Genomic DNA, 72,089 nt, shown 5'->3' with positions numbered 1-72,089 from the left:
AAATCAATTACATTCAGCACTTAAGAGTCCTGACACTCCAGGAGCAGACCCAGCTTTGCACATTTTCTCATACAGATTACTTCTCTTTTAGAGTTCTGTATCGAAATACACCCTCAGAGGCCCTGCTCTGTCCTTTTCCCACAAAGCCTTTTCAACTGTAAGAGTCCCTAGTGTTGATTCCCTGTCTTGATCCTATAAAGGTCTTGGCCATGTCTTTACGGGTAGTTGACATATTTTATTTATATTATTTTATCTTTTTATCTTTGTTTATGTGTTCTAAATTCCTAGTTGTAACCTAAACACCTGCAGAACAATACCACCATTGGAAGCAGATCTGTATTCAAATTCACAAGTTAGAAAACACGTTGCTAAACCTTGTTTACTTTGCTAAACCTCTCTTAACCTCATCTGTAAAATCAAACTAATAAAACCTACCACATGGGGTTGTTGTGATGACTGAATCAAGCAATACATGAGAACTGCTTGTCCTAGCATCTGACACATGTGAGTACCAGATGTGAGTCATGTTTCTCCCCAGGTCCTAACAGAGTAATTTTCAGGAAGTCATTAGTATATCTTTACTTATGATAACATATTGTTTAAAAAAAAGAAACCAAACATAAAAATAATTTTCAAAGACAATCAATATAGCAGTCAAATGTCTTGCATATCTGACAACCAGATATACCCATTCTATATGACCACACTTGTTTCAGTAATATAAAAAGAAATGAATAACACTAATGACCAGAAAAGAAATGCCACTGGAGAAAATTTTCTTATATTTAACTTCATATATACAAGCATGTTGGTAAAAATAAAAATTTAAATATTTTAGTAAAATTTTAAAAAGCAAAACATCAATGCTTTTTAATTACATTACTGTATTTTTTGAAAGAGGGGGAAATACTTATCTATTATTCTGTGACAGAAATGAATAACATTTTCTAGTTTTGAGTGTTAACTTAGAAAAGTTTGTTAATGACTTTGTGTCTTCACATTCAATAGATTGCTTAGCCAGATTTGTTGATCTCTCTTCAGAGCAAACAACACATTTTAATAATTTTAACTTGGAAAAGTTTCTTTCACACAAAGCAACAGATATATAAGAGTCAGGGAAGGTCTTAACTGTGAGGATAAATTTGGCAGTCTCAAAAATCAGATTCAACAAAAAGTTCCAGAAATTGCAAGACTTTTCACGTCTTTATCTTCAAGATTAATTCTAGAGGCTTTCAAATGTCTCCACAACGAAAATTTTTCATTAAAATGTTGTCTTTACCAGAAATTACATTTTCTGTAACTTAGTAAAAACTTCTAAAGTTTTTCACCTTATAAAAAAAAATCTGGGAGAGATAGTCTGCTGCTGGCCCTGAAGAAACCACCTGCCATGTTATAGAGAAGGCCACCTGACAAGGAATAGCAGGCAGGCTCTAGGAGCTGAGTATCTTGGTCCTACAATATCAAGGAAGTGAAGTCTGCCAACAGTTAGTGACCTCCAAAGGACGCCTAAACTTCAGATGAAATTGTGACCTACACCTTGGTTTCATCCTTTTTTTTTTTTTCACCTTGGTTTCATCCTAATGAAACTCTGAGCAGAAGACCAAGCCCACCCATGCCTGAACTTCTGACCCAGGAATACTGTGAGAAATAAATTTGTGTTGTTGAAAGAAAAAAAAAATTCTGAGAAAATAAATGAGTAATAGTAAATATTGGCATTTAAAAAATATTTTATTTATTTATTTGACAGAGAGACAGCAAGAGAGGGAACACAAGCAGGGGGAGTGGGAGAGGGAGAAGCAGGCTTCCCGCCAAGCAGGGAGCCAGATACAGGGTTTGTTGAGGGGCTCGATCCCAGAACCCTGGGATCATGACCTGAGCCGAAGGCAGACACCTAATGACTGAGCCACCCAGACGCCCCAATATTGGCATTTTTGATCCATTGCTTTAAAATAGGTGTCCAGTGCTTGGAACTGAGACATTGAATTTTTATTTCTTCTAACATTGTAAGAACAGCATCTCTCATTGTTTCTCCTGGCATTCTTCTTTGAACTCTTATTCTTTTTTTTAGAGGGAGGGGGAGGGACCTAGGGAGATGGAGAGACAGAATCTTTTTTTTTCATTTTTTATTGTTATGTTAATCACCATACATTACATCATTAGTTTTTGATGTAGTGTTCCATGATTCGTTGTTTGTGCATTACACCCAGTGCCCCACGCAGAATGTGCCCTTTTTAATACCCATCACCAGGCTAACCCATCCCCCCACTCCCCTCCCCTCTAGAACCCTCAGTTTGTTTTTCAGAGTTCATCGTCTCTCATGGTTCGGGAGAGACAGAATCTTAAGCAGGCTCCACACCCAGTGCAGAGTCTGACACCAGGCTTGATCTCACAACCCTGAGATCATGACGTGAGCCAAAATCAAGAGTCAGACACTTAACCAACTGAGAGCCACCCAGGCACCCCTTTTTTTCTTAATGTAAATATCCCATTTCCTTACATTTTGTTGTTATATAGCCTTCTCCTTAATTTCTATGCACATAACTTCAAAGAACAATTTTATAGCTTGTTTCATCAGATACTATTAAAGTCTGATTCTTGCTGTTTGCAAATATTTTTGTATCTAATTAACCTCATCTAAGAATTTCTTACCAGAAAAAAAGGTAACTTAAAAAAAGTGCTTACATCTCTCATTGTTTATTTGGAATCTCTTGTTTAAATGTACGAATATGTAAATTACAAAGGTCAGAGGCAATAGCTACCCAATGACCTGAAACAATTCTAGATCATTATGAATTTACTTTCAAAACAAATGTATGTAGCTAAATTCCACTGGGTCAGAGACCAACAGTATAATTTGGAAATTCTCCAAATTAACTTCTATGTAATATGCAGATCTATTAAAGTATTAGTAATAAAAATGTGCTAATTAGAAGCTTATATATGTATTACTAAAACCCAGTAGGTGAATAAGATGTTCTAAACTTAGATGTGGTGATGGCTGTATAACTCTGAATATGCTAAAAACCATTGAATTATATACCTTAAACGGGGAATCTTATGGTCGGTGAATTATATCACAATAAAGATATAAAAAAAAAAACCTCAAGAGGAACTGCAGTAATAGTTTAGAACTTAGATCAATGAAAGATTTTTGGGATAGGAGTCATAACTGACATTGTTTGGAATTGCTGGCAGTTTTATATTATGCTTGAATTCTCTACAGTGAGCCCCATATAGTCAGTACCCAGGGTTAACATCACCCTTGGCATTTCATTGGATCATTTGTGTGCCCATAATTCTATGTAATTTAATTGTTATTAAATTCTACTCCTTTAGTCTCTAGACTCAGGGCAGCTCTATTATGGCTGCCCTAATGCTAACCACACAGTAATCCAGGGGATTGTGGAATCCAACATTAAATGACATATTCAGGGAACTTTGCGGTTTTACTGTTTCTGATACTGAATTTTCTGTCTTGCAGTTCCTCTCTCTCTCTCTCCCTCACTCATTCTCCCTCTCCCTCTCCCCCCAAACCCCAGCATTCTGTGTTAGAAATATCTGAGAATTGTTCCAAGAGGCTTAATGTTCTTAAACCTGTCAGTTGCCTGTGGCTTTTTAACACCACCACCAACAGAACAAAGTGATTTTTCTTTTTTAAGGTATTAAGGCTACACCTGCTGTGTGGTTACAACACCTAATATTCACACTAATTCTACCTCCTTCTCCAGCAAAGGGAGGAGAAATTTCAATCCAGACACCAACATTTGCTTTGTTTAGAAGTGGATGGAATGTTAATATTAAGATGAGACTCAGTGGTTTCCCATCATGCACTAGGGTGGTGGGCTGGAGATACTTAAGAAATTAACAACATAGCAGTCACTTGTTAAATGCATCCTTTGTTGTATGTTTTGTCGAAATTCACTAACTGTGGCTCTCTTTTCCATTTTTTTTTTTTTGAAGATTTTATTTATTTAACAGAGAGACACACGGCGAGAGAGGGAACACAAGCAGGGGGAGCGGGAGAGGAAGAAGCAGGCTTCCCGCGGAGCAGGGAGCCCGATGCGGGGCTCGATTCCAGGACCCCGGGATCATGACCTGAGCCCAAGGCAGACGCTCAACGACTGAACAGTCCAGGCGCCCTTCTCTTTTCCATTTCTATTCAATTGCCTTCTCCTTATTTCCCAACAAGCAAGCAGCGAAACAACACAGTTATCTCCTAGCAAACAAAGGGTCTCTGCCTTAAGTCTCCCGCTTTTCTCCTGGTCAAATATGCTTTCTCTTCAGGTTCCCAGGTAGCTGTACTCTTTCTACTTCCAAGTTTTACAAAGTGGATTGACCCCCCTCATTTTTAATCTTCTTATTTTCTGGTCATCTAAAGATAGGAGGTGGCCCTTTTTCCCAGAACAGCAATGGATGGAGTTTTTTGACGAATAAAAGCCAGAGAGACAGGTGTGTAAAAGGGACTGGCTCACAGAGAGTCACCCCCACCTGTCTTCTCTATAATAAATAGGAAGACAAGTAACACCCCTTGGCCCAACTGTCCAGGGCCAGCCATGGTCAGCAGTGATGCCAAATCCCACCCTCTGAGAAACAACAATTCTCAAGAAAGAGGGATTATTTGGAGAGGGAGCATATGTATTTAGACAAAATATGGTACAGTGTAGAGAAAGGCAGTCAAGTACCATGGCTAACAGCATAGCTATTAGCTTGGTCACTTACAGGCTATGTGACCTCATGAAATTATTTTTTCTCTTTAGATTTCAGTTTCTATATATGCAAAATGAGGCTAACAAGTATATCTTTAACTGAAAAGCAGCCTTTTTTGTATTTTAACATTTATGAAATTGGGATATCTGACAATCTGTGCTATTGTATATTCTATGTACTGCCTACCTCCCAAGGTTGTTAGGAGGCTGAAGAGTAATTGTGTGTGTAAAGTGCACTTCACTGGCAGGAATTCTTCTGTAGTAGTCATTTTTTCTTTGAGAATGTAGGGAAAGCAAGTTAGAATCTGTGGGAATATAAGATTTTACTCTTACTTTTTGGGATATGGTTTTTATATGTATGTGGACTTATTTAGCTCACAAATCTTCATATTGGGCATAGCTCAGCTGAGATAGCTGACCTCTGTTCCAAGAAGCACTTGTCCTGCCAGCGTGAACAGTCTGGAGAATCTATTTCTAAGATGGTTCACCATATGTGGGGTGTGGTATTTTTAATTTTGTTTTTATTATTTATCTTATTGAAGTATAATTTATATAATATAAAATTCACCAGTTTAGTGGGGATACAAACTGGTACAGCAACTCTGGAAAACAGTATACAGGTTCCACAAAAAGTTAAAAATAGAACTACCCTAGGACCCAGCAATTGCACGACTAGGTATTTATCCAAAGAATACAAAAATATAGATTCCAAGGGGTACATGCACCCCAGTGTTTACAGCAGCATTATCAACAAGAGCCAAACTATGGAAAGGACCCAAGTGTCCATCGATTGATGAATGGATAAAGAAGATGTGGTGTATATATATACAATGGAATATTACTCAGCCATCAAAAAGAATGAAATCTTGTCAATTGCAATGATGTGGACGGAGGTAGAGTGTATTATGGTAAGTAATCCTAAGTCAGTTAGAGAAAGACAAATACCACATGATTTCACTCATATGTGGAATTTAAGATATAAAACAGATGAACATATGATAAGGGGGAGAAATAAACCATAAGAGACTCAATGATAGAAAACAAACTGAGGATTGAGGGTTGATGGAGGGAAGTGGCTGGGAGATGGGCTAAATGAGTGATGGGTATTAAGGAGGGCACTTGTTATGGGGGCACCTGGATGGCTCAGTTGGTTAAGTGTCTGCCTTCGGCTCAGGTCATGATCCCAGAGTCCTGGGATCAGGCCCCAGAGTGGGCTCCTTGCTCAGCAGGGAGCCTGCTTCTCCCACTCCCTCTGCCTGCCACTCCCCTTCTTTGTGCTCTCTCTCTCTTTCTCTTACTCTCTGTCAAATAAATAAATAAAATCTTAAGAAACAAAAAAGGAGGGCACTTGTTATGACAAGCACTGGGTGTTATATGTAAGTGATGAATCACTAAATTCTACTCATAAAACCAACATTACACAAATGTTAACTAACTAGAATTTAAATAAAAATTTAGAAGAAAAAAATTCACCAATTTAAAATGTACATTTCAATGATTTTTAGTGAATTTATCAAGTACAACTATTACTACCATCCAGTTTTAGAACTTTATCATCACCCCAAAAAGTTCCTTTGTACTTGTTTATAGTTCATCTGCATGTGCATTCCCAAGCCTGGGCAATTGCTTTATTTGATCTGCTTTACTTCAATCTTTGTACTTTTGTGAACATTTACGTTTGTTGGACATTTCATATAATGGAATCATACAATATGTAGGTCTTTTGCAACTGGTTTTTCTCATTTGGCATAATGTTTTTGATGTCCAAACATGTTGTAGTATGTGTCAATAGTTTGTTCCTTTTTATTGCTTAATAATATTCCATTGTATGGATATACCACTTCAGTTTATCTCTTCACCAGTTGATGGACATTTGGATTTTTAGTCATTATGAATGATGTTGTTATGAACATTCATGTATATGTCTTTTTGTGAACATACATTTTATTTCTCCTGGGTAAAATCCTAAGTATAAAATCCCAGTGCTCATATGGCAAAGTTTATGTTTTTGTTAAGAAACTGCCAAATTATTTCTTGAAAGTGGCTGTACCATTTTACACTCCCACCAGCAATGTATAAGGGTTCCAGGTTGTCCACATCCCCTCCAACACTTATGTGTCTATTTAATAACATTTTTTTAAAATTGTGGTTGAAAAGAACCCCCAAATTTCATAATTTTAATTTCTTTTTTAATTTTTTATTTAAATTAAATTTAATTAACATATACTGTATTAGTTTCAGGGGTAGAATTTAGTGATTCATCATTTGCATATAACACCCAGTGCTCATTACATCAAGTGCCCTCCTTCATGCCCATCACCCAATTACCCCACCCACCACCTGGCCTCCCCTCCAACAATCCTCAGTTACCTAGAGATAAGAGTCTCTTATGGTTTGTCTCCCTCTCTGTTTCCATCTTATTTTATTTTTCCTTCCCTTCCCCTGTGTTCATTTGGTTTGTTTCTTAAGTTCCACATATGAGTGAAATCATACGGCATTTGTCTTTCTCTGACTGACTTATTTTGCTTAGCACAATACCCCCGATTTTGGACTTCTGTCCCCCAGAACTATAAGAAAATTAAATTCTGTCATTTTAAACCACACAGTTTGTTATACTTTTCTACAGTTGCCCTAGGAAACTAATACCAAGGCATATTAGAATTCTGCTGACCACACCGTCCTTACTCCACCCACATGTGGACATCCTCCTCAACCTAGCTGGGTTCTGATATCACACTATGGGCCACCGTATTTCTCCCAATTCTGGCATAGACACCTCCCTTGCTTGGCCCTACCTTTTGGCTTTGGTTCTGAATTATTAGGAAGGGAAAGAAAAGGAGGTGGAAGAGGAAAAGGAAGAAAATGAGAAAAATCCTCTATTAGATTTTTAGCTAATCCTTTTTATCTACAAACACTATAAATCCAACAATACATGTTGTGATTTTACATTAAATGTCCAGAAAAAGGACAGTTTTTTAATATTTGTCCACATATTTACTATTTACTTGCTCTTTATTCCTTCACGCAGATCTGAATTTTAATCTAGTGTCATTTTTTTCTTTCTCTTGAACCGTCAACAGGGCTGCATTCCTACCTAGAGTTTGAGGTCCTCTTCTAGGCTCATTCAGGTTGTATGCAGAATTTAGTTCCTTGGGATTGTAGGACTGAAGTTCCCATTTTATTGCTGGTTGTCAGTCAGATGTTATTCTTGGCTCTTAGAAATCTTCCTCAAGTTCTAGGCACATGTTCTTTCACAACCTGACAGCTTCTTCAAGATCAACAGGAGAATCTCTCTCTCTCTCAATCTTTCTGAGTCTGCTTGGTGAACTATATAACAAAGTAATCAAAAGGGTGACTATTCTATCATATTCACAGGTCCCACCAATGCTCAAGGTGAAAGGATTAAACAGGACAGCAATAGAAAATTAATATGGAGACTAACTCCCACATTCTTCCAGGTTTCCACCCTCTATCTGCTTTCTTGTCAATGGAGTTCTACTATAGGCACTTCATTATTTCAGCTTGATGTTTTGATCCCCATTAAACTATACAAATTTAGCCAAAACAGTTCTAATTAGCTACCTACATAAGATTAGTAGGATTTCATTATGAATCCCTTGATAAAGAGGGTAATTTTTTTTTTTTTTTTTGCAGAAGGAAGCATGATAGTGATAGGGTTGGTAAAAAGGAGGCATTGCCAAAAATGGGAGACGAGATAAAACCATAATCTCATAACCAATTAGCTGTAAATGAGTGACTTGAACTCTATCCACTGATGCACCAAAAAATACCTTTCTATTCTCAGCTCAGCCTCTTCTGCACAGGAAGAAGCATCTAAAAGTCATTGAACACTACCTCAAAAACTAATGATGTACTATATGTTGGCTAATTGAATTTAATAAAAAATAAAAATAAAAAATAAGAGTCATACCTTGATTTAAAATCTATTCAACAATCATAGAATTTAAGCTATCTAATCTATCGATTTACTCAAACTAACTCAAGCCTTTGCATTTTTCTGTTTGAAAAGTTGTCCCAGGTGGGAAAATGATACAAGTCTGTGCAAAGGGAGGAGTATGGGGTAGACAGGGCTATGCAGGACAAGGTGCTTGAAAACTAGTAAACTTTAAAGAAAGTACAAATTTCTTTATTTTAACCCAGGCTGGGAATATGAATCTTTGAAAATCTCCCTAAGTGAAATGATTCCTTCCTTCTTTCCCTTCCCACTCTCTGTCAGTGTGTGTGTGTGTGTGTGTGTGTGTGTGTGTGTGTGTGTGTGTGTTGGGGCTTATTGGGGGCTGGGGGAGGGAGTGGTGGTGAGATTCTTAGGTAGCATCCCAGCACAGGTCAGTATTCTGAAGTGCTTGTGCTTAGGAACCACAGAAAGCATGGAAAGAGGATGTCACCAGCAAGAGATTTAGGTCCTGCTAAGAATACAGGTGTCACCTTAAGACAACATTCTCAAACTACCATTTGCAATCTTGAATGCACATTAAAATTAACTAGGGAACTTAAAAAATGTCCAGGCCTCAACCAGAGTTAAGTAAATCAGACTATCTGGTAGGCTCTGGCAAGGGTTTTTCAATAAAAGTTCTTAAATCAGTAGTTCTCAAATTTTAATGTGTTCTCAAATTTTCATATGTTTCAAAGTTTCTGATTCAGTAGGTCTGGAGTGGGGCCCAAAAGTTGTGTTTCTAACAAGTTCCCAGATGGTGCTGATGTGGCTGGTCTGGGACCACACCTTGAAAACTGCTGTTTTGAATATTTCCTATTCAAAATGTGGCCCATGGACAGGAAATATCAGCATCACTTGAGAACTTGTTACAAATGAAGAATCTCCCTCCTAGGCATGCTGCATCCAAATTTGTAATTTAATAAGATCCTTAGGTAATTCAGATGAACAGTAGAGTGTGAGAAGCACTATGCCAAAATCTACTGATATATAAGAAGCCTCTAAAAATGCATATTCCTTTAAAGATTCTAATTTACTAAGTCTTGAGTAGAGCTCTGGAGTCTAATTTTTTTTAAAGATTTTATTTATTTGGGAGAGAGAAAGAGAGAGAGAGTGAATGTTGGCACAGAGTGAGAGAGAGAAGCAGACTTCCCATCAATCAGGGGGCTCAATGCGGGAGTCCATCCCAGGACCCCTGAATCATGACCCAAGTTGAAGGTAGCCACTTAACTGACTGAGCCACCTAGGCTCCCCTGGAGACTATGCTTTTGAACAAACTTCCTAAAATATTCCAATGCCTGAGGCATCTGAAGATAACACTTTGAAAGAATCTCCACCTTAGGCAGATTCTTAAATTTGCCTAAACCCCTAATTTCCTTATCTGTAACTAAGTCAATAAATGGTGTGTTTGTTTAAAGTGAATGGAGCTTGAACTTTTGGTGCTCTTCCAACTCAAAGGTTTATGATTTGTACCCTTCAAAAAAGATGATTTTTCTGATCATTATAAATTATAAGAAACCTAAAAATAAAGTTTACACAGTTATTTTTCTTTTACAGGGCAAATTTGCCACCCAACAGAAAGAAATCACACTTAAAAGAAAACTTTAGCATCTGAAAATAATAGTTTATATTTTGGAATTGCTTTAAACTTTTCAAAACCTTTCATATGCATTTTCCCAACATGCGAATCCATATGCAACATATGTATTTCATATGTAGTTCAAAGTTTTAATTTAGTCTCTTGTTCTTCCTCCCAGGCCATGGTTGCAAAATATTTTCTAGTCAAATGCATAAACAATTTAAAATTATTACCTAATAGCTACTCTATGCCAGGCACTAAAGACACGTGGTGAAGAAAGTAGATAAGATCTCTAGCCTCAAATAGTACATCAAAATCCTATGAGATGCAAGAGGGATGAAAGACTTATTAGAAATGCAGATATCTAGCCATCAACCCACACTATCAATAAACAATCTTTGCCCCCAGGATTACCTCTATTTGGGGCATTACACTGTGCTATGTTAGGTGATAAGAGTTATGCAAAAGAAAAATTAGACAAGCTCCTACCTTCCATAAACTTAAAATCTACCTTGGAGGAAGATGTCAAAAGAAAAAAAAAGAAAGAAAGAAAGAAAGAAAGAAAGAAAGAAAGAAAGAAAGAAAGAAAGAAAGAAAGAAAGAAAGAAAGAAATAGCAGTGCAATATAATATTCATTATTCATTCAACAACAAAATTTCCAGAAATCCAAATAAATGGTGCAAAGGATAAGGGATGTATGGTACAGAGGACAAGGGTTAAAGGTGTTCGCAAAGGGTGTTATTATGGACTGGAGAGTAAGGGAAACCTTGGTAGCAATAGCAGAACTTGAATGGAGTGAAGCAGTTAGATTAAAAGAGGAATAGGTGAAGAACTTTCTAACAAAAGGAAATGCACATGGAAATGAGCATTAAATGTTCCACACGGAGGCCGGTTTTCCTGTTGGGGACTAGCAAGGAAATACAGCTAGCTGTATCAGTGATTGGGATCAGAGAGTGAAAGATGTTGACTGCTAGGTCTAGAAACATAAAGTTGAGCCTAAGTGTAACAAAAGGAGGTTTTTGATCATGGGAGTGACATGTGACAGTGAAAAATTAATTACAAAATTAGTCTGGTAGAGGGACATAGGATGGACTAGATGAGGAGAAAATAGGGGAACGAAAGCTACTGCAGTATTCAGGGCCAAGATAATGAAAGCCTATACAAAGATGACAGCACCAGAAATACAAAGAAAAAACTTTTGAAAAAAGAAGCCATGGAACTTGACTACTACTAGATCAAGAAATTGAAAAAAAAAGAAGAGTAAATTTGAACTCCAGTCATTCAGTGGTGGCTGAAATAAAAGGTGCTAACACTAATAATCTTTTGGAGAGGGGATGGTAAACTGAATTTAGGACATATACAATTTGAGGTTATCAAATATATGAGGTATCCAAGGTGAATTACCCCAATGGTAGATTGAAACATGGACTGAAAATACAGATCTGAGAGAAATCATGTGAGAGGATGGACTTGAAACTAGAAAATATAAATTGCTCCCCAAAAGAGTAGAGAGGAAAGAGAAGAGAGTATGACACTAGAAATTGAACTCTGGGAAATAGCTGTAGTAAAGGAGTAAGAGGGAAAAGAAGGATTGGCGGTAGAAAACCAAGAAACTTCTGTGTAGTGGGAGCCAAGAGAAGCAAACAAAAGCCAGCTGACTGTTCCAGAAAGGTTCAGATAATGAAATTCCAGTTCTTGGAAGGAGAGGGTAAGGGCAAGGAGTTGCGAAAAGGGGGTTGAAAGTTTGTATAAAGCCTGTATAAATAACAGTTAAGCGTTACCTTAAACCATATACAAAAATGAACTAAAAAAGGATTAAAGACCTAAATATAAGACCTGAAACTATAAAATTTCTGGAAGAAAACAGGGGAAAACCTTCATGACACTGGAATTGTTGATTTCTTGAAAGGTGCAAGGCAACAAAGGCAAAAATAGACAAATGTATCTAATCAAACTTAAAAACTTCTGTGCAGCAAAGAAAACAATCAAGAGAGTGAAAAGGCAACCTACAGAATAGCAGAAAATATTTGCAACCCATATATAAGATCAGGGTTTAATATCCAGAGTAAAGAATTGTAAAGAATTCTTTTTTGCAAGAATTCCTATTTGCAGCCCATATATATGACCAGCGGTTAATATTCAGAATATATAAAGAATTCCTACACTTCAACAACAACAACAAAAAGAACAAATAATCCAATTATAAAATGGGCAAAGGACTTGAATGAACATTTCTCCAAACAAGATACAGATTGTCAACAAACATATGAAAAGATGCTTAATATCACTAATCATCAGTGAAATGCAAATCAAAACCAAATGAGATATCATCTCACATCTATGAAGATGGCCACTATAAAAATAATCAGAAAATAACAAATGTTGGCAAGAATGTGGAGAAAAAGGAATCTTTGTGCACTGTTTGTGGGAATGTATATTGATGCAGTCACTGTGGAAAACAATATGGAGGTTCCTCAAAAAATTAAAAATAGAGTTACCACATGATTCAGCAATACAACTCCTGAGTATATATCCCAAAGAAATGAAAACAAGATAGCGAATAGATATCTGCATTCTCATATTTATTCACAATAGTCAAGATATGGGAACAAACCTAAGTGTCCATCAGTGGATAAATGAATAAACAAGATGTGGTGCATACAATGGAATATTATTGGGCCACAAGAAACAAGGAAACCCTGCCTTTTGTGACAGGATGGACATTGAGGGCATTATGTTAAGTGAGATAAGCCAGACAGAGAGAGACAAATACTTCATGGTATCACTTATATGTGGAATGTAAAGAATAAAAGTCAAACTAATACAAAGAGTATGAAAGTGGTTGCCAGAGACTAGGGAGTAAGTGAAATAGAGAGGTTAGTAATAGGGTATAAAATTTCACCTCACACATTTATCTTTTTCTTTTTTTGGTGAGAACATTTTCTACTCTCTTAACAAAATTTAATTATACATACAGTGTTATCAACTATAGTCACCATGACAGCATTAAATTTTGTTAAGAGAGTAGAAAATGTTCTCACCAAAAAAAGAAAAAAGAAAGAAGATAAATATGTGGGGTGATGGGTGTGTTAATTAACTAGACAGGGGAATCCTTTTACAATGTATATGTATATCAAATCACAACAATGTACACTTTAAATATCTTAGAATTTTATTTGCCAATTCTATCTCAATATAGTTGGGGAAAAAAGGAATGAATCTAATGGAATTAACTGATTCTTACCACACTTTGGAGAAGTTTACTGGTGAATGAGAAAGGGGCATGAAATAGGAGCTAAAAAGAGGTCTGGTGTTTTTTTCCAAATAAGATCTTTGCATGCTTGAAGGTAGACATGAGTTAGTAGGTCTATTATTTATTGCTCCCAAACAAATTAATCTAACACAAAGTTGCTTAACTGAACAATCAATATTCATTTTCTCACAGTTTCTGTGGTCATGAATTTGGGAGCCTCCTAGCTGGATGGTTCTAGATTGAGAACTCCCATAAGATTACAATTTAAAATATCAGCTGGAGTTGCAGTTACCTGATAGAAGATGGTTCATCCAAGGTGGGTCACTCACATGGATGACACCAGTCTTTGTTTTGACCATCTGGACTTTTTCATAGAGCTGTTTAAGTGTCTTCACAACATGGCAGCCAACTTCACTTTATTCCTACTTCCAAGGAAAGAGCAAGGTAGAAGTCACAATGGCTTTTATAAACTAACCTCAGAAGTCACACTGTCAATCTTACTTAATGTGGAAAGGAATCACACAAAGGTATGGACAAAAGAAGTAACAATCATTGGGAAGGATCTTGGAGGATGGCCACCTCAGGGAGAAAGGAAAAGTTAACAGAAAAGGCATTAAGGGAGAGGTCTAAGCCATTGCTACTCAGAGCTTAGCTCATAGAGTGTTATCACTTGGGAGATTGTTAGAAATATAGACTCTCAGGTCTACCAAATCAGAATTTGCATTTTATAAGATCCTCAGGTGACTCATTTGCATATTAAAATTTGAGAAACATAGATCCAGAGTATAGGAATAGGGATTGACTATATTTTTATTTATTTATTTTTAATTTTATTGTTATGTTAATCACCATACATTACATCATTAGTTTTTGATGTAGTGTTCCATGATTCATTGTTTGTGCATAACACACAGTGCTCCATGCAGAATGTGCCCTCTTTTATACCCATCACCAGGCTAACCCATTCCCCCACCCTCCTCCCCTCTAGAACCCTCAGTTTGTTTTTCAGAGTCCATCGTCTCTCATGGTTCGTCTCCCCCTCCAACTTACTCCCCTTCATTCTTCCCCTCCTGCTATCTTCTTCTTTTTCTTTTTTCTTAACATATGTTGCATTATTTGTTTCAGAAGTACAGATCTGTAATTCAACAGTCTTGCACAATTCACAGCCCTCACCATAGCACATACACTACCCAATGTCTATCACCCAGCCACCCCATCCCTCCCACCCCTCATCACTCCAGCAACCCTCAGTTTGTTTCCTGAAATTAAGAATTCCTCATATCAGTGAGGTCATATGACACATGTCTTTCTCTGATTGACTTATTTCACTCAGCATAACACCCTCCAGTTCCATCCACGTCGTTGCAAATGGCAAGATCTCCTTCCTTTTGATGGCTGCATAATATTCCATTGTGTATATATACCACCTCTTCTTTATCCATTCATCTGTCGATGGGCATCTTGGCTCTTTCCACAGTTTGGCTATTGTGGACATTGCTGCTATAAACATTGGGGTGCACGTACCCCTTCGGATCCCTACGTTTGTATCTTTGTGGTAAATACCCAGTAGTGCAATTGCTGGATCGTATGGTAGCTCTATTTTCAACTGTTTGAGGAACCTCCATACTGTTTTCCAGAGTGGTTGCACCAGCTTGCATTCCCACCAACAGTGTAGGAGGGTTCCCCTTTCTCCGCATCCCCGCCAACATCTGTGGTTTCCTGACTTGTTAATTTTAGCCTTTCTGACTAGTGTGAGGTGGTATCTCATTGAGGTTTTTATTTGGATTAGGGATTGAGTTTAAAGAAGGAGACTGCATCCTTTGCAGGAGAAAAGAAGGGTGGGAATGAGTCTCATGACAGAGGTGAAGGGGAGAATAATTGAGAGTTCTTATAAAAGAAATTACTGCCACACTGAACTAGTTCACAGAAGGCCTACTGGCAACTAAATTAGACCTAATGAAAAATAAGCCTGCTTTCTTCAGGAGGTAATATAATTCAGTGGAATGAACATAACCATAGGATTACAAAACTTGAATTTATATCCTGATTCTAGTACAAATTAGTTGTGTATCTTTAAGTAAGTTTCTTAACCTCTCCAGTTCTTTCCTTCTTTCTTTTTTTTTTTTTAAAGATTTTTTTACTTAGAGAGAGAGAGAACCTAGTGGGGAGGAGGGGCAGAGGGAGATGGAGAAGCAGATCCCTGCTGAGCAGGAGCCCGCCATGGGGCTCCAGCCGAAGCAGACATTTAACTGATTGAACCACCAGGAGCCCTTAACCTCACCAGTTCTTAATTTTTTTTTCATATATAATATGATGGTAATAATACCAATTCCATAGAATGGATGAAATTAAAAATATTATATAAAGGACCCAATTCAGAGTAAGTATCTAAAAAGATTATTTTCATTCCTCTGCCTCTCTTCTTCCAACACTTTAAACTCTCTATTTAGTCCTATCTTTTGGCCTTTCAATTATGGTTGTTATTTGTGGGGAAATTTCTCTTGAATTCTCCAGATTCTCCAATCTCAATCTTTATAATTTTATTCGAGTGCATTGATTAGAGAGACCACCATATCTAGCACCATATCTAGGAAAGCATATATATTCTGGAAAGACCCTGATTTCTCCCTCATTTCATTAGAGTTGATGCAATAATAGGGGCTATAATGAGCATGAAATTCTGGCCAAACAGTACAGCCCAATTGTACAAGAGAGGTGGGAATTGTAACTAGTGCTATCACATGGGATTCTGATCCCTGGACATCACTTTCTGGAATAGTCCCTATCCCCACCTTATTGCCTAGCATTGGAGATTCATCCTCATTGTAGTTCTTCTGGGCCCTCTTGGAAGCCTAAAACAGGTTTCCTATTTCTTCCTCTTTTTCCCCCTGTTTTTTCTTCCTATTTTTTCCCAGATACCCTACTTTTGAGACTTTTCAGAAAGCATTTTAATACTACTAACAATAAGGAAACTGATGAAGTTAATAAACATAATGAAAAACAGTGACATTACAGTTATAAGAATTCTTCAAAACAAATATAAGAAAACTATTAAAGGTCAATTATTGATAGATTGAAAAGACAACCCACAAACTTAGTGAAAATATTTGCAAATTATATATCTGATAAAAGACCTGTATCTAGAATATGTAAGGAATCTTTATAATGTTATCATATAAAGACAAATAACTCAATTTAAAAGATGGGCAAAGGATTGGAATAGACATTTTTTTAAAAAAAGTACACAGATGAGTGATACACCACATTGATAAAAGAAAGGACAAGAACCATATGATCCTCTCAATAGATGCAGAAAAAGCATTGACAAAATACAGCATCTTTTCTTGATAAAAACTCTCTGCAGTGTAGGGATAGAAGGAACATACCTCAATATCATAAAAGTCATATATGAAAAACCCACAGTGAATATCATCCTCAAAGGGGTAAAATTGAGGGCTTTTCCCTAAGGTCAGGAACAGAACAGGGGTGTCCATTCTCACCACTTTTGTTCAATATAGTACTGAAAGTCCTAGCCTCAGCAATCAGACAACAAAAAGAAATAAAAAGCATCCAAATCAGCAAAGAAGAAGTCAAGCTTTCACTCTTTGCACATGACATGATACTCTACGAAGAAAACCCAAAAGACTTACCAAAAAATTGCTAGAACTGACACAGGAATTCAGCAAAGTGGCAGGATATAAAATAAATGCACAGCAGTCAGCTGCATTTCTATGCACTAACAATGAGGCAGAAGAAAGAGAAATCAAGGAATCGATCCCATTTACAATTGCACCCAAACCCCTAATATACCTAGGAATAAACCTAAACAAAGAGGTAAAGGATCTGTACTCTGAAAACTATAGAACACTTATGAAAGAAATTGAGGAAGACACAGAGAAATGGAAAAACTTTCCATGCTCATGGATTGGAAGAACAAATATTGTTGAAATGTCTATGCTATCCAAAGCAATCTACACATTCATTGCAATCCCTATCAAAATACCATCAGCAGTTTTCACACAACTGAAACAAACAATCCTAAAATTTGTATGGAACCGGAAAAGACCCGAATTGCCAAAGGAATGTTGAAAAACAAAACCAAAGCTGGAGACATCATAATTCCAGACTTCAAGCCATATTACAAAGCTGTAATCATCAAGACAGGATGGTACTGGCACAAAAACAGACACATAGAACAATAGAACAGAAATGAGACCCCAGAAATGGACCCTCAACTCTATGATCAACTAATCTTCAATAAAGTGGGAAAGAATATCCAATGGAAAAAGGACAATCTCTTCAATAAATGGTGTTGGGAAAATTGGACAGTCACATACAGAAGAATGAAACTGGACCATTCTCCTACGCCGTTCACAAAAATAAACTGAAAATGAATGAAAGACCAAAATGTGAGATAGGAATCCATCAAAATCCTAGAAAACACAGGCAGCAACCTTTTCGACCTTGGCTGCAGTAACTTCTTCCTAGACACGTCTCTAAAGGCAAGAGAAACAAAAGCAAAAATGAACTATTGGGACTTCATCAAGATAAAAAACTTCTTCACAGCAAAGCAGTTAACAAAACTGAAAGGCAACCTATGGAATGGGGGAAGATATTTGCAAATGTCTTATCAGATAAAGAGTTAATATCCTCAATCTATAAAGAACTTATCAAACTCAACACCCAAACAACAAATAATCCAGTCAGGAAATGGGCAGAAGAGATGAACAGACATTTCTTCAAAGAAGACATACAAACGACCAACAGACACATGAAAACATGCTCACCATCACCAAATCAAAACCATAATGAGATACCACCTCACAACTGTCAGAATGGCTGAAATTAACACCTCAGGAAACACCAGATGTTCGCAAGGAAGCAGAGAAAGGGGAACCCTCTAGCACTGTTGGTGAGAATGCAAACTGGGGCAGCCACTCTGGAAAACAGTATGGAGGTTCCTCGAAAAGTTGAAAATAGAGCTACCATATGATCCAGCAATTGTACTACTAAGTATTTATCCATAGGATACAAACATGGTGATTAGAAGGGGTATGTGCACCCCAAAGTTTATAGCAGTGATGTCCACAATAGCCAAACTGTGGAAAGAGCCCAGATGTCCATCAACAGATGAATGGATAAAGATGTGAGATAGATATAGATATAGATATAGTTATAGATGTAGATACACACACACACACACACACACACTGAACTATTAGCCATCAGAAGGAATGAAATCTTGCCATTTGCAATGATGTGGATGGAACTAGAGGGTATTGTGCTAAGCAAAATAAGTCAGTCAGAGAAAGACAAATGCCGTATGATTTCACTCATATGTGGAACTTAAGAAACAAACCAAATGAACACAGGGGAAGGGAAGGAAAAATAAAATAAGATGGAAACAGAGAGGGAGACAAACCATAAGAGACTCTTATCTCTAGGTAACTGAGGATTGTTGGAGGGGAGGCCAGGTGGTGGGTGGGGTAATTGGGTGATGGGCATGAAGGAGGGCACTTGATGTAATGAGCACTGGGTGTTATATGCAAATGATGAATCGCTAAATTCTCCCCTAAAACTTATAATACACTATATATTAACTAACTTGAATATAAATAAAATCTAAAAATAATAAAAAAATTAGAAACTCTGTAGCCTACTACTCTGCCCATATTCTGATACCATTTCCACCATTTATGAGCCATTAGACCTTGGGCAAATTACTCCTATGTATTTCATTTTCCTTATCTGTAAGAGAGTGAAATATGTACTTAACTCATAGGGTTGTTAGAGGATTAAATGAGATAATATAAGTAAAACAGTGTGGGGGAAAAAAGAAACTCTTCAAGGACTTATAGGATACTGACAAATATTCAACTAATAAAAAAGAAATTAGAAAGGAAAGAGAATAGAAACAAAAGAAAAGGTAGCATAAATGGAAAACAAATAGCAAAATGATAGACCTTTATAAACTTGGTGATATCAAATATAAATGAGTTAACATTCCAGTTAAAAAGCAGAGATTGGGGCGCCTGAGTGGCTCAGTCATTAGGCGTCTGCCTTCGGCTCAGGTCATGATCCCAGGGTCCTGGGATCGAGCCCCACATCAGGCTCCCTGCTCAGTGGGGAGCCTGCTTCTCCCTCTCCCACTCCCCCTGCTTGTGTTCCCTCTCTCACTGTGTCTCTCTCTCTGTCAAATAAATAAATAAAATCTTTAAAAATAAAAGCAGAGATTGTCAGACTGATTGGAAATAGAGCCCAACTGTGTGTGTCTAAAAGAAACTAACTTTATTTTTTTAAAGATTTATTTACTTATTTGAGAGAGAGAGAGAGAGCAGGAGAAGGACAGAGAGAGTGGGAGACAAGCAGGTTCCCTGCTAAGTGGAGAGCCCCACATAGGGCTCAATCCCAGGTCCCTGAAATAATGACCATTAGCCAAAATCAAAAGTCAACTGCTTAACCAACTGAGTCATCCAGACACCCCCCCAAAAGAAACTAACTTTAAATTTAAAAACACAAATAAATCGAAAGTCAATGGACAGGAAAATATACCAAGTAAATAAACATCACAAAGATAATGAGACTGTTCTCTTTTCACTCTCTCCAATTATATATATCTATATCTATATCATCTATATAAGCTTTGCTTTCCTTGAAATCTTGGGATGTAGTGTCCTCTAACACACAGACCAAAACTCAATCAGGAACAAGCAGATCACCATGCTTTTTCCACCCTGAGAGATTATAGTCTCTCTTCCCCCTTCCCTTTTTTTATTGTTTTGGTTCATCTTGGCTTGGTTTGTTTTCTGTGGTGGCTTCCGATCACTTCAGATTTTTTCTAGGGTTCATTTTGCTTGGGTCATAGTGGATATTTTGGACTCTTCATTCAGTCACCCATCCTTCCTTGGCAGAATGGCAAGAAGGAGGAATTCACAACAAAGGAAAGAACCAGAGGCAATGTTCTATGCCACAGAGCTAATAGATATGGATATAAGCAAGATGTCAGAGATAGAATTCAGGATAGCAATTATAAAGTTAATAGCTAGTCTTTTAAAAAGCATAAATGACAATACAGAATCTCTAAGGGTGGAAATGAGACCTAATCAGGCTGAACTTAAAAATGCAATGAATGAGAAGCAGTCTAAATTGGATGCTCTAAAACCTAGGATCAATGAGGCAGAAGAGAGAATAAGTGACCTAGAAGACAGGCTGATGGAAAGGAAGGAAATTGAGGAAAAGAGAAAAACAACTAATAGCCCATGAAGAAAGGCTTCGAGAATTTAATGATGCATTGAAAAGAACCCATGTCAGAATCATCAGGATCCAAGAGGGGGTGGAAACAGAAAGAGGGCTAGAAGGTATATTTGAGGAAATCATGGCTGAACTTCCCTAATCTGCAGAAGGAAACAAGCATTATGCCCAAGAGGCAGAGAGGACCCCTCCCCAAACGAATAAAAACAGATCAACACCCCAACATATAATAGTGAAGCTTGCAAATCGTTGAGAAAAAGCTATCCGGAGAGCAGCTAGGGAGAGGAGGTTCTTTACAAACAGAGGGAGGAACATCAGAATAACATCAGACCTATCCACAGAAACCTGGCAAGCCAGAAATGGCTGGTAAGAAATATTCAGCGTACTAAATGAGGAGAACGTACAGCATATAGCCAAGAATACTTTATCCAGCAAGGCTGTCATTCAGAATGGAAAGAGAGATAAAGAGTTTCTAGAACAGACAGAAACTGAAAGAATATGTGACCACCAAGCCAGCCCTGCAAGAAATATTAAGGGGGACACTGTAAGAGAAGAGTGACCCTAAGAGTAACAGAGACCAGAAAGTAACAGAGACTATCTACAGAAACAGGGAATTTGTAGGCAATACAATGGCACTAAAATCATATCTTTCAATAGCTACTCTGAATGTAAATGGGCTGAATGCTCCAATCAAAAGACACAGGGTTTCAGATTGGATAAAAAAGCAAGACCCATCCATTTGCTGTCTACAAGAGACTCAATTTGAACCTAAAGCCACCTCCAGATTGAAGGTGAGGGGATGGAGAACCATTCATCATGATTGTGGGCCTGAAAAAGAAGGTTGGGGTAGCAATCCTCCTATCAGACAAATTAGATTTTAAACCAAAGACGGTAGTAAGATCTGTAGAGGGACGCTATATCTTATTTAAAGGGTCAATCAAAAGAGAAAATTCTAACAGTTGTAAATATCTATGCCCCCAACGTGGGAGCTAATTATATAAACCAATTAATATCCAAAGTAAAGAAACACGTGGCTAATAATACATCAATAGTAGGGGACTTCAAAAACCCACCCATAGCAATGGACTGATCATCTAAGCAGAAGATCAACAAAGAAACAAGGGCCTTGAATGACACACTGGACCAGATGAACTTTGTAGATATATACAGAATACTCATTCTTTTCGAGTGCACATGGAACTTTCTCTAGGATAGATCACATACTGGGTCACAAATCAGGTCTCAACTGATACAAAAATATTTGGATCATTCCCTGCATATTTTCAGGCCACAGTGCTTTGAAACTGGAACTCAACCACAAGGAAAAATTTGGAAGGAACTCAAACACTTGGAGATTAAAGAGCATCCTACTGAAGAATGAATGGGTCAACCAGGAAATTAAAGAAGTACTTAAACAATTCATGCAAGCCAATGAAAATGAAAACACTGGTTCAAAACCTATGGGATACTGCAAAGGCGGTCCTTAGAGGGAAGTACATAGCAATCCAAGCTGCTCTCGGAAAATTAGAAAACTCCCAAATGCAGAAGCTAGCCTTACACCTAAAGGACCCAGAGAAAGAACATCAAATAAAGCCTAAAGCAAGCAGCAGAAGAGAAATAATAAAGATTAGAGCAGAAATCAATGAAATAGAAACTAGAACAGTAGAACAGATCAACGAAACTAGAAGCTGGTTCTTTGAAAGAATTAATAAGATCGATAAACCTCTGCCAGACCTATCCAAAAGAAAAAAGAAAGGACCCAAATTAATAAAATCATGATAAAAGGGGAGAAATCACGACTAATACCAAGGAAATAGAGACAATTATTAGAACTTATTTCCAGCAGCTATATGCCAAGAAACTAGGCAATCTGGAAGAAATGGATGTATTCCTGGATACTTATAAACGACCGAGACAGAAACAGGAAGAAATAGACAATCTGAACAGAGCAATAACCAGCAAGGAAATTGAAGCAGTCATCAAAAACCTGCCAAAAAATAAGAGTCCAGGGCCAGATGGCTTCCCAGGGGAATTTTAAGGAAGAAATCATCCCTATTCTCCTGAAGGTGTTCCAATAAATGGAAATAGAAGGAAAACTTCCAGACTCGTTCTATGAGGCCAGCATTACTCTGATTCCCAAAACCAGACAAAGACCCCATCAAAAAGTAGAATTACAGACCAATATCCCTGATGAACATGGACGCCAAAATACTCAACAAGAGAATAGCCAATAGGATCCAACAGTACATTAAAAGGATTATTCACCATGACCAGGTGGGATTTATTCCTGGGATGCAAGGGTGGTTCAACATTCACAAATCAATCAACGAGATACAGCACATTAACAAAAGAAGAGACAAGAACCATATGATCTTCTCAATTGATGCAGAAAAAGCATTTGACAAAATACAGCATCCTTTCCTGATTAAAACTCTTCAAAATGTAGGGATAGAGGGAACATACCTCAATATCATAAAAGCCATCTATGAGAAGCCCCCAGCAAATATCATTCTCAGTGGGGAAAAACAGAGAACTTTTCCCCTAAAGTCAGGAACACGACAGGGATGCCCACTCTCACCACTTCTGTTCAACATAGTACTAGAAGTCCTAGCCTCTGCAATCAAACAACAAAAAGAAATAAAAAGCATTCAGATCAGCAGAGAAGTCAAACTCTCTCTCTTCGCAGATGACATGATGCTTTATGTGGAAAATCAAAAGACTCCCCCTCCCATAATTGCTAAACTCATACAGCAATTCAGCAACATGGCAGAATACAAAATCAGTGCACAGAAATCAGTTGCTTTTCTATACACTAACAATGTGACTGAAGAAAGAGAAATTAAGGAATTGATCCCATTTACAGTAGCACCAAAACCCATAAGATCCTGAGGAATAAACCTAACCAAGGAGGTAAAGGATCTATACTCTAGAAACTACAGAACACTTACGAAAGAAATTGAGGAAGACACAAAGAGCCGGAAAAGCATTCCATGCTCATGGATTGGAAGAATAAACATTGTTAAATAAAATGTCTGTGCTGCCCAGGGCAATCTACACATTCAGTGCAATTCCTATCAAAATACCATCAACAGTTTTCACAGAGCTGGGACAAACAATCCTAAAACTTGTATGGAAGTAGAAAAGATCCTGAATCGCCAGGGGAATATTGAAAAAGAAAACCAAAACTGGGGGCATCAGAATGCGTCAGTTCAAGCTATATTACAAAGATGTGATCATCAGGCAGCATTGTATTGGCACAAAAACAGGCACATAGATCAACGGAACAGAATAGAGAGCCCAGAAATGGACCCTCAACTCTATGGTCAACTAATCCCCAACAAAGCAGGAAAGAATGTCTGATGGAAAAAAGACAGTCTCTTCAACAACTGGTGTTGGGAAAATTGGACAGCCACATGCAGAAGAATGAAACTGAACCATTCTCTTACACCACACACAAAGATAAACTCAAAATGGATGAAAGACCTCAATGTGAGACAGGAGTCCATCAGAATCCTAGAGGAGAACACAGGCAGTAATCTCTTTAACCTTGGCCACAGCAACTTCTTCCCTGACACATCTCTAAAGGCATGGGAAACAAAAGCGAAAATGAACTATTGGGACTTCCTCAAAAGAACAAGCTTCTGCACAGCAAAGGAAACAGTCAACAAAACTAAAAGGCAAACTACGGAATGAGAGAAGATATTGCAAATGATATAACAGATAAAAGGTTGTTACCCAAGATCTGTAAAGATCTTCTCAAACTCAACCACCAAAAAACAAATAATCAAGTCAAAAAATGGGCAGAAGACATGAACAGACACTTTGCCAAAGAAGACATGCAAATAGCTAATAGACACATGAAAGAAATGCTCCACATCACTTGTCATCAGGAAGTGCAAATCAAAACCACAATGAGATACCTACCAACTTACACCAGTTAGAATGGCCAAAATTAACAAGGCAGGAAGCAATAAGTGTTGACGATGATGTGGAGAAAGGAGAACCCTCTTACACTGTTGATGGGAATGCAAGCTGGTACAGCCACTCTGGAAAACAGTATGGAGGTTCCTCAAGATGTTAAAAATAGAGCTACCCTATGACCCAGCAATTGCACTACTACATATTTACCCCAAAGATACAGATGTAGTGAAAAGAAGGGGCACATGCACCCCAGTGCTCATAGCAGCAATGACTACAGTAGCCAAACTGTGAAAGGAGCTGAGATGTCTTTCAACAGACAAATGGATAAAGAAGATGTGGTCCATATATACAATGGAATATTACTCAGCCATCAGAAAAGATGAATACCTACCATTTGCAGGAACATGGATGGAACAGGAGGGGATTATGCTGAGTAAAATATGTCAAGCAGAGAAGGACAATTATCATATGGTTTCACTCATATGTTGAATAAAAGGAATAGCGCAGAGGACCATAGGGGAAGGGAGGGAAAACTGAACGGGAAGAAATCAGAGAGGGAGACAAACCATGAGAAACTCGGGACTCCAGGAAACAAATTGAGGGTTGCAAAAGGGAAGGGTTTGGGGGCATTAAGGAGGGCATGTGATCTGATGAGTACTGGGTGTTATATGCAACTAATGAATCATTGAGCACTGCATCAAAAAGTGGTGATGTACTATATGTTGGCTAATTGAACTTAATGGAAAAAACCATAAATAAAAGATCGTGTGACTGTATTAGTATCACACAATTAGACTTCAAGACAAAGTGTACAACCCCAAATAAAACCTTAATCAGAAAGCTAAAATGGTCGGTTTTTAAGTAGACTTCATAATCATAGATGTGCATGCATCTGACACTGGAGCTTCAAAATACATGAAGCAAAATTTGAAAGTACTGAGGGGAGAAATAGTCTATAGTCATTTGGAGACTTTTTATCATTCTTCTCAATAATTGGTAGAACAACTGGATGAAAATTACTAAGGACAAAGAAGATTTGACCTGATTGATAGTTCATGAAATCTATACCCAACATTTATAAAAGCCACATTTTTTTCAATTGCATATGGAATGTTTTCCAAGATAAACCACATGCCTGTGGCATGATATAAGACTCAATCAATTTCAAAAGACTGAACTTACAGAGTATGTTCTCTAACCATAGTAACTTAGAAATTAGTAACAAATGATGTCTAGAAAAGCCCTAAATATTAAAAAATTAACATTGTAATTCTGAATGACCCATGGAGAGGTCAAAGAGAGAGCAAAAGTGAAAATTGAAAATTATACAACCACTTGGGAAAACTTTTTGGTGGTTTCTTTTATTTCACATATACTATTTAATAACCCAGTAATTCTAATTCTAAGTTTTTGTCCTAGAGAAATGTAAACATTTCTCTATAAAACAAGATGTACAAGAATATTCATAGCAGCTTTATTTATAATAAACCCAAACTGGAAACAACCCAAATGTTCATCAACCTGAGACAGGAGAAAAAAATAATCTAGGTTATTCATACCATGAATACTATTCAGCAATTAAAAAGAATGAACTACAGGTATATATAACAAAATGAGAGAATTTCAAAAACATTATGTAAGCTTTAAAAAGTCAAACACAAGAGTATGTATTGTATTTTTCTATGTACATGACATTGAACAACAGACAAAACTAATCTATGGTGGTAGAAATTAGAACAGTGGTTTCTTATTGGGGAATGAACAGAAGGGCTGACAAGGGTATTTTCCGTGATGATAGATATGCAAATGCTACCAGCTTGGGAAAGCAACTTCCCAAAGCAGCTAGTGCCCAATTCCAGACTGTTTCTCCCTTATTTACAAGGACACTCTCATACTTGCCCTATAAAAAAAGAAGAGATGTGGGGGTCAGGTCCCACGTTCTAGAGCACAAAAATGGTGCATCAAAATAGCCCAAATACATCTCTCTGCAGCCCAGATACATCTCTCTTGCTGGTGTGTTTCAGAACGCTCTTTGCCCAAAAATACTTCAAGTTTCCACAGCTCATTGGACCATGAGTGGTCAACCCATACTTTGTTCACTAGCTGACAATTTATAGCCTAGAGTAAAAAGATGATTTGCAGGGTGCCTGGGTGGCTCAGTCATTAAGTGTCTGCCTTCGGCTCAGGTCATGGTCTTGAGGTTCTGGAATCAGGCCCCGTATCGGGCTCCCTACTCTGTGGGAAGCCTGCTTCTTCCTCTCCCACTCCCCCTGCTTGTGTTCCTGCTCTCGCTGTCTCTCTCTGCCAAATAAATAAATAAATAAAAATCTTTTTAAAAAAAGATGATTTGCATCAGTGAGTTTCTTCCTTTTAGGGAGATGAAAGAGGGAATACCAAAGGGTACATGGCCATTTAGCAGCAGCAGCAGTTGCTGGAAGAATGTCAAAAAGTGCCAACTCAAGCCATGTATAAAAGAAGCAAAGGAGGAGCTGGGAAAATGAGAATGGGCCAATGTTCAGAGAGAAGGGAGACCTCCAGAAAGGGAAAGAAAGAATAGTCAAGCTCCAGAACTGTCTTAGGGTTTTTGCCTGGGGAGGAGGGGTGGGTGGGGGACTTCCAAATTAACTTTCAGATCCCATAAATTATTTCTATCATTCTTCCACTATCCTTTTCCCTTGGACATTTTCACATGAGTGAAATCATATGGTATTTGTTTTTCTCTGACTGACTTATTTCCCTTAGCATATACACTCTAGCTCCATCTATGTCATTGCAAATGTCAAAATTCATTCTTTTATGGCTGAATAATATTCCACTGTATATATATATACCGCCTCTTCTTTATCCATTCATCAGTCAGTGGACACTTGGGCTGCTTCCATGTCTTGACTATTGTAAATAATGTGCTATAAACATAGGGGCACATGTGCCCCTTTGAATTAGTGTTCTTGTATTCTTTGGATACTCAGTAGTGCGATTGCTGGACCATAAGGTAGTTCTATTTTTAACTTTTTGAGGGACCTCCATACTGTTTTCTACAGTGGCTGCACCAGTTTGCATGACCATCAATAATGCCAGAGGGTGCTTCTCATGGTTCCAGTAGGGAGAGAAGGAGGAAGCAGGGAGCAGGGTGGTTGGAGCCCTCCCACCTGCCCCTGCCTGTAGCTTCTGCCACGGCTGCCACCACTCTTCTGTGTGGGAAAGGAAGTGTGAGTCCCAGCTGGAGCAGGTAGCGGTATTGCTGCGGGTCGATCGAAGACAATGGCGGATATAGATAAATTCAACATGGACAGCATCATCCAAGGATTGCTGGAAGTAAGCAGGTCCAAGCCTGGTCAGAATGTCCAGCTACAGGAGAATGAAATCTGAGGACTGTGCTTAAAGTCCTGAGAGATCTTTCTCAGTCAACCTATCCTACTAGAACTTGAAGCACCACTCAAAATATGTGTGATATCCATGGGCAATACTATGATTTGTTTCAACTTTTTGAGTACGGTGGTTTCCCACCAGAAAGCAACTATCTGTTTCTTGGGGACTACGTGCACGGGGGAAGCTGTCACTGGAGACTGTCTGTCTCTTACAGACTTACAAAATCAAATATCCCGAGATTTTTTCTTCTCAGAGGAAACCATGAGTGTGCCAGCATCAATAGAATTTATGGATTATGATGAATGTAAAAGAAGATATAACATTAAACTATGGAAAACTTTCACAGACTGCTTTAAACTGTTTACCAATAGCAGCCATTGTGGATGAGATGATATTCTGTTGTCAGGGATGTTTATCACCAGATCTTCAATCTATAGAGTGGATTCAGGGAATTAAGAGACCAACTAATGTACCAGATCAAGGTCTTCTTTGTGATCTTTTGTGGTCTGACCCTGATAAAGATGTTTTAGTCTGGGGTGAAAATGACAGAGGAGTGTCCTTCACATTTGGTGCAGAAGTGGTTGTAAAATTTCTCCATAAGCATGACTTGGATCTTATATGTAGAGCCCACCAGGTGGTTGAAGATGGATATGATTTTTTTTTTTTTCAAAAAGGCAGTTGGTCACTCTGTTTTCTGCACCCAATTATTGTGGAGAGTTTGACAGTGCAGGTGCCATGAGTGTGGACAAAACTCTAATGTGTTCTTTTCAGATTTTAAGGCCTGCAGAGAAAAAGAAGCTGAATGCCATGAGACCTGTAACACCTCCAAGGAGTATGATCATAAAGCAAGCAAATAAATAGATGTCATTTTGACACTGCCTAGTTGGGACTTGTAATATAGAGTATATAATCTTCATTTTTAAAACTGTAATGTGTATTGGTCAGCTTGCTCAAATAGTGTGTTTGTGAGGCCCCGCTTCCATTTTTTGAGTTAATGAATGGCATTTGCTGATTATAACAGCAAATGAAAGACTCTCCACTCCCAAGAAAAAAATGTTTTGTTTTTTTAAATTCTGTAGTCCTTTTGCAAACAACTTTAATGATGGTGTTAAAGCTGTATGCCCCAGAACAGTTTATCCTGTCTAAGAGGTAAGTATACAACTGATCTTTTTAAAATTCAGTTCAACCCATGAATGATGAAATGCTCATTTTCTTTAGGATATAAAGAGAGCCCTAGGGTGCTCAATCTGTACATGTTATTGTCATAAAATACATACCATTGATGCAAACCACTGTGAACACTTTTTTTAAAATTTTGTTTCAAAAGGGATTGCTTTTTTTCTCTCATTGTCTTGTCATGTACAAACTAGTTTTTATAGCTATCAACATTAAGGTTAACTCAACGTTGCCAGCATCACTGGTATGATGTATATTTAATTACACTTTCCCCTACCATATACTCAAAATGATGATTAAAGCCATTATTTAAAAAACAGTAGTGCAAGAGGGTTCCTTTTTCTCCACATCCTCACCAACATGTGTTGTTTCTTGTATTGTTGATTTTAGCCATTTTGACAGGTGTGAAGTGATATCTCATTGTAGTTTTGATTTGCATTTCCCTGATAATGTGATGATGAGCATCTTTTCCTTTTTCCCCCAAATTTTTATTTAAATCCTAATTATTTAATATGTAATGTAATATTGAATTCAGGAATAGAATTTAGTGATTCATCATTTACCTACACCACCCAGTGATGAGCATCTTTTCATGTGTTTGCTGACCATCTGGATATCTTCTTTGGAAAAATGTTTGTTCATGTCTTCTGCTCATTTCTTAACTGGGTTATTTATTTTGGGGGTGTTGAGTTTTATAAGTTCTTTATGGTTCTGGTTACTAACCCTTTATTGGATATGTCATCTGCAAATATCTTCTCCCATTCAGTAGGTTGACCTTTAGTTTTGTTGACTGTTTCCTTCACTGTGCAGAAGCTTTTTACTTTGATATAGTCTCAATAGTTTATTTTTGCTTTTGTTTCCCTCTCTGGAGACATATCTAGTAAGAAGTTGCTACAACCAATGTCGAAGAAGTTGCTACCTGTGTTCTCCTCCAGGATTTTGATGGTTTCCTGTCTCACATTTAGGTTTAATACATTTTGAATTTATTTTTGTGTATGGTGTAGGGAAGCGGTCCAGTTTCATTCTTTTGCATGTGGCTGTCCAGTTTTCACAGCACCATTTTTTGAAGAAAGAGTCTTTTTTCCATTAGATAGTCTTTCCTGTTTTGTCGAAGATTAATTGACCATATAATTGTGGATTTATTCCTGATTTTCTATTCTGTTCTATTGATCTATATGTCTGTGTTTTTGTGCCAGTACCATACTGTTTTGATTACTACAGCTTTGTAATACAACTTGAGGGTGGAATTGTGATGCCTCCAACTTTGCTTTTTCAGCATTGCTTTGTTTATTTGGGGTCTTTTGTGGTTCCATACAAATTTTAGGATTACTTGTTCTACTTTTCTGAAAAATGCTGGTGGTATTTTGATAGGGATTGAATTAGATGTATAGATTGCTTTGGGTAATATAGACATTTTAACAATATTTGTTCTTCCAAAGGGAAGTAACTTTTATAGAAAACTTTCAACATATTAGGTACTGTGGCACTGTATATTTTAATACCAATTAATTTTGATACATCCAGGGATTATTATCTCTATTGACAGATGAAGGAACTGAGGCTTAGAGAGTTTAAAGTGGCTTAGCCATGGTCAAACAGTACGTAGGGGTCAAAGGGATCAGTCTACAAAGCCTATGCTCCTCCAATCACCCTGGGCAGCCTCCCAGTTTATGGGAGGCCAGAAGGTTTATCTTCTAGGAAGATATTGATGATGAGATCAGGGCTTGGAATTCTGGGGCACTCCAGCTCTTGAGAAGAGGAGCTAGTGAAAAGGAAAGTCAGAGAAGTTTAAGACCCAGTTACCATGGTGCTATGGAAGATAGTGTCCCTGAGTGCTTTGAAAAGCAAAAGGATGGCCAGTCATCAAATGATTCAAAAACATCAGAAAGAATGAGGAGTGAATTGGGTTTGGTAATTAGAAGCTCAAGACTGACCTTGGTGAAGATCGATTTTGCTCGTACTGAAAGTAGAAGCCAAGTTTTAATGAGCACACAAGTTCATAAGAATTGAGGGAGTGAGGAGCGGGAGTAGATTGTATTGAGTAGGTAGTGAAAGGAAGGGAAGGAGCCAATAGTGGTGAATCTCAGAATTTGGAGTTCCAAGGAGAAGCAGACATGCGGGATTAACAGTGGATAGAGGTGCCTTTTGAAATAGGAACTAAGGAGGTAAGTAAGGAGCCATAATGGGTATGTCTGTGCATATGTGAGAAAGTTAGTAAATTTATATGTTTGAGAAGAGCGATCACTCTACAAAAGTAAAAATAACAGGATCTCTGTATTGGAAATTCTATTGGAAATTCCTGTGAGTGCTTTCCGAGCTAATTTGTTATTCCTATTTTACAGATTGGGAACTTCAGTTCATAACTCGATCAAAATCAAATTGCAGAGACCAACTCATGACTGCGTAGTTCTAAGTCCAGGCTTGGGTTGAAGTCAGCAGTGAGTAACCCGACGTCGCCCCGGGCCAACGGCAGAGGACAGGGCTGGAACTACAGTTCCCAGTGTGCCAGGCGAGGCGGGGCGCAGGCGGGGAGGGCGCAGGCTCCTTCCCAGAAGCAAAAGCGGAAACAAAAGAGTCTCGCCGGCGTCCTCGCCCGCACACTCGCGCACACCCGCGCTCCGGCGCACACGGAACAGGCACCGGCGCACGGAGCGAGCCAGCGAGCAGCGAGCAGCGAGCCGGGGACCCGCGGGCTGAGCCAGCAGAGCAGCCAGAGAGTCGAGCCCACGACGACCCTACGCCCCCGCGCCCCGTAGCTGCCCCCAGCCGGCCGGTGTCCCCGCCACCCTCCCTGACCCATGGCGCTGAAGAGGATTCAGAAAGTGAGTGCCCGGGCCAGGCCTGGGGCGACGGGGCGCGCTTCGGCTCCCTGCCCACACTGACCCCGGTGATGGTCCCGAAAGACGCGCCGGGAGGGCACGGGATGGGAGGGTGCGCGGGGATCAGGGGGCCGGAGATGCCGGCGGGGCCAGCGGGCACTGGACAGGTGAGGTGGGAGCAGGGGCAGGTCCCGGGTGGCTTGGAGGCGGGGGCCCCGCTGCGCGCTAGCGCCGGAGCTGGGCCGGGAGTCCCTGGGTGGAGATCCTTCTCGGGCTCCAGACCTTCCCCAAATCTGGGCTTTACGGTCACGGCTGGATTTTGCCCTACACTGGTCTAGTTTTGGCTCCTGTCATGCTGTGTTTTCTCCACGCCCGTTTTTTTATGTTCTTGCTTCCCCGGGCTCCCGGAGAGGGCAAGGAAGGTGTGGTGGGCCTGCAGTCTTTCTCCTCGATGCTGTGGGTTTGTTCTTTTTCTCTTCTGTGGTTGGCTCCTGCTTAGATCCCTGAATGGGCTGGAAAAGCCCATTTGGGGCCCAGAAGCCAGGAGAAGCCTCTTGCCTTTTCTATTTTGGTGCCTCTTCTGCTGCCACTTCAGGTCACATAGCTGTAGTGAAAACATAGTTGCTGATACACAACAAGATGACCTCCTGGCTGTGATTCATCGTGAGTCAAGCCAAACAGGTTTTTTCCCCCTCATGATAAACTTACATGTAAAGTTCGAGACACAGCAGAAACTGCCACAATATAAGTTGTTTGATGCTTTGACACATGAGAATAGAATGAAGAAGAAATGTATTTATTCATTCAACACATGTTTATCCATCCCAACTCTGTAAGGAATTGCCTTCTCTTGCATAATACTGTATTTATTGCTACTCTTTCAGATGTGAACATCTTACAAAATTGGGGTTGGGGCATTTTTTTTCCTGTTCATTTATTTCTTGTTGAGTTATGGGTCTGGTCACTGACACAGGTTTTTAAAAGGTTTACAGTTATATGGAGAACACTGAGAATTTATTTTTAAATGCAGTGTTTCAGCAAGTTAAGTCAACAATAGATAGCATGTCTGGTAAATAATTTTAGAAGAAATCAATGCTACAGAAAAATTTTATTAACTTTTTAAGGCATGAAGTGATGGAGATATATACATTGTGTTCTCAGTCACAACTGGTGGCATCTTCTGGTACAGAGGACAGCAACTTTCAGGTCCAGCCTTTTTTTTGTTGCTGTTCAAACACTGAATCCGTAGAATACTGTGTGTGTGTGTGTGTGTGTGTGTGTGTGTGTGTGTGCGCGCGCGCGCGCGCGCCATTTGAGGGTCTTCTCTCTATAAAACATAAAGCTAACAATCCGTATTTATTGATTCATGTTTTCTGATTTGAAAGTAATGCAATTACACATTCAAAATTACCCTAATTTCAAAGTCCTAATCAGCATCTTTGTCATGTATGCTTATTAATAATATGTAATATTGGCTTACATTTGAATTAAACAATACACCTATTCCAGTGGGGCGCCTGGATGGCCCAGTCATTAAGCATCTGCCTTCGGCTCGGGTCATGATCCCAGGGTCCTGGGACTCTGCTCAGCAGGAAGCCGGCTTCTCCCTCTCCCACTCCCCCTGCTTGTATTCCCTCTCTTGCTGTGTCTCTCTCTCTCTGTCAAATAAATAAATAAAAATCTTAAAAAAAAATAACGATACACTTATTCCAAGGAAGTTTTAAAATTCTCTTTCCTTCTTTCCTACTTGTGAGAATTCTTCACAAGACTTTGCATATACAATAAGTTTTAAATAATGTAGAATTTATCCACAGGAAGTAAACATTCAAAGAAAATGGACACTATTTGTAAATACTTTACTGGGCAATTGTCAGTCACCATGCTGAATATTTATAATATGGAATACACCCAAATCATATTTTTGTTAACTATTAGTTATTATTAGTTTATAACAGAGTTGTTTGGTAAAAGAAAAAAAATCACATAGAATTGATGTTAGGCCTGTAACAAATTGATATTTTGGAGAATAAATTGGGGATCACATAACATCCCATCTCTGTGTGCCAGTCTTAGACTTCCCTTTCCTGTTATCAGAAAAGTTGACTTGCATAAATCTCCTTTCCACTAAGCACATATCACATGTTCATATCATTCCCTTGTACTTTAAGGAGTGTTATTTTGTTTGATTCTCCACTTTTCCTACTGTTTGCGCCTCCTTGATTAGAAGCCAGTTCCAAGTGAGGTGTGCTTTTTGCCTTATGAACAGTTATAAAGCCTTCTTTGATATCATCAGTATATAAATTCTTACTTGAATCTTGTGTGTTCCAACAAAAGAAGATACATATTAACTTTTGGCCTTTCTTTTTAAGTGTATTGGAATAACACTGTCAGATACCTTCTAGGTCATTGGGTTGTACTTTTCCTGTACCTAAAGTGGCAGACCTTAAAGCTGTGCAGAACTTCAGAGAACTGCAGTTTGGAGTTGAGTGGAGGGCAGGGGCTGGAGCCAGCGTCTAGGGTAGTGTATCAGAAATATTTGTGGGACATTTTCAGACTGTCCCCACTGCTGTAAATGAAAGATGTGGAATCCCCCAGATGGGCTGGGGTGGAAAGAAGGTTGAGAACCACTGATGTTCTAGTCTGTTTATTCAAAGAAGGAATCTGAGGCATGGAGTGAAGGAGCGCTTTGTCCAAGTAAATCTCTGAAGAAGTGACTTGGCATATTTGAGAATGTTAAAAAAAGTTCATTATTACTTCACATTTTTTTCACTTCATATGAAACAATTAAAGATGCTATGCATCTTTATGTATATGCAAAGCATGTAGATATCAATGCTTAAAATACATTTTTATACTAGAGTATGCTAAATGATTTCATGCTCTTATTTAGACATCCAGTGCCAGTTTTGCATTTCAGCTCATAAATTTACACACCCATGCCCTATTTTTTGGTTACAGTGGAAGATGTTATCACAGTCACCTAAATCACTAAAGGGAAGAAGTTTGAACAAAGTCTGAGGAAAGACACCTAAAATATGTTTGAAAGAAGACGATAGTTTTTCAGCTGGGCATTTATTATTTTCTAGAATTATTTCTAAGTGTTTCTTTTATCAATGCTATTTTTAATACTTGATAAACTTTTTTTGGAAATTAAAAATTTTTTATGTTATAAAAAATTATGAATGTTATATCATAATAGTGAATGTTTTGAAACCAGGAAAAAAAGATCCTAATGTAGTCATTATTATCATCTTAGTATATTTCCTTCTAGACTTTTTTAATTTGATAAATTGAAGTAATGATCATCATAGTAACATGATATGATGGGCTTTATTGCCTTTTTAGTCTTTTGAAAAGTGAAACAAGAGTTTTGTTTTAAAATATAGCAACACAGATAACTACTCCTTAGTGTACAGTTCTGTCCTCAAAATGGAATATTTGCTTTTTTAATAAGCAATTTAACTTAAATGTATATATAAACAGATTACAACTTTATAAATGTTTTGTGCTGCTGAATTTTTTGATTTGTACAATTCCACATTAAACTCTACAAAAACAACCCAGCCCTCTGTGGATAGAGCATCAAAGAGAAGAAGATCTAGTTTTTATTTCTGGCTCTGTGACTTAACTAGCTTGTTTCTCTATCCATACAATGATACTGCACTAAGTACAACCAGCATATATAATATATAATGGTTACTCTGTGATAGATGCTATTCTGTGTGTTTGACATATATTAATTGATTTCCTTAGTGGCCCAAGAGGTAGAAATGATTGTTATCCCCATCTTACAGATGATAAAACTGAGGTGCAGAAATGTTGGGTAATGTACCAGAATCACATATCTAGTAAGTAGCAGTGCTAGGATTTGAAACCAGACGGATGGCTTCAGATTCCATGCTCTTAACCATTTTAGTACATGGCTTTTTCTTATCCAAATGGACTCATATCTGTTGTATTTAAATTGATAGACACATAGAGTTAAATGAGTTTATGGGTGTAAGTGCTTTGCAAACTGGACTGTTCTATACACGTGTAAAGTGGCATTATAATTAATACTTTGGCGTATTTAATCATGCATCACTCAGTGTGTTGATTGTGCTTTGTAAACCTCTGCTCTGAAGTAATGTACACTGGATCATTAAACATGGTAAATGAATAATATAACTTTATTTTTGTTCCATCACTTAAAATTTTTCTCCTCCAAAGGGATTTAGAAAAATTGTAATTTATAAATGTTCTGTCAAAAGTATCATTTCAGTGTGAAGTTTTCACTTGAGAAAACTATTTATGAACTGATTTAGCTATTTAGTTCGTCTAGTGGCTTTGAATAGCAGTCGACTGTTCAGATTGCACAAATATGTTAGGAAGACTTGAAGATTACAAAATTAAATCTAAGATTCCAGATTCTTTCAGTAAAAAAGGATATAAGTTCAACAAATTTTTTATTTTTTTATTTTATTTTTTTTTAAAGATTTTATTTATTTATTTGAGAGAGAGAGAGAATGAGAGAGAGAGAGAGCACATGAGAGGGGGGAGGGTCAGAGGGAGAAGCAGACTCCTTGCTGAGCAGGGAGCCCGATGTGGGACTCGATCCCGGGACTCCAGGATCATGACCTGAGCCGAAGGCAGTTGCTTAACCAACTGAGCCACCCAGGCACCCTCAACAAATTTTTTAAAGGAAGAACATAGTATTTATGCTTCATGGTAGATAAAGTGGTTTGCCTTGAGATGAAAGGAAGAAAGTGTTTTTTTCTAAAAAGCCACCATGTGAATTTTTCTGCTTTTAAATTTTTGTAATTAAGCTCAATCTTCTTTTGCCCTGGGTATCATGTATTTTTCCTTCTTCATCACAACAGAGGTGTTAAAAAAAGAAGATAACCTATTGTTAAAAAGTTCTGAGGTTCCTTCCCTGTGGAAATAAATAGCATAGATCTAAATAAGGCTGTTTATGCCTATTTTAGGAAGCCAAACACATATTATAAAAACCAACTTAACAGGATGTGGGATTGCCCCCAGTAAAGCAGAGTAGCATCCTTACTTGTTTTAGTTCCCTGAAATACACACTGAAAACATATTTAATGAGTGCCACTAATCAAAATGATAAGCCTGATACTCTCCACTAAACTGAATTAATGGTTGTCTGTAATGTATTGGCTCTCTTCCCTTCCCCACTTCTTTTTAACAGTGGATGAACTGATACTATGTTTAATTAAAAACAGGTATTGAGATACTTGTCCTCTCTTAACCCTATGATGCTGAAATAAAAGATGCTGTAGTATATAATCCAGATCTTTAGGGGATTGGAAGGATCCTCAGACCACCTCAGAACATCTGTCTGAAGGCAAAACAGGTTCTATTTCTAGCCTGTCTTCGTCAAGATGGTCTCTGAAAAGCTGAGGTTTTTCTGCATTTAATTGGTTCTGGGATGAATCTGTGAAGGTTCAATTACACACATTAGACAGTATTAGAGGCTACCATGTTCCAGGACTTGTTCTTAGTATACGGAGGAAGCTACCGTCCTAAAGCTTACAGTTTAGTGCTCCCATCCTCTTTCTGGATGTTTCCCCCACTTCTCCCTATTCATATTATTCTGGGGTTTTTGTTGTGGTTCTTCTCCTTCAGTGTTACCACATTGCTTATTAGATGCCTAGTCTCCTTTCAGATTTATGAAAACCTTTCCAGTGGGGATGAGGTTGGGATACTGCTTCCTTCACCTCAAACTTCCTTAGTAGTATCTGATGATTCTCAGTCCAGGTGACCACCCTTCTTATGTGAGCAGAATTTGGATTTCTTTAGAGGGAACAGACCTGATGGCCTGGGCTCATTATTCTCTAAACCAGTAAAACTCTGGCCTGTGTTTATGCTTCCCCCAAATTTTGATGTGTTGTATTTTCATTTAGTTAAAAATATTTCCTAATTTCCCTTTTGATTCTTTTTCAACCCTTGGGTTATTTAGAAGATTTTATTTATTCTCCCAGTATCTTGATTTACAGATAGCTTTCTGTTATTGATTTCTAAGTTAATTCCATTGTGAATGAAGAACTTGTTATTTGACTCCTTTTAAATTTTTGGGACTTGTTTTATGGCCCAAAATATAGTCTGTATTTTTTACTTACATAATAATGATGCCATTCAGGTGCTCAACATAGCTTTTGAATGGAAATGTTTAATAATTTCTAGCCTTCAATTTGCCAGTTTCTGATTGGTGTCCATAAAGCCTAGGTTATTTCTAAGGAATGAATGCCGAACTAAGGCTTACACCTTCCAGTGTCTTCTTGTACTTTTATGAGTTTCCAGAACAGGGGTGATGAAACCAGTTTAGTGGGTCACAAACAGCATTTTAAAAAAATGGAATATAAAGTATTAATGCTTTAGGTGTAGTAAGGGTGATAATTGTTTCATGAAACTTTTAATTATATATTTGTGTCCCTGTGCCTGTGTATATGTTACTAGTTGTGATGTATGTATCATGTTTTTCTTGTTATGAATTGCTGTAAGGAAAGTTTGAAAATCATAGCATAAGATCCTTAGATAAAATCAGTATTATCAAAAATACATGCCACACATTCATATGTATACACATACATGTATGTATGTATATATAGAGAAAGCAAATGAACATATATGCACACACAAACACACATACATGTATACACACACACACACACAATGTCAAATGTTGTAGTCTCGGAAACAGTTCTATTTGTTATAAACTTCAGTGCTCATTGTTTTCTGCTAAAAGTTGTAGCATTTTATAGTCACTGAAGTACAACCACAATATTCAAGAACAGTGCTGGGTGATACAAAGATGATTTATTATGCAGAAACTTATTAAGTGCCTTCTGTATACCAGTTATTTGAGATAGAAGTGTAAGAAGTGATATTTAATAACAAATATTTGGTTGAATCACAGACCTGTACCTCTGAAACAAATAATACATTATATGTTAAAAAAAAAAAAAGATAGTAGGAAGGGAAAAATGAAGGGGGGAAATTGGAGGGGGAGACGAACCATGAGAGACTATGGACTCTGAGAAACAAACTGAGGGTTCTGGGGGCGGGGTGGGAAGATGGGTTAGCCTGGTGATGGGTATTAAAGAGGAAACGTTCTGCATGGAGCACTGGGTGTTACATGCAAACAATGAATCATGGAACACTACATCAAAAACTAATGATGTAATGTATGGTGATTAACATAACATAATAAAATAAAAATAAAAAAATAAAAGTAAAAAAATAAAGCTTGCCAAACCAAGCTTTTTAGGTGCCCCTCCCAAATTTGGTAAATATTGAAAGGTATGTTTATCTTTTAAGTAGGTTTTTAAGAAATAGGCTGCTAGCTTTTATCATTTCATTTTGTCTTTTTCCTGAAGCATCATCTTTCTTGATTAGAAAATGCTCTGTGTTGTATGTTCCGTTATGTGTTAAAATTCTATTATGTATTTTGAAAAGTTGTATGTAATTTCCTATCATGTTTTTCTTAACCTCTCAGTGTCTTTGAATACAAACACTCCTCTTCAAAACTTATGGAGTAGTGTTTATTTCTAACCTTTTATAAAATATAAGCTCTTGGGAAAAGATAAAAAGAACCTTTTTCATTCCCTCACTTTTCACACTTTTGTTTCTCTTGAGCGCGGCTAAAACTGTGCAAACGGCCTGAATTCAAGTACTGGAGTACTGTTGGCTCCAATGTTGATTGAGGATAATGGGCTGTAGTTACTACAGCCTTGAGATGAGTATTGTTTTGGGTGAGGAGAGTGCTGGAATGGAAGTCAGGTGGTCTGAGCCTTTGTTCTAGCTTTGGCTTCATGACCTTGGTCAAGAAACTCATAGTTTTTATTTTCTTTATCTAGAAATGTTATGCATTGAACTAGATAATTTCTATGGTCCTTTTTGATTTATAATTTTAGGCACATCTAAATAATGTTATTTGCTGTTTGTTTTGTTCAACTAACAGTAAAAATGTTCACAGAAACAAATATTGAGTATGGCACAGTGCTCTGCTGCTGTATGAAACTTGAGTTAAAATCCTATTTACTTTGAGAAGTCAGAATTGAAATAAATGTTGGCATCTTAATGTATAAGATTAATGAGTCTTTTAAGATGTCTTACTCTTTGATTAAAAAGCATATTTGTGATACAAATAAGATATAGTTCTGTTTTTGTACCAGTATCATAACAAGCTTTTCTAATTCCATTTAGCTTCCATCTGATTCACAGGTATCTTTATACTTTAAAGATTGTTTTATCCACATATTTAGAAAACTGCCTTATACAGCTACCTTACATGTAGTAGATTTTTTTGGATTCTAGTTATTACATTTATGGAGCACCTTCTGTATGTAAGGCATATAGAAAATGAAATGAGAAATATGGAAAAGTGACATATAACCAGCATTATCTAAGAAATTTAAAATTATTAAGGGTAAGAAAAGTATCATTAAAGATTAGGTAGACTTAGGAAAGTACCGTAAGAAAAATACAACATACTTGAACAGAAAGAGAGTCAAAAGTAGGAGAGGTCAAATTTATTTAGGGGAGATCAGGAAAAATTCTATCGAGGAGATGGAATTGGATATAGGTTTGGAAGAATGAGTAGCATTTTCAAAGACAGGTTTCATAAAGGAAGCTACAGAAATGAAGGCATCAGCATGTACTTGTCCTGTTCAGGAAGGAACAGATAATCCTGCTTTTGGGAAGCATTTGGGGAATAGTAGACATAAAAGTTCATACTGTGGAGGGCCTTGAAGACCCATGATGAGAAATGTGTCCTTAATGCAAAAGTTTGGGGAAGCCATTGAAGTTTTTTGAGTAAGGAAGTAACATTCTTTTTTTTTTTTTTTAAGATTCTATTTATTTGACAGAGAGACAGCAAGAGAGGGAACACAAGCAAGGGGAGTATGAGAGGGAGAAGCAGGCTTCCTGCTGAGGGAGTCCGATGTGGGGCTCCATCCCAGCACCCTGGGGTCATGACCTGAGCCGAAGGCAGGTAGGCAGATGCTTAGTGGCTGAGCCACCCAGGCACGCCAGGAAGTAACATTCTTAATCATATTCTTAGGTATGCACTCTTGCCCTCACAGAATATAAGATTGTTTACCATTTGTAATTACAAATCTGATGAATGTCATGGAAAGGGGAGTATAAAGTACTATGGGAATACAGCAGGAACCCTTTGAAGGGTTCAAGGAAAACCTTAAAGAAATGTTTAAGATGAGACATAAAGGTAAAAGTAAAGTAGGTAAAGCAAATGAGTGGGTGTGGGGGGCTGGGGGAGGTGCTTAGGAGTCTTCTATCTAAAAGGAAACTAGGGACAAGGTAGCATTGGGGGACTTTAAAGTAATAACTGTTACAGAGAGCATTGGAGGAAAATGGTTGCAGATATAAGGCAAGAGAGAAGGAGTCAGATGATGGAAGGCCTGATAAACCATTTTAAGGATTTATAAATTTTATGCTAAGGCTAATAAAAAATATTGAAAGCGTTCGACATGGTACTTTGAAAAGATGATTTTGAATATAGTGTCTTGGTAGAGAAATAGGACACGTCAGTGAAGACGTTGCACTTGTTCAAGTGAGATCTAAAGAGGGTCTGAGCTAAGATGGTGGCAGAGGACATTTGGGAAGAGGGTTATGTGAGAAATATTATAGGGTGTTTGTAGCACCTGGCCTTTTTGAGTTGGGTCTGACCCACCCATGCCTACCTCTAATTGGCCTTTCAAATCAGCTCTCTAAGGAGCAGTGGTCTAGGCAGTCTCTTCAGACTCCTTCTACTACCTAGTTTGTTCTCAGATACTTTAATAGTGTCTCCCTGGTTTGATACTTCGCTTCTGGAAATGTCTCTTTTTGCTCCTCTCAGACTTTTTTGCCCTTTGGACCTCAGTTTTTCTATATCCTGGAATCCTTCCAGTGGGAGGGATTTGGACAGTCTGAACAACTTGGTACTGATTAATGTGAGGAGGTGGGAGGGGTTGGGATGGGTGGGACATGAAGGGAAGAAGGAATCAGACTGTGATTCTAAGGTTTAGAGTTTGAATTACTGGAAAAAGTATTTTTTTATCATAATACTTCATAAAGTAGACAAATACAGTTGTTACTGGGATGTCTTGGATTGTCTAAGATACGTTTTTATTTATGTACTTTGTATGATGGAAATACTATATAAAGGTGACCGGGAGTCTTCTCTTTAAGAGGAAGCCATGTTTTAAACTAGAGTCAAGATAGTATTTTGGGAAATTGAGTCATTATAGCTGCTGTTGAAATCATCGGGGAAAAGTGGTTGCAGATCTGAGACATTGGGTAGATGATGCCCCTAATCTTGACCTCAAATGTTTATTCTAAATTGTGTTCTTTATAGCTCTGATTCAATAAATATTACTTTGACGCAGCAAAATCAGTAGCATCATTGCTTTCTTCATCTTCTTTTGTGTGGAATTTGGCTGCATTATTAATTATTATTATTATTATTATTATTATTATTATTGCCTTTACTAGAGATACCTGATCCAAGGAGGAGCAGTTAGGACCAGTTTGTTGAAGTCAGTTTGGTTCCTATAACTAAATTAATTGGATAGCGTCAGCATTTTCAAGTCTTCCAGGAAGAATCTACATGGTTAAAAATAAAGCTGTTCTTTAATTCAAGGGCTTAAAGAGGTTCTGTATTTGGAGACCTTTCTGACAATTGTTTGATATCTCTCTATTGAAATAGCTCTAGTCAACTAGATAAGGAGATCAGAGCCTGAACTGTAAGCCCATGAAATGTTTATTTACAGATAAACCAAATATAGCTCATATATCCCTTTAGAGACAATATAAAAAATGCAATCTGGTAAGAATCACTGTCTTGTTTAGGAGTTTTGAGGTAAAGATGGTTGTGTCCATGAATTGCCTGTTGAGCCAGGATTTTTGTTTTTGTGGGTTTTTTTTTTTTTAAGATTTTTATTTATTATTTGACAGGGAGAGAGAGACACTGAGAAAGGGAACACAAGCAGGGGGAGTGGAAGAGGGAGAATCAGGCTTCCCACTGAGCAGGGAGCCCGATGTGGTGCTTGATCCCAGGACCCCGGGATCACGATCCCAGCTGAAGGCAGATGCTTAACGACTGAGCTACCCAGGCACCCCGAGCCAGGATTTTTGAAATAATGCTTTCATATACTTCGGATTCAGTAATTTAGATTTTTGACTGTAAATCAGTCCCTATGCATAGGCTATTTAATGTCCTTTACACACATCTGGTGGGGTATATATTCTATTACAGAGATTTAGACTTTCTGAATGTTGAAGCTAGAGCACAACAAAGCTTTTTCAGTCTGGTCAGCATAATTTTTTAGAGAATATTTATTGCATAGTGTCATATTAGGTTTGGTGGTAAGTAAGGCAGCTCTGACTTGTTCATTCTCTACTGTTCAGATTGGACTCTTACCCTTCTGGGAGCTGAGAGAGTGATTCAGGCTTCTCTTTTCTTACATTCCCTTCTTTGTTTCCTTTTATTTGTTTACTTTCTTTGCATTAGGTTGCCTCATCTACTTTTAGATTTTAAGTTCCCTAGAGGCAGGGACTGTGTCTAGGTTGGTTTTATGAACACTCAGCATATTGTGGGGTGTTATAAACATACCATCTGTGACAATTTAAAATTCAGTTTCAGACCTCTTAGTGCTTTCCTTTGTGTCTATTTGGTTATAGAAATCTGAACTAGAATAGAGGTGCTTAGCCATGTAAGGCTATATAAATCTGTTAAGCCCACAGTTTTATAGACTTATCATGCTTCTATAGTTCCAGTCAAGATATAGGGACAGTATCTTGTAATCTGCCTTTCATTACTATATCTTATGTTTTATTTTGAAATTTAGATACCCTAATTAGTTTTTTTTTATTATTTGAGTGTTAATCACATTGGAATAGAAAATTGTTTCGCTGACACAGACTACTTTTGTCTGGGGCATACTTTACCAGTTTGATGATATTTATTGCCTAATCTGTGTTTAGGTATAGTGTTAGTTTGTTTTAAGCTTACTTTGTCTCAAAGGAGGAGAAGGATATTGGATCAACTATATATTTCAATTTTAGCTTTATACATACACACATAAACACATATACACAGTGTGTTTACTATAATGAGTTCTTTTCATATATGGATTTATAACTAGTCTCATTGTTTGATAAGCATCTGTTACATTATTGGATTTCTACATATTTCTGTTAGGTATATTCCTGGCAGTAAACTTGCTGGGTCATTGAGCATTCCGGTGTTCACCTTTGGTAGTGAATGTCAAATGTTCCCTCATCCACCAGCAGCGTGAGAGTTCCAGTTGCCTCACACCTTTACCAACCTTTATGCTTTTTTCTGGCTTTTTCATTTTAACCATTCTGTTGGGTTTGTAGTAGTATAGCATTTTGTTTTTAATTGCATTTCCTTGATGTCTAATGAAGCCAAGCCCCTTCTCATATGTATATTGGCCATTTGGATAGTTCTTTCTTTCTTTCTTTCTCTTTCTTTCTTTCTTTCTTTCTTTCTTTCTTTCTTTTTCTTTCTTTCTTTCTTTCTTTCTCTTTCTTTCTCTTTCTTTCTCTTTCTCTTTTCTTTCTTTTCTTTCTTTCTTTCTTTCTTTCTTTCTTTCTTTCTTTCTTTCTTTCTTTCTTTCTTTCTTTTTCTTTCTTTGATAGCCTCTTTTATAAAATGCTTATTCAAGTCTGCCTTTTAAAAATTGATCTGTAGATAAAGTTTTTACATATTCTGGATGTGGGTCTTTTGTCAGATACATGTACTGTAAATATTTTCCCCTATTTGATGGCTTGCTTGCCTTTTAACACTTTTAGTGTGTCTTTCAATGAACAAATGTTCTTGATTTTAGTCAAGTCCAAATTTTTCATTTTTTTCTCTTATGGGTAGTGCTCTTTGTGTCCTGTTTAAGAAATTTCTGCCTCCTCCAAGTCATGAAGATGTTTTATGTTTTCTTTTAAAAACATTCTTGGGACACCTGGCTGGTGCAGCTAGTGAAGCATGAGACTCTTGGTCTCAGGGTTTGGGTTCAAGCCCCATGTTGGGTATAGAGATTACTTAAAAATAAAATCTTTTAAAAAATACATAGCGTTATTTTATCTTTCATATTTGAACCTATGATCTATTTAGAATTGATTTTTTAATTAGGTTTGAGGTAGGGGAGGCCAAGGTTTATTTTTTTTCCCATATAGATACCCAGATGACCATCTATTCAGAAAATTTTTCTTTTCCTCCATTAGAATGTCACTGACTTCACTTTTAATTTTTGAATGCTAAGTTTGCCATTGTTTTCTTTCCATTTGCAACGCATTGATAAAGTAAGTACTCATGATCCCACTCAGATGTCAAACACCATCACTTTTGCTTCTACATCAAAATTGCTATTTGTTTATCAAAAACAGTGATAATATCCTAAGTTGGGTTTAAAGAATATGTTGTCCATTTCTTTCAAGTGCAGCTGTCTGCAGTGAAGCTTTGTAGAGCCCTAAGTAGGTACCACCCCATTGAAGTGTGTGAAAGACACCCCCTGGATTTGGCTCGTGTCTTGTGTGGCAAAATGCAGTGGGCCTGACTGCTACTTGTAATAACTAGCACATACAAAAGAAAAAGGAAACAACAACAACAACAGAACAATTAACTTTTCTGTGCTTCACTTTTTTTTGCAAATAAGGGTTTATATATTTAAGTACAGTATTGTAGGTGCCAGGTTTAAAGGGGTGGAGTAGGAAGTAATCTCTGAGGCAATATATGTGGCTTTTCAGAATTTACCAGCTCTTACAACTTTATTTATTAATGTTTCATATTTGTGTTTTTTTTTTATTTAGAAGGTAGTTTGTGTCAGTCAAGATATTTTATACCAGTTCCTTACTAGATCACAATTCTGTCTTAGGAGAAATTTTCTAGAACTCTTTAGAGCATTCTAAACTTGAATAAACACATTCAGAGGTGACCCTTAAAGTATATAGCTACTCTTACATGTATTTTCTTGGAGATACAACTACTTTTAAGTTTCTAAGAATTCAGAGGACCTCTTTCCTATACCTTTTAAACTATTATCTTAGGAAGTTATTTTTTTTTCCACAAGCCAGTTCTCCTTGAATTTCATGTGTCAGTATAATCATCAACAAATATGTTGGACCAGTGATTAAGGAGATTATAAGCATCATAATCTGATTCCAGTAAGTTAAGTCTTTAAAACATTGGTAGGGTAGAGTTGGGATGAGAGTATAAAAATAGAGTCATGGTGCGCCTGGGTGGCTCAGTCGATTAAGTGTCTGCCTTCAGCTCAGTTCATGATCTCAGGGTCCTGGGATCAAGCCCTGCTTCAGGCTCCCTGCTCAGTGGGGAGTCTGTTTCTCCCTCTACCCCTCCCCCTGCTCATGCTCTCTCTCTAAAATAAATAAATAAAATCTTAAAAAAAATAAAACAGAGTCATGATCCCTTTAGACAGGATATGGAAACATTTAATAAACTTCTGCTATAATTAGTCCACTGGTTAAATTGATCATGAGACAAAAAAACAAAAATAAAAAATGCAGCCCTGTTTCTGGGCACCTCTGTTACCAAGGATTTCCAGTGGTTGGAAGACAGCTTTACTTTGAGACTGATCAACTCAGCACTTGGAACTCAGCTCTTGGAAAAGCAACCAAAAGCTATATATCCTGACAGTAGGTCAGCAGCATCCTAAATAAGCTAGAAGGGTGTAATATTTAGAGTTTTGAGGTCTTCTAAACCAGAAAAACCAAAACCAAAATTTGGAACAAGAATTTTGTGTGGCTTTGGCTATTTTGCTAGAAATCATATATTCTGTAAATTGAAAATAGTTGTGGCAGTAGCATGAGTTTTTAATATTTTAATGATTAATATTCTTTTGAGATTCATTTTTAGGTAAGATTATATATTACTTAAAAGGCCACCCCAGGGGCGCCTGGGTGGTTCAGTCATTTGAGTGTCTGCCTTCGGGTCCTGAGATCAAGACCCGCATTGGGCTCCCTGCTCAGCGGGGAGCCTGCTTCTCCCTCTCCCTCAGCTGCTCCCCCTGCTTGCTCTCTCTCTGTCAAATAAATAAATAAAATCTTAAAAAAAAAAAGGCCACCCCAGTGTTTTTAAGTAAACTGCATTATTTGCTCTTAACATCTGTTATTATGATACTCTTTTTGTTAAATGCAATCTGCATTAATTGATTCTGATTCTGTTGTCAAATCTAATCATATGTATTTATAAAAAGATTGAAATTTGAGATGTCTATTCCCTGCTGATCATGTTATTCCTTAAATTTTATTGGTTAACTCAAATATCACACACCTTATATAAAAGGCATTGTGCTAAGTATTGTGGAGGAATCCATGAATAAAATGCATTAAAGTTCTGGTTTTAAAAAAATATTCTGGTAGAAGAGGAAAGGGAAGGAAGAAATTTAGTATTTATTATTATTTTTTTAAGATTTTCTTTATTTAATTGACACAGAGAGAGAGACAGCGAGAGAGGGAACACAAGTGGGAGAGGGAGAAGCAGGCTTCCCGCCGAGCAGGGAGCCTGGTGCGGGAGCTCGATCCCAGGACTCTGGGATCATGACCTGAGCTGAAGGCAGTCGCTTAACCGGCTGAGCCACCCAGGCGCCCCGAAATTTAGTATTTATTAAGCATCTTATTATACATGCCAGGTATTAAGCTAGGTACTTCTGTGTTTTTTTTTTTTTTTAAGATTTATTTTATTTTTTAGAGTGAACAAGCGAGTGGGGTGAGGGGCAAAGGGAGAGGATCTCAAGCACACTCTGCCCTGAGCGTGGACCCATAGCAGGACTCTATCTCAGACCCTGAGATCATGACATGAGTCCAACACTTAACTGACTGAGCCACCCAGGTGCCCCGGTACTTTTGTGTTTTCATTCAGTGGTCAGTATAATTCTTCAGGGTTACCAGTGATGTCCCCAGATGAGGTACTTGAGACTCAAAGAGGTTAAGTTGCCCAAAGTCACACAACTAGTAAGGGTTAGTGCAAGGCCAGATTTGATCCAAGTCTGACTCCAAAACTCATGTTTTTAAAGTGGCTGTTGAGAAGATGACCACTGTTAAGGAGAATGGGTATAATTTGGGCATAGGGAACTAGAAGGAAGGTTATTTTAGGAGAAAGAAAGTTATGAAGGCCAGAAAACTTAGCCATGTAAAATCCAGGTAATCAGTCGAAACCTGACTGTATGGTTCTCAAACTTTTGGTTCTTAGGACCTCCTTGTATTAAAAATATTGAGGGGGGTGCCTAGGTGCCTCAGTCCATTAGGTATTTGACTCTTGATTTTGGCTTAGGTTGTGGTCTTGGGTTCATGGGGTGGAGCCCTGCTTTGGTAGTGGAACCTGCTTGGGATTCTCTCTCTTCCTCTGCCCTCCCCCCTGCTTGTGTGTTCTCTCTTTCAAAAACAAACAAAAACTGTTGAGGGCCTCGAAGAGCTTTTTTGTTTGTATGGTTATGTCTATTAATATTTACCATATGACAATCTAAAACAAATTTAAAAATAGTAATTTAGAAATAACAAAATTATTACATATTAACATAAATAACATTTTTATTAAAAATAATTTTTTCCAAAACAACAAAAAAGTGGCATTGTTTTATACATGTTCAGATCTCATTACAGTCAGGCTTATAGATAATAGTTGAATTTTCACATTTGCTGAGGAATTCAATCTGTTACAATATCACATATCATATAACTGGAAAACTCCACTGTATACTCATGAGATATTGAGAGTGAAAAAGGCAAAAACATTGTAGTTTTATTGTGAAATTAATGTTGACCTCATAGACCTCTTGAAAGTGTTTTAGAAAACGCAAGGGAGTTCTTTGGAATATTACTGGGTGAGTTTGTGAATGGGAACCCAATTGAGTGTGTAGGCTTGGGACTAGATAATGAAAAGCCTTCACTGGTTGAGTTTGATTGATTTTAATAAGCAGTGGGGAGCCACTGAAATTCTCTAAGGGAAGATTGAAATAGAGCTGTGCTTTTAGAAGATTATTCTACAAATAATGCATAGAGTTTTGGGAAGCAATTCAAGTTGTACTATAACTGGTTTTTGAGGTAACTGTAGGAAGTAGTATTACAAGTATTGAGAGTATGTTGTATTTTCTTCTGACTGTAGATGAAGGAAAAGAGAAAGAAAAGAGTCAAAACAATGCGGAAATTTTGTGCCTGGTGACTGGGAGACTAATATTCTATTAACAGATGTAGGAAACACAGGAAAAGAAGCAAGCTTGAGAAAGAAAGTAGATTAGGTTTTGGAATTTAAAAAAAAAAAAAGTTTTACATTATTATTTATGTTGAAATAAATTTAGTCTTACAGAAAAGTTACAAAAAATAATAAAGTTCATGTGTATCCTTCATGTAATTTCCCCAGTGTTTACAATTTACATAACCAAAATGAAGAAAGTAACATAATGAACTAAACTATAGACCTAATTCGGATTTTACCAGTTTTTCTACTGTCCTTTTCTTGTTTGAGGATCCAGTCTGGGATCCTACATTGAATTTAATTGGTAGGTCTCCTTAGTATATGTATTCTTTAATCTGTGACATTTCCTCAATCTTTCCTTGTCTTATAAAAATTATTTAGTGAAAAGAGAAGATGCTTCTTATAGGTGTAGTGGAAACTACCAATATCATTTCATTTTTTAAAAATGCCTAAGAACCTGAGCAAAAAAATCACTATCTTTTATTTAAAAAGTTACAGAACTGTTATAAAAAAGTTGAAACAAAGGCTCAGTTAAGTGGCTGCCTTTGGCTCAGGTCATGATCCAAGCATCCTGGGATTGAGTCCTGCATTGAGCTCCTTGCTGAGCGGGGAGCCTGCTTCTCCCTCTCCCTTTGCTGCTTCCCCTGCTTGTGCTCTCTCTCTCTCTCTCTCTCCCTCAAATAAATAAATAAAATCTTAAAAAAAAAAAAAGTTGAAAGAAGACATAAATGAAAAGTGACAACCCATTCCCGGAAATAGCTACAGCTACTAGTTTGGTGTGTATTCTATTATTTATTTTCTATGCATGTATGTGTATATGTTATGGGATCTAATGGGCATACCCTTCTGTAACTTGTATTTTCCACTCAAAAACTGTATTATAAGCACACAACATCTTTTAATGTAGCATTTACATATCTAGCTCATTCTTTTTAATGGCTGCACAGTGTTTCATAATGTGGCTGTATTATGAAACCATTCTCTTATTGATGGACTTTTAGGTTATTGGTTTTTCATAGTTATACAGAATACCTCACTCAACATCTTGATATATATATATCTTTGGGTATTTGGACAGGTATTACTATGGGATGAAATTACCGGTCAGAGACCATATGCATTTTCCACTTTCACAGTTATTACCAAATTACCCTTCAAAAGGATGTGTCTTAACTTAACAGTCCCTCCAACAGGGAATGACATGTTTATTTTCCACCAAAGTTATGGATGAAGTATTCTAACAGGTCAACAGTGGTTTGGTTTCAGTAATGGTCTTATGGGTGTTTGACTATGCATTGCTCTGTTTTTTTCTTTACAAAGCACTACTTTGCTTTGTTTTGCTTTTGTAACACAAACACACACTCACATATACCTCCTAATTCAAAATAAATGGTTTTAAATGCTTTGTCTTTGGAATTTTTTACTTTTAATCAAGCATGAAGAGGCCTAGGTGAGGAGCTAATGAAACAGTTATTGGGAGGCTACATATAGAGTGCATCCTAGATTTCAGGGGGAGTTGGTGGAGTAGGAAGGAGTGAGAACCAGGGTCAGGTTGTAAACGGTACTTTAGAGGGGCTTCCATGAGCAGTGAGAAATGTGGAGTTAAGCTTTGGCTCTTATGTATCTTACAGACTTGAGCAATTTGTATAATTCAGTGTTAATTCTTACAGAGGCAGTGGAGAGAAGAGCAAAGGAAGAGATTACTAATCCTAGAATTTCTTTTTGAAATAACATAGGAATCACTAACTTATTTGTAATACTCCATATGTGGCTATGATGATAAAAATAGGTAAATGAGAATGCCAGTTAAAACAGAGAAACCATGAAGGAGGGTATAAGACTGTTTCTGAGAAACTTGGAGTAAACTAAGTTGGAATTTAACGAGTATAAGTAGTTCTTGGTTTCTTATGTCTTATCTAAATGTATACTGACTGCGGGGGGCAAGATGGCAGCAGAGGAGGTGACCTCGTTTCATCTGGTCCCTCGAATTTAGCTGGATATCTATCAAACCATTCTGAACACACACGAATTCAACCTGAGCTGTAAGAAGATTTATATGTATCTCTACGAGCAGAAAAATGACTACTTTTTGCAAGGTAGGAGGTGCGGAACCTTGAATCTTCAGGGGAAATTTCGGAAGATAAACAGAGGGGGAGGGAGCCTCCAAAAGCTGGCCACTGGAAAGTGATATAACACTGGAGCAAAAAATCGGGACCCTTGGAAATCTGCTCTAGTGAGAAACACCCCTTTCTGAGAGACACGGGATGAACAGGGCAGAAATCTAGGTGGATCATTGTGGTCTCAGGATTCCAGGAGATTCAGAAAGAATGGGGGAGCCTGAACCGATAGAATGCCCAAGCAGTGGAGCAGGGAGACTGGTTAAGGTCAGCGAGCCCAGAAGGGACTCTCAGCTCTGGTCACCATAAACCTCAAGCCGAGCCTGTAGGGAGACTGCTGTCTGCCTGACCACCCTGAAAAGGGCTAGAAGGTGTGGGCTGTTTAACATTCTAGGGGAGATATAAAACGGCTTGTGCCCAGGACAGGGCAACAGATCTCAGGGCAGCGTGGCCCATGAAAGGACACTGGGGCAGCACCTAGCATGACCTGGGAGCTGTGCATGTACAAGCCCATGGCTGCTAGCAATTGCAAAATCACAAAGCGCAGAGATTCTTGTGGGTACCCATAACTCCCCCAGGAAAGGGTCAGTGGACGGGAGCCGTGGGATTCAGCAGTTTGGCCCAAAAAGAGGCTGCATCCATGACTGGGCAACAGCTCTTGGGGTGACCACGGAAGGGACACTGGGGCAGCATTCAGTGTGACCTGGGAACTGCAGAAGAGGGTACACATGCGAGCCCATGGCCACTAGCAGTTGCAAAGTCGCAAAGCACAGAGAGGCTCGGGGTTCCTTGTAACTGCCTCGGGAAAGATGTAGTAGGCACAAATAGGGCAAGTCTGTGGAGTTTGGTACACAAAAAAGTGGAGATGGTTTGACCTGGAGGATTTATTGAAGAAAGGGGACCGCAATCTTGTGGCTCTGGGCCGGAGAGTCCTGCATGGCCATATTTGCTCTAACCCTCGAAAGAGAAGCAGAAAGCCACCAGGGAACAAAAGCCACACAGCCGATCAGCTCACGTTAAGCCCATCCCCCTAACAAGGGGTGGGACAACTCCAGGCAGAGACTCTTGAGAAGCCGAGAAGCAGGTCCCCCCCACCACTGCCCGAAGACAGACTGGAAGAACAGGTGAATCATAAGCTTATTTCCCACAGGACTGTCAAACTCCAGTGCTAGGGGAAAATAATGTAGGGAGCTCCAGGTGTTTCCTCACGACTCGTTGTATACTTCAGGCTAAAATTTTACATTTCTTATTCTTCCTGTTCTTTTTTTTATTTTTAACCCCATTCCCATTTCAAATAGATTCTTATTTCCCAATTTGTTTTTAGTTGCTTTTTAACTTTTATTTTTTTCACATCTATGTTTTATAAGATTTATGCCCCATACTAGCCTGTTTTCACTCTATTCAACTTTATCTTGATATATATATATATATATATATATATATATATATATATAAAGTTTTGATTTCTTTGTAATATAGTGTTTTCTAACAAGGAGACCAAAAATCAGTCAGGAACAGGAAGATCACCCTGCTTTGTCCATCCTGAGAGATTATAATCTCTCACCCCGCCCCCCCCCCCTTTTTTATTGTTTTGGATCATCTTGACTTTGGTCGCATATCTGTGGTAGCTTTCCACCACTTCGGATTTTTTCTTGGGGGCATTTTGCGTGGGTCATGGTTGATATTTTGGACTCTGTTCATTGGCTCAACCATCCCTCAATAGAATTACTAGGAGGAGGAACTCTCAATAAAGAAAAGAACCAGAGACAGTGTCCTCTGCCATAGAACTAGTGGATATGGATATAAGCAAGATGTCAGAGATAGAATTCAGAATAGCAATCATGAAGTCAATAGCTAGGCTTGAAAAAAGCATTAGTGACAAAATAGAATTTCTAAGGGCAAAAATGAGATCTAATCAGGCTTAACTTAAAAATGCTATGAATGAGATGCAGTCTAAACTCTGTACTCTAACAGCCATGGTAAATGAGGCAGAAGAGTGAATCAGTGATCTAGAAGATAAGCTGGTAGACAGGAAGGAAGCTGATAGGGATAGGCAGCTAGTAGCCCATGAAAATAGACTTAGATCAATGATGCCTTGAAACATTGCAATGTCAAAATTATTGGGATCCCCGAGGGAGTGGAGAGAGAGACAGGACAAGAAGGTATAGGAAATCATAGCTGAGAACTTCCCTAATCTGGGAAAGGAAACAAACACTCGTGTCCAAGAGGCAGGACCACTCCCAAAATAAAAATAGATCAACACCCCAACATATAATAGTGAAGCTTGCAAATCTTAGAGCCAAGGAAGCTATCCTGAGAGCAGGTAGGGGAAAGAGATTTCTTACATACAAAGGGAGGAACATCAGAATAACATCAGACCTATCCACAGAAACCTGGCAGGTCAGAAAGGGCTGGCAAGACATATTCAGGGTACGAAATGAGAAGAATATGCAGCCAAGACTACTTTATCCAGCAAGGCTGTCATTCAGAATGGATGGAGAGATAAGGAGCTTCTAAAACAGACAAACTGAAAGAATATGTGACCACCGAGCCAGCCCTGCAGGAAATATTAAGGGGGATACTGTAAATGAAGAAAGACCCTGAGAGTAATATAGACCAGAAATTAACAGAGACAATCTATAGAAACAGGGACTTTACAGGCAATACAATGGCACTAAATTCATATCTTTCAGTAGTTACTCTCAATCTAAATGGGCTAATGCTCCCATCAAAAGACACAGGGTTTCAAATTCGATAAAAAAGCAGGACCCATCCATATGCTGTCTACAAGAGACTCCTTTTGAACCTAAAGACACCTCCAGATTAAAGGTGAGGGGATGGAGAACCTTCATCATGCTGGCGGGCCTGAAAAGAAAGCTGGGGTAGCAATCTTCATATCAGGCAAATTAGATTTTAAACCGAACACTGTGGTGAGAGATGTAGAGGGACACTATATCATATTTAAAGGGTCTACCAATGAGAAAAATCTAACAATTGTAAATATCTATGCCCCCAACATGGGAGCAAGAAGTTACATAAACCAACTAATAACCAAAATAAACATGGATAATATTAACAGTCAGAGACCTAAACACTGTACCTGTTGATGATCTGATCATCAACAAAGAAACAAGGGCTTTGAATGACACACTGGACCAGATGAACTTTGTAGATATATACAGAACATTCCATCCTAAAACAACAGAATACTCATTCTTCTCGAGTGCACATGGAACTTTCTCCAGGATAGATCACATACGGGGTCACAAATCAGGTCTCAACTGATACAAAAATATTTGGATCATTCCCTGCATATTTTCAGGCCACAGTGCTTTGAAACTGGAACTCAACCACAAGGAAAAATTTGGAAGGAACTCAAACACTTGGAGATTAAAGAACATCCTACTGAAGAATGAATGGATCAACCAGGAAATTAAAGAAGTACTTAAACAATTCATGCAAGCCAATGAAAATGAAAACATTGGTTCAAAACCTATGGGATACTGCAAAGGCGGTCCTTAGAGGGAAGTACATAGCAATCCAAGCTGCTCTCGGAAAATTAGAAAACTCCCAAATGCAGAAGCTAGCCTTACACCTAAAGGACCCAGAGAAAGAACATCAAATAAAGCCTAAAGCAAGCAGCAGAAGAGAAATAATAAAGATTAGAGCAGAAATCAATGAAATAGAAACTAGAACAGTAGAACAGATCAACGAAACTAGAAGCTGGTTCTTTGAAAGAATCAATAAGATCGATAAACCTCTGCCAGACCTATCCAAAAGAAAAAAGAAAGGACCCAAATTAATAAAATCATGATAAAAGGGGAGAAATCACGACTAATACCAAGGAAATAGAGACAATTATTAGAACTTATTTCCAGCAGCTATATGCCAAGAAACTAGGCAATCTGGAAGAAATGGATGTATTCCTGGATACTTATAAACGACCGAGACAGAAACAGGAAGAAATAGACAATCTGAACAGAGCAATAACCAGCAAGGAAATTGAAGCAGTCATCAAAAACCTGCCAAAAAATAAGAGTCCAGGGCCAGATGGCTTCCCAGGGGAATTTTAAGGAAGAAATCATCCCTATTCTCCCGAAGGTGTTCCAATAAATGGAAATAGAAGGAAAACTTCCAGACTCGTTCTATGAGGCCAGCATTACTCTGATTCCCAAAACCAGACAAAGACCCCATCAAAAAGTAGAATTACAGACCAATATCCCTGATGAACATGGACGCCAAAATACTCAACAAGAGAATAGCCAATAGGATCCAACAGTACATTAAAAGGATTATTCACCATGACCAGGTGGGATTTATTCCTGGGATGCAAGGGTGGTTCAACATTCACAAATCAATCAACGAGATACAGCACATTAACAAAAGAAGAGACAAGAACCATATGATCTTCTCAATTGATGCAGAAAAAGCATTTGACAAAATACAGCATCCTTTCCTGATTAAAACTCTTCAAAATGTAGGGATAGAGGGAACATACCTCAATATCATAAAAGCCATCTATGAGAAGCCCCCAGCAAATATCATTCTCAGTGGGGAAAAACAGAGAACTTTTCCCCTAAAGTCAGGAACACGACAGGGATGCCCACTCTCACCACTTCTGTTCAACATAGTACTAGAAGTCCTAGCCTCTGCAATCAAACAACAAAAAGAAATAAAAAGCATTCAGATCAGCAGAGAAGTCAAACTCTCTCTCTTCGCAGATGACATGATGCTTTATGTGGAAAATCAAAAGACTCCCCCTCCCATAATTGCTAAACTCATACAGCAATTCAGCAACATGGCAGAATACAAAATCAGTGCACAGAAATCAGTTGCTTTTCTATACACTAACAATGTGACTGAAGAAAGAGAAATTAAGGAATTGATCCCATTTACAGTAGCACCAAAACCCATAAGATCCTGAGGAATAAACCTAACCAAGGAGGTAAAGGATCTATACTCTAGAAACTACAGAACACTTACGAAAGAAATTGAGGAAGACACAAAGAGCCGGAAAAGCATTCCATGCTCATGGATTGGAAGAATAAACATTGTTAAATAAAATGTCTGTGCTGCCCAGAGCAATCTACACATTCAGTGCAATTCCTATCAAAATACCATCAACAGTTTTCACAGAGCTGGGACAAACAATCCTAAAATTTGTATGGAAGTAGAAAAGATCCCGAATCGCCAGGGGAATATTGAAAAAGAAAACCAAAACTGGGGGCATCAGAATGCGTCAGTTCAAGCTATATTACAAAGATGTGATCATCAGGCAGCATTGTATTGGCACAAAAACAGGCACATAGATCAACGGAACAGAATAGAGAGCCCAGAAATGGACCCTCAACTCTATGGTCAACTAATCCCCAACAAAGCAGGAAAGAATGTCTGATGGAAAAAAGACAGTCTCTTCAACAACTGGTGTTGGGAAAATTGGACAGCCACATGCAGAAGAATGAAACTGAACCATTCTCTTACACCACACACAAAGATAAACTCAAAATGGATGAAAGACCTCAATGTGAGACAGGAGTCCATCAGAATCCTAGAGGAGAACGTAGGCAATAACCTCTTCAATGTTGGCCACAGTGACTTCTTTCCTTTTTTTTTAAGTTTTTTTTTTCTTAATTTATTTATTTGTCAGAGAGAGAGCACAAGCAGGGAGAGCAGCAGGCGGAGGAGGCAGAGGGAGAAGCAGGCTCCTTGCTAAGCAAGGAGCCTGATGTGGGACTCGATTTCAGGACCCTAGGTTCATGATCTGAGCTGAAGGCAGATGCTTAGCCAACTGAGCCACCCAGGTATCCCCACAGCGACTTCTTTCAAGACACGTCTCCAAAAACATGGGAAACAAAAGTAAAAATGTACTTTTGGGACTTCATCAGGATAAAAAGCTTCTGCACAGCAAAGCAAACAGTCAACAAAACAAAGAGGCAACCCACGGAATGGGAGGAGATATTTGCAAATGACATTACAGGTAAAGGGCTGGTATCTAAGATCCATAAGGACTTCTCAAACTCAACCCCCCAAAAACAAGTAATCCAGTCAAGAAATGGGCAGAAGACATGAACAGACACTTCTCCAAAGAAGACATCCAAGTGGTCAACATGAAAAACTGCTCCACATCACTTGCCATCAGAGAAGTACAAATCAAAACCACAATGAGATACCTACTACCTTACACCAGTTAGAACAGCCAAAATTAACAATACAGGGAACAACAAATGTTGGCAAGGATCTGGAGAAAGGGGAAGCCTCTTACATTGTTGGTGGGAATGCAAGCTGGTACAGCCACTCTGGAAAACAAAATGGAGGTTCCTCAAGATGTTAAAAATAGAGCTACCCCATGACCAAGCAATTGCACTGCTACATATTTACCCCAGAGATACAGATGTAGTGAAAAGAAAGGGCACCTGCACCCAATGTTCAAAGCAGCAGTGCCCACAATAGCCAAATAGTGGAAGGATCTAAGATGTCCTTCAACGCATGAATGGATAAAGAGGGTATGGTACATATGTACAATGGAATATTACTCAGCCATCAGAAAGAATGAATACCCACCATTTGCATCGGCATTGATGTATTTCGCATGTTGTGAAATAAGTCAAGCAGAGAAAAACGTATCATTTGGTTTCACTCATATGTGGAACATAAGGAACAGCACAGAGGACCACAGGGGAAGGGAGGGAAAACTGAATGGGAAGAAATCAGAGAGGGAGACAAACCATGAGAGACTTTGGACTCCGTGAAACAAACTGAGGGTTGCAAAAGGGAGGGGAGTTGAGGTTGGGGTAACCAGGTGATTGGTATTAAGCAGGGCATGTGTGGTGATGAACACTGGGTATTATATGCAATTGATGAATTGTTGAACACTACATCAAAACACTAATGTACTAAATGTTGGCTGAGCAAACACAATAAAATAAAATAAAATGCAATTCAAATGAAAAAAAAATAAAAGTATACTGGCTGCTGACTAGGCTAAGAACAAAAGAGTGGGATTTTGGTTTGTTTGGTTGTATTTTTGTTGTTATATATTTTTACCCTCTTAGCACATCTCAGAATTCCTCATTTTTCTTTTTTCAAATTTAAGGTCTGTATTTTTGTGGGTGAGGGAGGGTATATTTGGTCCTTTTGTTTTCTGTTGGTCAGTCTGTCTGCACTCATGTACCATTGTTTCAGTTAATATAGCAGGGTTTGAGAAATGGGTAGAATATTAGACATTTAGACCCCTAAAGAGTCTAGGATGTGTAAGTCTCTTCACCTAAGCATTGATGTCATTATGTTTGATGTACTGTCAGCTGCCTCTTTCCCATAATAAGTGAGCTTTAAATAGACAACTTAAGGACCTGACCTTTGCAGTTCAGTTGTGAGATTTTTCTCTCTCTTGTCCTGAGCTCTAACTGCTCCTAACAGAGGAGGTAGAATCAGGGCACAAAAATATAAGAACAAGATAACCTTGACTTTTCTATATTATTTTAAAGGGGATTTGAAAAATGGTCTAACATTTGAAATTTGAACATGATTCAGTGCTATGACAAATAAAGTATAATTTTGGGTTTTTTGTCAGTATACAAAATAAATATGTGTATTTATGAATAGGTATGACTTATTCATATATACAGTATCTCTGTAAAATATATACATGCAAATAAATTCTAGTTTTTTAACTACAGAAACTTATTTTCAGAATAACTAGTTTTCTAGTTAAAATAAGGGCAAAGTAGTCCCATTTACCCACTTACACTAATGTTTAGAAAACTCGACATGATTATTATTTTCAGAAGCAATCTCCTAAAAGCCCAGTTTTGAAAACTATTAAATAAAGCACAGTCATCTCAAATGGGTCTGTGACTTGGGAACTCCTCCCCAACCATTTAAACTGGTTAAATAATTGCATTCTGCTACTAGAGAATTGGATGGTTCTTATCCATTCCATATTATTTACTTGAATGCTTATTATATGCCAGAGATTGCTGTACATTTCACATGTATCATTTCTCTTGTTTGTTACAGAAACTATGGATAAAAGTAGTAATGCCACTTTACATTAAATTAAGGTTTGGAGAGGTAAAAAAAAAAAAAAAAAAAGAAATGTTTTGCCCAAGATCATGTGGCAAGTGAGTAATGGCACCTGAATTTGAAGTTCAAAGTCTTGCTTTTTAATTTAACCATTATTACTAAGTCGAGGACTGAAATCTTCCTCTTTATTGTTTAACTATACCTGGACCAAAGAAGCTGCTAACTCTGTTAGTTAATTCTTATCAGGAAGAAGAGTACAGCACCAGCTGTGAAGATCACAGCAACAAAAACAAATGAAAGGACCAAGATACACTGGAGAAGACAGGGAAGAAGGAGACCAGAGCTTGCACTTGACTCAGTTTTTAGCTTATATATCACTCTCTTAGGAAAGCCTTTCCCTACCACATCCTATTCCTTATTCGTCTGTGTTAGAACACTGAACTCATTGTTGTAATTACCGTATTGCAATGATTCGAAGGTGCACATATTTTTCATTTTAGCATTTCTAAAATCTGGATGCATCTTATAATTGATGTCTTAAAATTAGTTGGTAGCATTTCTCAATTATTGATACAAAAATAAGGATGTGATTTATGGTCAATGGCATCTTGGATTTGATGAAATAAAATATTTACATGTGTTCCCATGAAAAGGTTTATGTCATTCCAACAGTTTTAAATACCAGGTATACACAGTATTTTCCAATTTCTAGTCTAGTCCTCTTTTAAGCTCCAGACCTGCATGTTGAACTAAATTTTCCTTTGATATCCCAGGGTTCACCAATTCAGTATGTCTACTTTCCGAAAAAACTTGTCTTTTAGTATTCCCCCAATCTCAGTAAATGGAATCTATGTTTGTACATTCATGAAGCTAAAAAGCTACCTACCAGTTTGACTGCCAGGCTGTTAATCCCGCTTCCACACTGTACTAGTTATATGAGCACACAGAGATGTGTGTTGCCTTTATTCTTCATCTGTAAAATGGGGAGCATAATAACACCTATCTCTGAGAGATTTTAGGACATTAAAACAAGGAGTAAATGTTAGCTGCCACTAATCTTCATGATACATATCTGTGACCTCTGTCCTTAACTCTGTACATGTAATTCATCAAATCCTGTGAGAGGTAGGCCCTTCAAAATATTTCTGTCCACTTTTATCTCATTGCTGCTTCTCCACTCCAAGCCCTCATTTTTCTCACCTATAGTAACTAATAGCTTCTACTTTTTCTCATCTCTAATCTATTCAATACGAAGATCAGTCAACCATCTTTTAAATCAGATCATACAGCTTCTTAAAGCCCACAATTCTTAATATGGTGTGTATTGTTCTCAGTTGTCTGCCTAGCCTCTGCCTACTTTTTCAGCCTCATCTTAGGCCACTCTACCTCACAGTGTCACTCATTTCTCCCAAATGAACTCCCACTCATTCTTTACTTTTCATCTTAGCTGCCACTGCCTCAAAGACATGTTCTGATCTTCCAAACTAAAGTAGGTACTTCAGTCCTACTGTATGATCTTTTGTATTGAATTTATACCTTTCATATTTGGGGTGAAGATAAGGAAGTTGAGTGATTTCCCCAAGGCTTGCAATGCTAATTATGGTAGATAATTGGCCAGATAATTGGCCAGCCCAGGACTGGCCAACTCTAAACTGTTATTTCCATGGTCCTTCCTTTGCTTCCTTGAGAGCAGAAGATAGCATATGAATTAATGTGCCAGGCTTCCACATACAGCCTGACTTCTCTCCTTTCTTTCCATTTAACTTCAGGTAGGTTGTTCTTTCAATATCCATTTCTTTGTGAGCCATCACTCCCAAATTAGATTGTAAACCTTTGAAGTTGTTCTTCATCTATTTTTATGGTCGAGTATAACATTCTTATAGTAGTTCTTATATATACCAGCACTTATATAAATTACCTTGCATGCAGTAGATACTGATTAAATATTTTTGTCTTAGGGATATTAGAGAAAAACAATATTTTAATCCATTTAATTTTTTTCAAGTTTTGGAGATATCTCTTGAAGGAATTTAGTACCTGCCATACTCTTCTACCAATCAGTAACAGTACATTTTCTGTTTTTGTATTTTGAATAGAACTGCCTAAAATTATTTTAAAGTAAATAGTTTTTGTCTTCATAGATTATTATGCTTGTTTCACTAGAAAAACAATTAACCTTAAGTATTTTTGCTTTGCTTCAGGAATTAAGTGATCTACAACGCGACCCACCTGCTCATTGTTCAGCTGGACCCGTGGGAGATGACTGTAAGCTTTGCTTTCCTGCTAGGATTTTGCTACCATTAATAATATAGGTTTGAACATTTGTTAACGACTCCAAAACTCCTTTGTTTGTTTCAGTGTTCCACTGGCAAGCAACTATTATGGGACCTGTAAGTATGATTCATATATATGAAATAATTCCCTCAGCCATACTTCATTTTTGCCATTTCACCTTTGATGAGATGTTTGTGGCTAAGGTTGAGTTTCCTTGTACTCTGAATCACTCAGGAAGCAAAATACAATTAAAGGATTTTTGATGATTTTCTGGAGCACTGCTGGCAAATACTTGTTAGGATCATTGTGATGTTTTCCTTTGCCAATTCCTTGATCATTACACATAGTCATGGATCACCCACAATTTGCAACCAGGCTATAAGTTATACATTTGGCTTTATCTGCTTTTAAACACAAAAGTCATTTGTTCAGAACTAAGCATACTTATTCTCACATCAACAATTTTAGTGAAAAAAAACCAATTTTAGTAGGTTAGAAATGAGTCTAATTAACTCAGTAATGGAATACCTGCAAGTAACAAGCACCAGTTTGCAAAAACTGTCTTCTCTATTCCTGTGTGTGAGAGAGAACTGGTGAGATAATTGCAACAAATCTATCTTTGCCAACTTGTGAATTTGTTTTTAGTTTTGTTGTATTGTACTGAACTCAAAATTATCTGCTATTTTATGACTGGCTTTACTTAACACTTACTACCCTTGTTAAGATTATTTCTTTCTATACCTAAGAGGCAGTTATGACTTGAAACAGACTTTTCTTTCTGGGCACAAAAATCTGATTGCATAAGAATGGGCATTGACTACTTTCTGGGTGAGAATATATATACTGGTAACCTGCTTCCATGAACATCATTCTCTCTTCCCTCCCCTGAAAGAATTTTATCTAGTAAGACATAGAGGTTTTAATCATATTGCCTTGTGTTTCACTTTTAAGAACAACAATTACTGAATCTTTAGAGCAGGAGTCCTGGGCAAGTGTCTCAAATTACTAAACTGTTAAGTTAGTTTTTTTAAGGGTAAAATGCAATATATTTATTTAAATAACAACTTTAAGAATATAGTTATTTGTTTTTCATTGCTTACTAAGAACCTTCAAAATACTATTATTTAAAGGCCCACCCTTACCATTTGAATTATAACCCTTCACAGATATTTCTTAGGTGAATCACAGTAGCAAATGGTTACAGTTATGTTACTCATACCCCCTTTATTTTAGTAATGCAAACATGCCATTCTATAATATCATTTGAATTTACTTACATTTTCTACATTCCTTATGAGTTTTGATGAACTAGAATTAAACTATATATAGTAAGAATAATTATACAGTACAGTCTTCTAATGTATATGCAGAAACTTGAGGAAGTAATGATAGTCTTGCTATTATTACCAAAGTGGTAATATAACATGATAAATGTAATTAAATATTAAGGAGGGGGCACCTGGTGGCTCAGTCAGTTAAGCATCTAACTTTGGCTTAGGTCATGATCTCAGGGTCCTGGGATTGAGCCCTATGTCCGGCTCCCCGCTCAAGTGGGGAGTCTGCTTGTCCCTCTGCCCCTCCCCCATTCATGCTCTCTTTCTCAAATACACAAGTAAATAAATTATATATATATACATATATATAGGAATATATATGTGTGTATATATAAAGGAATTAAAATAAGATTTTAGGTATTTTGTTACCTTTTTTCTTTATCATTTTTTCTTGCTTATAACATTAAATATATTTTCTAACTACCATAAAGAAATATAGCCAAATTTCAGGGCGCCTGGGTGGTTCAGTCATTAGGTGACTACTTTCAGCTCAGGTCATGATCCCAGGGTGCTGGGATTGAGCCCCTCATGGGGCTCCCTGCTCAGCGGGAAGCCTGCTTTTCCCTCTCCCAGTCTCCCTGCTTATGTTCCCTTTCTCACTGTGTCTCTGTCAAATAAATAAAATCTTTAAAAAAAAAAAAAAGAAACCTGGCCAAATTTAAATTCCTCTTGTAAAGTTTGTTCCTAATTTGATTCAATGAATATTGAATTTATCTAGTTTTATTTTGAGCTTTTTTGCATTTTCCACATTATATTATAAACTGTTTTTAAGTGAAGATTGGAGGTCTGGATTGTGTGTCACATAGCCTTTCCTTTTTATAACTCGGTCTTTTTAGTTCATCTCTATTCTTGTCCCATAAGGACCATCAGGGCGCCTGGATGGCTCAGTCGGTTAAGCGTGGGACTCCTGATTTCAGCTCAGGTCCTGATCTCAGGGTCATAGGATCAATCCCCATGTCAGTTTCCCTGCTCAGTGGGGAGTCTGCTCAGGATTCTCTTTCCCCCTCTGCCCTTACCCCTGCTTGCACTCTCTCTTAAAATAAATAAATAAATCTTAAAAAAGAAAAGGACCATCAGATCTTAAGTTTTATAAATAAGAAGGTAAATAAATACTAGCCCAAACCCTTTTTCCCATACTGATTACTGCTGCAGAAAATTCTTCTTTTCTCAAAGCAATCTTGTGTGTATACCAGTCTATAAAACTCTAGACTCATAAAAAGATCTGTTTATGTAAATCACACCACTGTGTGTGTCCTATTTTTGTGTTTAACTTTGATGTCGTCATGATTGTTGGAGATTCTTCCTTCATACCTGCAAAGAGAAACCTGTTTTCAAGGTAAATGATTTGAACTTAGGACAGAATGATGGCATTTTTTTTTTTTTCAAATCTATTTGGGGGAAAATCATCTTAGGCTATTAAATAAATACAGTAATCACTGATGCAAAATATTTGTAATTTCAGCCTGATAGCGCCTATCAAGGTGGAGTCTTCTTTCTCACTGTACATTTTCCGACAGACTATCCTTTTAAGCCACCAAAGGTATTTTCATTTTTATGATTGATGTGACTCCTTTGTCAGGGATTTTACTCTCTACCCCAAGATATGTACATGACGTCAAAGACTGTGGGTAGATTAGCATGTTCAAACTATTCTGTAAAAATCACTGAATTTAAAATATGCTTTCTTACTCAAATATTGGACTATATCTGTAAGACAAAAGGCAGTATCTGTTATACTATATATTAGCTTCCTTACCTTTTTCCCCTCGCCTCATTAGATATATGTAGTTTGGGAAATTTTTTATGGTCAAGAATCAGACTTTTCTATTCAGGGGATTGATTATCTTTGAAAGTTGGCCCTATTTCTGAGTTCTTAAGTTGTTATTCAACAAAAATTTATTGAGCACCTCCAGTGTTGTTACATTGGGGAATACAAAAATAAATACGACCTAGTCCCTTTACTAAGTGTGGTAGGAAAAGTAAAAACGAGTTCTTATTACATTAAATTTAAGACTGGATCTGAAGAGGAAATAAATGATGGTGACATCAGTGAGAGAAAAGTTTATTAACAAATTCTGCCACTCAGAATAATTATTTTAGATTTTTAAAAAAAACACCTGATTAACATATATATGAAACAATATAACAACAACTCTTGTGGAAGATTAGAATTCTCGGCAGATTCTTTAGGATAGGTAACAGGCTGAGGCCCCTCAACTTTCCTCTGGAACAGGGTTGGCACCCTATTTTTAGATCCAGTGTCACTGCAGGTATCAAATGATAATCAAATTAAGGAAAGGATTACTTTGAGGGATGATGAAAGCCATAGTTAGAGTACTACTCAGCTAGTCATACCAGCAATTACAGATTTATTTATTAATTCTAAAATACTTCTCAATTCCTGGGGGGCAAGGGGAAACTGATTTTATTTGCTTTCACACTCCCAGTAGCTAAAACTATGTGTGCACAAAGTAGATGCTCAATTTGTTGTTGAATACATTTCTAAGGTCATATAAAATTGAGGACATTTTACTCTAGAGCAAATTGGTTCTGTTTTGTTCATAGTTCGTGGGTTGTCACATTTTTGTTTTGTTTTTAGATTGCTTTCACAACAAAAATTTACCATCCAAACATAAACAGTAATGGAAGTATTTGTCTTGATATCCTGAGGTCACAATGGTCACCAGCTCTGACTGTATCAAAAGGTAATTTCATTTATCAGATTTATAACTGTTGAAAACAGTGAGACAAGAAAAATATAGCAGAAGTATCTAGGGACCAAAGTTTAAAAAAAAAAAACCAGTCTACTGTTTTCTCCTGCTTTGATTTTGCTTTGCTTTCATAGCTCTTCTGTTGCTCTTTTGCTTTTATCAGTTAGCTCGGCGCGGTTCACGGGCAAATCTTAATGATAAAATGAGACAAACTTTAAATACATTAGAGCTAGAAATTTGGATGAGCCTGTTGACATTTTTCCCCTTTAGTTTGGGCTTTAAAAGAGAAACAGTAAAAATAAGATTTTAGGACCAGTTGTCGCATTTATTAAATGGGATTGTTGATGTAATGAGTAAAGCTTTACATCTCTTACTTCTTCTAAGAAGAAATGCCAGATTAGGCTGATAAATGATTTAAAATGAAAGACACATTTCACACTTTGGAATTATGCAGTACATTTAGCATGTTAGTCTAAACTTTGAATAACCAATAACATTATCATGACAGATAACATAATCCATGTGGATTCTCAGCTTTAACAGATACATACCTTTTTCTTGCTAAATTATCAGATGTGACATAGACCTTCTGAAGCCTTTTTGTTACTAGCCAATTCTATTTGCTGTACCAGCCCTCTTAATTCATATCTTGTTTTTCTAGCAGAAGAGAACCTGACCATTGGAAAATACTGTTTGAGTTAGAAGCTTCTGCCCCTGAAGTAATTTGGTGGTTTTCCCTTTTTATAAAATTTAAGAAAATTATTTCTCTTGAAGGATTCAGGGGATGAATGAATCTATGCTCATTAAAAAAAATCTTTTTAATAAATGCTACCTGAGGGCGCCTGGGTGGCTCAGTTGGTTAAGCGACTGCCTTTGGCTCAGGTCATGATCCTGGAGTCCTGGGATCGAGTCCTGCATCGGGCTCCCTGCTCAGCAGGGAGTCTGCTTCTCCCTCTGACCTTCTTCCCTCTCATGCTCTCTCTCTACCATTCTCTCTCTCTTTCAATAAATAAATAAAAATCTTTAAAAAATAAATAAATAAATAAATGCTACCTGAATGTTTAACTTATTTTTAAAAGTGATTAGATTTATAGGAAGCAGGGTCCACAGTGATAATTATTTCAAATATTAAATAAGTAGTAGCCCTTCATGTCAGCTAGTTATTATGAATAGCAGTTTTTCTGACCTAAAATGTTTGTATAAAATGTTTGTGTTGATTCTAGTGTCTTTTTAAAAATCACATAGTGTAACTGTTATGCACTAGATGCAAGAAAGTTTTTGTGTCACAGGGTTATTCAAATTAATATAATCTTTCCTGGAATGGTACCACAAAATGAAAGAAATGGCAGACTGCCAGATGTTGAGCACTAATTTTCTAACATTGGTAGCTTTTTATAAATATTAATTAGTATTCTTGTCTTCTGGAAACTGCCCTTGAAGAAGAATTTCACGTAGCCTCAGTGTCCTCATATGTAAAATGGGTATTATAAGAGTATTACCACATAAGGTCACTATGCATCTGGCACATAGAAGGCACTCAAATGAATGTTAACTCCTTATTACCTTTCTCTTTATCTTAAAACATCTGATTTGTGTACATGATAGTGAAATCAGAGCACATGGCTCTTGGCAGCAGGAGTGGGAAATGAGGAACTTCCCTCTTGCTTATTTTATAAGGTAGCTTATACTTTGCTTATTTGTACATTTTTCACTTTTTTATATTTTAAAGGTCTTATTTTGCTTTTTATCATGAGTTTAGTCTAGAAACTCTGGAGATGTGAGCCCAGATAATCTACCCTATTGGTTTAATATAAAAGGCTTATAATTTTAGTAGGTAGATGGAAGATAAGGAAGATGAATAAAATACTAATTTTTCTCATTAGCCCTTAGCAACCCCCTTTCTGTGTCATTTAAGAAATTAACCCTGCTTTATAAATTCACTTGTGGATTTGTAAGAGTAGGAAAAGATAAAGGAACATAGTAGAGGAAAGTGAAGATGAAATATTCTTCCAAAGATTCCTCATACTCCTCAGAAGCGGTGGCATGCTTTTGTCTGTCATGACAGACAAATCAGGAACCAGAGTCCTTGTTCCTTACTTTCTGATACTTAGATTGTTTTTAAAAATGTAGCTATTTGAATTAGTATTTTGATGTGGCAAGAAAACTACTTTTTCAATTTTCACTTATATTTTAAAACATACAGGTTATGTATTGATAACTGTTCACATTATTTTTGAGTGTGGTACAAATAATGGACATGGAAAGAAGATTCTTTGAAAAAAATCTGACAAATCTTTCTTCTTTGTAGGCAAACTGTAGCACTAAAGCCAAAGTAAAAAAATGTGCATAAACATGAGTCCAAAATGGTTTGGACTGTTAACTGCAATTTGTTTGCTTTACTTTGAATTGATTAGAACATAGATTTTCTGCATTAAAATAAAATAAAAAACGAACAGTTCCTCATTAAAGTACAAAAGTATCTTTAAGAAATATCTAGGGGCGCCTGGGTGGCTCAGTCAGTTAAGCGTCTGTCTTCGGCTCAGGTCATGATCCCAGGGTCCTGGGATTGAGTCCCCCATTGGGCTCCTTGCTCTGCAGGGAGCCTGCCGCTCCCCGTGCTTGTGCACTCTCTCTCTCTGATAAATAAATGAAATCTTAAAAAAAAAAAAAAATATCTAAAGTTAGGATGCTGTTCTAAAAATGTTTTGATTAGGTACCATATTTGGTGTATGTATGTGTTACCTAAAATTATTTTTATAGAGAACTCTTCAGATTAAATGTTGTTAATAGTTACTTTATAAATGCACATTTTTTTAAATAAGTAGAAATTCAAATTAAATTTACAACTTCAAAAATTATAGTAATTTTGTATTCTACACATTGTATGCTAATTTTATAATTTTTAATTAAAAAATTAGAAATATCTGCTCCTAAACAAAGTTAGTCTAAAAAGTAATTTAACATGCTCATTTTATTTTGTTTTCTTTCTAAGTTCATTGTCTAATTTCAGTAAAGTCATTTTCATATATGTAATTGTTATAAAGCAGAAAGATCATTATCTGATGTGATGTTCTCTTTTCAATCTAGTTTTATTGTCCATATGTTCTCTACTTTGTGATCCTAACCCAGATGACCCCTTAGTACCAGATATTGCACAAATCTATAAATCAGACAAAGAAAAGTAAGTGTTTACTTATATTAGTTTCTGTATGGGTGTATTTCTGTGTAGTCTGCCAAAACATAAGTATTATCAAAATATTTAAGTACATTTAATTGTGTTTATTGTACTTATACGAAGTTTGCTTATCTTTCCGCTGGAAGAAATCTTTCTTTTTAAACCTTATTAGGTTTTTTTACAAAAGATATTATTCCTTCCCACATAGTGTTTAGTCCTTTACTATTTAATAGTACATGTTCTGCATTTGCATAATATGTCTTTTTTTGATAGGAAAGAACTACATATATAGTTTTAAGTAGTAAATTTAAAGTAAAAGAATTTGATAATTGGAAGCCTTGAATATTGTATTCCTTATCTTCTCCCAGGAAGAGAAGTTATCCCTAACCCCCTCCAAACTGACCTAATTTTCAAGCTGCTTCATCTTGCTGGTACCATTGATTCATTTGTAGTTTACAGATAATGCCCCTTCAGGGTTTTATAGATTTCTGTTAGAAGTTGATTTCTTATTTTGTTGTTTGTAATTTAGGCATGTTTTTATATTGGTTATAGAGAAATCCATCAGTCAAAAAAATCACCTCTGTTTTGTTTAATATATGAGCCTAAGTCACATTGACCCAATAATTGGCATATGAATGATTACTGCAGTTAAGTATAAAAAGGTAGAGTATACAGTTTTATATAAATAGGTCTTCTAAAAGATTAAATTTGTATGTTTTTACTATATCCCTTTTGTATGCCTACAGATACAACAGACATGCAAGAGAATGGACTCAGAAATATGCAATGTAAAATCAAAAAATATTTCCTATATACCAGAGTACTGTAAAATCTAGGTTTTTTTCAACATTAGCAGTAAATTGAGCACTGTTTACTGTTTCATTGTACCATGAAATCCTTTGATTTTTACCCATTTTACATGTATTTCTGAAGCAAGACAAAACAAACTTCTAAAAATACCCTTAAGACTGTGATGAGAGCATTTGTCATTTTGTATGCATTGAGAAAGACATTTATTATGGTTTTTAAGATACTTGGACATCTGTATCTTCGGCTTACAAGATCTGCAATGCATCTGAAAAGCAACCAGATTATTTTTTGCTGAAACTAGATGTTTTTACATGAGAAATACTGTATGTGTTGTCTAAGATGTCACCATTTTTATAAATCTGTATTCAGATTTCATTCTTTGTTAGCTCACTTTATAATTTGTATTTTTTTACTGTATAGACTAAATATATTCTATTTACATGTATGTCAACTCATTACCTTTTTCCTGTGAACAGTATTGAAAAACCCAACAGCTGGTAATTAAGTGAATTAATTGTCTCCCTTGTCTTAGGGTATTCGGTAGATTGATTGCAGATTTCTTAAACCTGAAAGGATCTTTACACTGTAATTCTCAGTATCCTGATTATGGAGAAACACTTGTTTTGATTTTGTTATACTTGACTTAACTTTATTGCAATGTGAATTAATTGCACTGCTAAGTAGGAAGATGTGTAACTTTTATTTGATGCTATTCACATTTGAGTTTTTTTTCTGTATAGGCGATATTATATTGACACCTTTTACAGATATTAATGTAGCTTTTTCCATATAAATAAAATGCTTTTTCTACTATTTGTCTTGATTACTTAAAGAAATAAATTATTATAAGTAAGGATCAAAACTATAAAATTTCGCATGAAAATTAATTCCAAATTGTGAGAATGAGTTGTATTTGGCATTCACTGCCATTAATTATATAAATTTTATTGCTTTTAGGTTTGTATCTGTTTACTGTATTATTAGTCTGGAGGATGATACACATTGGACCCTTGTTATAGAAGAGAATTTAGAGTAAGTTGAGGTTTGTCTTGGATCACATTTTAAGTGGATCATTTACTAAAGTACTGTGATGAGTATAAGGCAGTGTCACCCACACTGAAGAAAGTATTGACCTGAAAAATATTTTAACTATTAAAATGCCCCTCTAGGTGGAATGGACATTGTATTTCTTAACATTTTAAAATCTAGAATTTTTAAAATAGTAGTTTAGTGCCATCACAGTTTGAAAGAGGACATCCATTTTTTACTATAGATGTTATAAAGAAAATTCTAAAAGGATGCTTTCCTCTGTTTTTATAAATTTCCAGTTAAAAGTGATTTAAATAAGCAGGTTATCTTTGCAGATTTTAAAGAAAGCTAGAAAGTTCTAATGTTCTAACTTGGAAAAAAAATACATTTCTAATTATTTAGCATGCTTACCGAACTTGAGTGAGTGTCATTTTTAAGAAGAGTTGTAGCTCTTTGGACTATTGCAGTAGCTGTCTAAGTGTGCAAGAATCTGTGATGGATGTAGTCATTAGTAAAGCATTTAAATCACTTCAGTATTTTACCATGGATCATTACTATTAAAGCACAAAATAACCCGTTGTTAGAAAATGTGTTTTTATAAATGAATGTAAAAATAAATAAATGAATTGTGAAATGGATGTTTAAGAAAATATAGGTTTAAAAAGTAACTATATTAAGTAATGTCTTGAAACAAACATATCATGAAAAACACTGCTTAGGTATATGATTATAAGCTACATTCGCCCAGAATTTACACTCAACTTCATTAGATTTAAGTGTTTAGTATATTTTGATAGTAAAGAATTTTGTTTCTTGAATATCTTTCACTTTTTTTAAAATTTTGATTTGTGTGGCATTTATTTTTGGAAGTGTCCTTTTTTTTTCTTTATTAAAGGTTTTGAAATTCGCCTAATTCTTGTTTGCCTTTGCTTACATCTGAATTGTACAACCAGACTCCAGAGGAGTGAGCACAAGTTCTCATAATTAAATAAAAACCTTAAGAGTTCAACGGTGGCATAATGATTAACCAAGTCACCATTTTAGTTATGTCGTTTTTGCTAAATTCTGAAAGAATATATCAGTTACCAAAAAAAAAAAAAAAAAGAATATATCAGTTACCTTGTACAACTGCAAGTCCGAAGTCAGGGGCCTTCCTCCCTAAGTAACCATTAATTTAGGGACCCTTGGAATGAGGAAAATGGGTAGTCTTTTGGAGATTTAGGATCATACCTCTTGAAGTCCTGGATGTTTCAAGACAGTTAAAAACCATATTCAAGTTGAATTCTGGACACTAGTTAACTGTCACATACAGTTAAGTCAGAGATACAAGTTGTAAACACAACCTCACCCTCATCTCCCATATTTGCATA

At 37.1% G+C, this 72,089-nt stretch overlaps 1 protein-coding gene and 1 pseudogene across 1 annotated transcript; both read left to right on the top strand.

Moving 5' to 3' along the window:
• The first annotated feature begins 27,923 nt into the window (after positions 1 to 27,923).
• On the top strand, positions 27,924 to 28,892 carry LOC114224765 (serine/threonine-protein phosphatase PP1-gamma catalytic subunit pseudogene; annotated as a pseudogene).
• Positions 28,893 to 32,104: 3,212 nt separating this feature from the next.
• Positions 32,105 to 71,498, top strand: UBE2D1 (ubiquitin conjugating enzyme E2 D1). The gene is made up of 7 exons (XM_028124016.2): positions 32,105 to 32,193; positions 61,588 to 61,651; positions 61,745 to 61,776; positions 64,457 to 64,534; positions 65,594 to 65,699; positions 68,793 to 68,886; positions 69,627 to 71,498. The coding sequence occupies exons 1-7, from the start codon at positions 32,131 to 32,133 to the stop codon at positions 69,670 to 69,672; spliced, it is 483 nt and encodes a 160-aa protein (XP_027979817.2). The 5' UTR covers positions 32,105 to 32,130; the 3' UTR covers positions 69,673 to 71,498.
• The last annotated feature ends 591 nt before the right edge of the window (positions 71,499 to 72,089 follow it).

The sequence above is a fragment of the Eumetopias jubatus genome, unplaced genomic scaffold (assembly GCF_037043125.1).
Source record: "Eumetopias jubatus isolate StellerSeaLion01/CBP00866 unplaced genomic scaffold, mEumJub1_p1.0 scaffold_17, whole genome shotgun sequence".
Classification (NCBI taxonomy): Eukaryota; Metazoa; Chordata; class Mammalia; order Carnivora; family Otariidae; genus Eumetopias; species Eumetopias jubatus.
Note: the sequence above shows the minus strand (reverse complement) of the source record. Positions and strands in the feature narration are given on the sequence as shown.

Excerpts from the sequence above, each read along its gene's own strand:
- UBE2D1 (XM_028124016.2), top strand. The coding sequence starts at position 32,131 with ATGGGAGGGTGCGCGGGGATCAGGGGGCCGGAGATGCCGGCGGGGCCA. Across the intron at positions 61,652-61,744 it reads TGGACCCGTGGGAGATGACT|TGTTCCACTGGCAAGCAACT; the intron begins GTAAGCTTTGCT and ends TGTTTGTTTCAG. Across the intron at positions 65,700-68,792 it reads AGCTCTGACTGTATCAAAAG|TTTTATTGTCCATATGTTCT; the intron begins GTAATTTCATTT and ends TTTTCAATCTAG.